The sequence below is a fragment of the Protomyctophum bolini genome (genome assembly GCF_963924005.1).
Source record: "Protomyctophum bolini genome assembly, chromosome: 15".
Classification (NCBI taxonomy): Eukaryota; Metazoa; Chordata; class Actinopteri; order Myctophiformes; family Myctophidae; genus Protomyctophum; species Protomyctophum bolini.
The window spans coordinates 32,397,296-32,469,384 of NC_137876.1; the positions used below are offsets into that span (position 1 = coordinate 32,397,296).

At 40.7% G+C, this 72,089-nt stretch overlaps 5 protein-coding genes and 1 long non-coding RNA gene across 6 annotated transcripts in view; 1 reads left to right on the top strand and 5 right to left on the bottom strand.

The window, feature by feature from the left end:
- The window catches only part of mbip (MAP3K12 binding inhibitory protein 1), a 7,740-nt gene extending 722 nt beyond the window's left edge, over nucleotides 1-7,018 (bottom strand). The window contains exons 1-9 of the mRNA XM_080783125.1: nucleotides 6,897-7,018; nucleotides 6,418-6,534; nucleotides 6,059-6,283; nucleotides 5,364-5,460; nucleotides 4,908-4,973; nucleotides 4,277-4,435; nucleotides 3,508-3,605; nucleotides 1,588-1,626; nucleotides 1-1,491 (exon numbers count right to left, since the gene is read on the bottom strand). The exon at nucleotides 1-1,491 is cut by the window's left edge and continues 722 nt beyond it. Coding sequence (XP_080639251.1) covers nucleotides 1,384-1,491; nucleotides 1,588-1,626; nucleotides 3,508-3,605; nucleotides 4,277-4,435; nucleotides 4,908-4,973; nucleotides 5,364-5,460; nucleotides 6,059-6,283; nucleotides 6,418-6,534; nucleotides 6,897-7,001 — 1,014 coding nt within the window. The 5' untranslated portion in view covers nucleotides 7,002-7,018 and the 3' untranslated portion in view covers nucleotides 1-1,383. The remainder of the gene's footprint in view (nucleotides 1,492-1,587; nucleotides 1,627-3,507; nucleotides 3,606-4,276; nucleotides 4,436-4,907; nucleotides 4,974-5,363; nucleotides 5,461-6,058; nucleotides 6,284-6,417; nucleotides 6,535-6,896) is intronic.
- A 15,243-nt stretch (nucleotides 7,019-22,261) lies between these two features.
- nkx2.1 (NK2 homeobox 1) lies at nucleotides 22,262-23,898 on the bottom strand (the record flags this gene model as incomplete). Its single annotated transcript, XM_080784903.1, has 2 exons — nucleotides 23,428-23,898; nucleotides 22,262-22,935 (listed from the first exon to the last, which is right to left on the bottom strand). The coding sequence occupies exons 1-2, from the start codon at nucleotides 23,792-23,794 to the stop codon at nucleotides 22,262-22,264; spliced, it is 1,041 nt and encodes a 346-aa protein (XP_080641029.1). The 5' UTR covers nucleotides 23,795-23,898.
- Nucleotides 23,899-32,166: 8,268 nt separating this feature from the next.
- On the bottom strand, nucleotides 32,167-33,511 carry nkx2.9 (NK2 transcription factor related, locus 9). Its single transcript, XM_080784114.1, has 2 exons — nucleotides 33,264-33,511; nucleotides 32,167-33,138 (listed from the first exon to the last, which is right to left on the bottom strand). The coding sequence occupies exons 1-2, from the start codon at nucleotides 33,415-33,417 to the stop codon at nucleotides 32,534-32,536; spliced, it is 759 nt and encodes a 252-aa protein (XP_080640240.1). The 5' UTR covers nucleotides 33,418-33,511; the 3' UTR covers nucleotides 32,167-32,533.
- Nucleotides 33,512-35,913: 2,402 nt separating this feature from the next.
- On the bottom strand, nucleotides 35,914-49,323 carry LOC308328994. Its single transcript, XR_013965348.1, has 3 exons — nucleotides 49,265-49,323; nucleotides 40,980-41,040; nucleotides 35,914-38,072 (listed from the first exon to the last, which is right to left on the bottom strand). It is a non-coding gene; the product is annotated as an uncharacterized lncRNA (long non-coding RNA).
- Nucleotides 49,324-49,495: 172 nt separating this feature from the next.
- pax9 (paired box 9) lies at nucleotides 49,496-59,223 on the top strand. Its single transcript, XM_080784455.1, is given in 4 exon segments — nucleotides 49,496-49,676; nucleotides 50,327-50,913; nucleotides 57,801-58,013; nucleotides 58,015-59,223. Coding segments are annotated over 4 exon segments (846 nt in total). The 5' UTR covers nucleotides 49,496-49,672; the 3' UTR covers nucleotides 58,057-59,223.
- A 6,669-nt stretch (nucleotides 59,224-65,892) lies between these two features.
- The window catches only part of slc25a21 (solute carrier family 25 member 21), a 125,272-nt gene continuing 119,075 nt past the window's right edge, over nucleotides 65,893-72,089 (bottom strand). The window contains exons 9-11 of the mRNA XM_080783314.1: nucleotides 68,997-69,178; nucleotides 67,190-67,242; nucleotides 65,893-66,675 (exon numbers count right to left, since the gene is read on the bottom strand). Of these exons, the coding sequence (XP_080639440.1) occupies nucleotides 66,614-66,675; nucleotides 67,190-67,242; nucleotides 68,997-69,178 (297 nt within the window). The 3' untranslated portion in view covers nucleotides 65,893-66,613. The remainder of the gene's footprint in view (nucleotides 66,676-67,189; nucleotides 67,243-68,996; nucleotides 69,179-72,089) is intronic.

Sequence of the window (72,089 nt, forward strand, 5' to 3'; positions counted from 1 at the left end):
GTGACAGTCATTCACTAATATATATGATAGTCTGTTTCTAGCGAAAATGTAACGAATTCAGTAGCAGTAACAATAGCGTTTTCTCTCAGTCAGTTGATTCATCATATCCATATGAGTGAAACGGCAAACACAGTTGTTATATGAGGCGATCTCTCTATGGGGATTACAATGCAAATAAAAAGTACATGAACCCGTGAATTTGCGCCCTCTACCGATATTGACGTCAGACTTCGGTGCTCTATTGGTGTAGGCCTACTTGCGAAATGTCTTGGTATAACTGGCAGAATTGAGTTAATCACAAAAGTATACAGTTTTTGTAGCATTGCTTGAGACAGTACTCAACAGAATAAACTGCAATCCATTTACTGCTACAAAAACTAGTTTTGCCTCCTGAGCTCCAAGACATACACATTAACCCTAATTCGTAAACTTGGCAATTACAAGCTCCAACTAAGTCGCTCAATTTGTATATGGTACCTTAAACAAAACACTCACCCAATTTATTCTGAATTTCATTACCCCAAACAAACAATTTCATAGCTACTCCACGAAAAGCATCCCAGCTTCAGCCCCCTTAATTAATCACAAACTACTTCATCTCAATTTTGGATCACTTACAGGGGTGCCAAGATATGGAATTCACTTTAACATTTCTCCTTTGTCATGAACAAAATCAGTGAAAAATATCTTGCTATATTAATAGCCCAATATGAACAGAGTTCAAACTTTCAATATTCAATTATATTTTCTTTTAATTGCTTTGATATCCACCTGTTAATGTCAGTGTGCAGGAATGTGTACACGAGTTGTTTGTTGGGTCTCTGATGCATTTACCCAACCAGTCTCAGTAATGAGGTCATTTGTTATGACAATCATCAGGGGAGATGATTTACACTCAGCAGTCAGGCAGACATATCTGGTGCTCCATCTGACTCAACTCAATTACCCACACAACTTAATCTGACAGCGAAGGATAATGTAAAGATCTAAAGCCGTCAAAATTTCACCCGTTATTGCTGTGTAATTATTTCATGTGGAACACACATTCACAGAAGACCACCCTACCAAAGGATTCAGGATTTCTTTGTGCTATAAAGCGAACAAAAATAAATGGACGGCCAATTAAATGCACAGCATGATTAACATTGAACAATTCCAGTGAGTGATTAGAACACAGGTTTAAAAGAAATCTGGTTTAATTTACAATCAATGTCACTTAACACAAATTCAGAGCGTATTGTTCAACTGTGTACTTTATCATTCGTGTTTTTCTCTATGTGTGCGGTGTGTGTGTGTGTGTGTGTGTGTGTGTGTGTGTGTGTGTGTGTGTGTGTGTGTGTGTGTGTGTGTGCGCGCGTGCCTGCGTGTAGATGGGGTCAGGTGTTAGAGAGGACATTCAGTTCCATATCCTGGTCCAAATTCGTTCACCCTCTTCAGTAGCGCTGCTTTCACTGCACTGATTTTCCCATCCAACTCTGTCAAACTGCAGGCCTGTTGGGACATGGGCACACCCAAACAAACGTCAATTCTACCATAATATCACTCTTTGCTGACAACAAAACACAAACTGCAGCAGAATGTACGAACCTGAGCAGAAGATGTCTTTGGTCGCTTGTGAAGATAACTCTGCAAAAGCAATGAGACATACTGGTTAATTTGGAAAGTACAAAATCCATTATATTTCATAATAATTTATATAAAACATTTGCAAAATATTTTAATAAATTATGTGTCATTCGCAAATCGCCTGACTATTTTCTGGAGAATGGCAGCAGATTCTTTTTTTGTTTTATTTAATTATAACTTTTATTTATACAGGTAAATCTCATTGAGACCCAAGGTCTTATTCTGAAGAGAGACCTAGTTTAGACAGCAGCAACAATATACCAATGATTATTGGTGAAACAAAGAATAGCAGAGGTTTCTCCACTGAGACCCAACATTCCCAATCATCTGATTCAGTACAACCTTATGAATTATATTTTCATTTTCAAGTCGTGCCATGATTAGCTAAGGAGCCACTTTAGTTTTTGGTGCTGGGAACATGGGACAACTGTGTTAAGCACTCTAGCAAGCACTGAAACTATTTTCTGGGGGGGGGGGTTATTATAGTAGTAGCCTATAATAGGCAATGATCAAATGCAAATTTCCCAAGTGAGCACTGAGCAGTGAGCTCTGAGGCAAATAACAGTGCGTCAATCATTAACAAATTTCAGGGGTCCCTGTGGTTTCAAGAAAATGTGCAGACCAGTGTCCACAGCGTCCTTGGTTTGTTTCCCATAATTTGAGCTTTTCGTTTCTCTTCTATATTTACCTCCAGTTAGTTGCCCTACTCCTGTTGAACAACCCCTACTGACAGCCGCTGCTCAATACGTAGGAGTTGCTAGTGTGTCGATAAATCATCCTCCCCGCTCAGCTTCCATCCCCCAAACACAGCCAACTGTGTTCATTTAGACAGGCACTGTGGTGGATTCAAACCCCTAGGGTGTCTCACAGCCGGCAGTCCCTATCCTGTCTTCACTTTTTTATCCTCACTCAAACCAGAAGCAGAGGTTGCCCCGCCAGACATAGACCATGTCTCTTATTAATTAACTGCTCCAAGGAGAAAAGAGTTTTGGATTAAGAGGCATCACTGAGTTACTATGAGTGAGGAAACAAAAGTGCATCCAACCAGGAAGACGTTCTAGTCTGAACAGTATGATGTTAATGAATGGCAATGTTACGTTATGTGTGTGCGAATCAGTGTCATGGGGGATGCCACTGTGAAACTAAATTAAAGAATTCTTCTAAGGACGTTCTTTCATTGCCAACAATGAGGTTTTTTTAATGTGTCTAAACAGAAACATTAAGTTGGGTGTGGGGCTCAGCAATGTTATTTCCTCCATCTTCACCTCCTTTTCTCCATGCATTTTCTGTGGGAGGGACTAAGGCACAATGAAAGGACGCGAGGAGGGAATCGTCTTCGGTTCTTGGAAAGGCCCCCAGCCACTGCGTTAGTTTTACTGAGGTTAGGTTTAGGTATAGTTTTACTGAGGTTAAGGTTAGGTTTAGGTATAGTTTTACTGAGGTTAGGGTTAGGTGTAGGCTGTCAATCACAGCGACTGGCCAGTCACAGCGCACCCTCTATGTCACTCTGTACTCAACCCGAAGACGAAAACATGCTTGCTGAAAGGACGCAAGTGGGGGAAACAAGGATTTAATTAAGAGCCTTAGACACACCCCTACACTCTGTGGTGGTGGTGGGCAGGTGGCTTTAATCTTGCACCACCCATGACCAAAAGACTTACTTTCAAACACATCAAACCTGTCAACAGCATGTGCAAAACAGACCTTGCATGCAAGATCTAAAAATAAATTATAGTTTTAGACAGATCTCGAAACTTTTAAACACAAATCTGTTTAACCGACTTGATGTTGTATATTCATTGTTGATATAGTTTTCATATTTCTCCACTCTAGGGATTACGACTAAAGCTCAAGTGCCTTATCAATAACAAGAGGACTCACAGAGGATTGAAAATACTCTGGTGACAGTCCCTCCAGTTCCAGAATACGATCCTCCAGCTTCTTCAACCTCTGGTAGACACTCAATGGGACTGGACCCGCTAGGAAACATTAACAACAGTAGGTGAGGAGACTCAATCATAATTAAATAACACATAAACATCCTTTTCTTAGTAATAGCAAATAAAGAACATTTGTACAAATGAAACAGGTCATCGACAAAATGGAAGGTGAGCCATTTTATTTTAACTCAAGAGCCATTCAAGATCCAACAACATTACAAGAATGCTAGCACAATAAAAAGTTAAAAACTTCAAAACAAAAAAATTATAGCATGACCACTTAACTGAATGGCATGTCAACACCAACATCATGTGCAGTCTAATTAATTCACCTTTAGCTAAGCCCCGCCCTCTCCCACTTGGACACTTTCCAGCCGGGCTCATTCATTCCAATGTAAATATCACAGATTTTACACATTAAATACTGGTTCATTTTTGGAACCAGACCTTCGAAATCTCTTCCAAATCCGTCAACAAGGTCTGCCGTATGCACTGGAAAAATATGTGCGTGACATTTATTTTGGAAAACAATGTTTTATCATATAAGAAAACTATTGGTGGAGAGGTTTGTCTAACCCATGTTATGCTTAGCTGTGATTGGAATGAGCCGGAAAACAAACACGGCAAAACCTGTAAAAACAGGTCCGATCCATTGATAGTTTATTTAATCTCCAAAACTTCTGAACATCCAGGCTGATTTACTACTGTACCTGTTGGGAGCTTTAGATGAGTCTCGATGTTTTGAAGGCGCTCCTCTATGGCAGCGTTTCCACAGTCTCTGGTCACCTGTCCCCTCTGCAGCTCCCCGGCCTCCCCCTGGACAACCCCACCGCGTGTCTGAGGCCCGTATGTGTTCACTACCCGCGTCACTGTCCAGCCAAGGCACACCAAACAGGCAAACCAGGGTCGTAAACGAAATGTTATTTATAATGTCACACCGGATAACAATAAGTCATGACATACGGGTATGTCCGACATCTGTAAATCCCACACCACACACTAGCGATAGTTTGTGGTTGTAAACATTGTTTTTAAGGTTTGTAGTTAAGCGAACTATATGATTCTGTCATTTGGGTACAATTTTGTATATACGGGTGCAGGTCTTTTTTCCGACAGCATATTGATCCGAAACCTCAATCCTAACCTAACCCTAACCGCAAGCACGGGAGCAGCGCATGTCGGACCATCGCTTTTTCGCATCGCAGCGACGGTCCCCCCGCTGCGGAGCGGACCGTTGCCCCGTCGGCTAGAATGCTGTCGGAAAATAGTCCGCCTCCCGTATATACATGGTCTAGGGAAAAAAAAGAATGCATGATAATGTTTTCCACTTAATGTGCTTACCTTTCACATGGCTTCTAAACCCTGGGTAAGGTGTGAATACTGCATCTGTTCTGGCACAGCTGTCTTCTACATGAGATTTGTGAGGGGGAAAAAACAGTTTGACCTCACTTTAACATGCCGTCTGTATTGGTTGAATTATAAAGACTGCTCTAATAATAGTGAACATTTAGCAGCTCTAGTGCTTAGAAGGCCCTATCAGTCTTTAAAGCGAGCCAAATCTACAGTTAGGGCTCCTGATTTTCATCATTGCTTTAAATGTGTCCATTTTATGTTTTCTTTTTTTCCTCTCTCTTTTCTGGAGGTATCATTTTTAGGTGCAATTTTAGCCTCACTGTTAGAGAACAGTTCAGCGTGACCTCTCGCTTGTGGAAATCAGCACTCTCCCAAACATTGGCAATCTGTGTGCAGGCTCTTCCCCCCCCCCCCCCCCCCTCCGGACCTGATTCCCATTCTCACCCTGATTGCAGTCGATCACGTTGCAAAACTCCCGCACATTGTTTTCATTGATCTCCATTTGCTTTCGCTCCATAAATGCAGATATCCTTCGGTCAATCTGGATGTTGGAATGGACAGGAAAATAATGACATACAGTGAGTTCACAAGCTGTTGATAGATTGATTAAAAAAAAAAAAAACATTTAGTGGTCAAGACAAATCAATGGCGATGCATAGAAATTCACATTTTGTAGGACAGAAAAGATGTTCAAAATTATTTCCAGTACCATGGCAAAAAGAATAATGCTAACCATCCGGCATCATCAAATGACAAAGCACAGTGTTTGCTTGGCTACCAAAATAAATGCACAACAGAATAGGACTCTCGTCCTTCATCCACATGCAATCTCAAAGTAATGAGCATCCACTTCATAGTCCATCAAGGGCCTGGCCATCTCTCAAAGCCCTCCAGCAATATGGTCTGCTTTACCCAACCAACAGCACTGAAGGACCCCATCATTCTCTGCTAAACTCGCTTATCAGGTCTCCATCAAGCATTTGATTCACTGCAACACTTCATCTGCGCATACTTGGTGGGCAATTACTTATGATTATTCATTTGTTTGACAGAGAGTTAAGAAGAGCGCTCGAAAGAAATGTCACTGCCCGAGCCGAGCGGCCTGACGGTACGATGACGATCATATTGCAGACCCTCACCTCTGACTTGCCGGCTCGGATTTGCACTGTTAGGTCATCAGCCTGCGGCTCGCTCTCATTCGCTTCCGAGGCGCATCGACGAGCAGCGGGAAGATGGTACCGAGTCTCAGCAGTCACTTTCTCACTGTGTGAAGCTTGGACAACAGCGTTGTTTGGCGTGTTGTGGTCTACTGACGATGGCTTGTTTTCTGCATCCACTAGTGCCATGAGGTTTTCTTTAACAGCCTGAATAAGCAAAAATATGTTTTAAAAAAAGTAACACCTCATGCAATCACATTTTGAGTCATGACAATATTAAGGGGAAGCTTTCAATTACCAATCATAGTCTGTCACTGTCTGTCATATTGTCATGTGGTTACCTGTAGTTTTGAGATGTGTTGCTGCACAGAGTTGTAAAGAGAAGCAGTTGAAGCAGATGACACATCCACTGCATCAATATTCACGTATATCTTCAAAGCAGCGTCATCAAGTTTAAGCTTTAAAAAAAAAAGATCAATCAATGTAAGGCATCGTTAACGATTTTGGTTGCTGACCAGATTACAATATCATTTAACATTGCATTTTACAAAAGACAGGGGTAGATCAGTAACACTGCAGAGAATAATATCGAAATAATATCGACCGCTACAACTAAATAAAAACGGAAATTGGTAAGAAGCCAAATTGCATTTTTTATGAAAACTCATTACTGTTGGGCAACACTGTAACCCTTTCTATTTAGAATCGCGACACTGAGGATAAAAAGCTATGCTGCTATCATCAGCTGCAGCTAAAACAATAGCATCAGCAGCTCTACTGTCGTATCGTGCTACGCCGTAGAAACATGCTACAAACCAACCTCTTCACTTAAGTCTCTCAACAGGTTGACAATTGTGCACACACAGTCCTTAAAATTATCATTTTTGATCGCGGTAGTTGGAGCAGCATTTCCAGTGAGCTTCATTTTCTCCGCCGTTAGTATTTCCGCATTTCCAGAATGCTGGTATTTGATTGGTTGGCTTGCGCCTCACGTAAGAGACACTACACTGTCGTGAACCTGTGCATAATAATGAGCCCACCACAACAGCCGTGTGGTAGGCCTACCTACTGTACAAAGAAGGCTATAAAGTAAGTTCATAATAATTATTAACTTTTCATATAGACGCAATTGATAATACAGGATGTATTTTCTCCGCTTAAATAGGAGTCAATTGTGAATACTGAACTAATGAAAGTAGTAGCTTATTTGTTTTTCAGGTGCAATAATATTTAATTCCCAGTCATTAATAAGGCTCAGTAGCCTACCATACATCTGGAAATATAATAACTCACTCACAGTTCGTATTAGAACAGCTTTCAAGCAGTTGAGAGAACACAAGGTGAAATATATGTAATTGTATGGATAAAATGTATATTGGCTGCAGACTAAAATAGCTGCATATTCTATTGAAGCATATCTACACATCATGCAATTATTAAGCAACCTGCAAGTTTGTGAATTTGTGATACATGCTTTTAAAAAGAAAATGCACTTGTGAGAGGGATAATCAGAAATGCCTACTAGGTTAGATTGACTCAAGCTAAGGTCTTTACTCACATTTAACATGCTCCTTCATCATTTACTTTTTTAGTAGCAAACAAGAGAAAGAATGGTCACTCAATTATAAGAACACTGTCCATCAAACTAGAGGTGGCAGTGTGAGGCAGTGTATTAGGATGGGAACCTGGCTACAATGGCGTATTTTCAGTGTTAAGTGACTGTGGGAAAATCTCCCTCCTCTATTCAGACATTTTTCCCTTCTTTTCATATAATGAGGAGAGAGAGGGAGAGAGACAGATAAAGGCAATAACAGAAAAAGAACAATTGCAAGGCAAAGAGAAAGCACAACCACTTGGGTTGAGCTCAATAATGCACTCTCGAAGGGTTAATCATTTTAGGAAGGGGTTTGAAGACAAGCCTTTTTAGTTTAATTCATTTCTGGGGTGATATTTTTCCCTCCTGCGACAGGAAGGGAACTGTAGCACTTGACATGGTTTAACATGCTGAGCCGTAGCTGTTATGTTCCCACACAGCAAGGAGCAATGAAATGAATTTCTCCTTTAATTCGCCTGACCACATGCACAGAAGCCACAATTAATTTGTTCTTTAAATTGTTAAGTTTCGTAATTTCAAGGTATACTCAACTTTGACAAAGAAAACATATTTTTTCTCGTGTTCCTCTTATTAGACAATCAGAAATCAACCAATTAAAAAAGCAAAAAAAGCAAAAAAAGTACATTATTAACAGCCACGTTTTCTGGGTGATGCATTTGGCATTGGCTTACTAATGAACAGACAGACAGATTGCATGGGAAAGGGAGTTTGTGCTGGAAACCAGGTTTTTGTGTTCTTGGGGGTGGGATTGGGGATGATGGGAAAGGAGGTGATGGGAGGTGATGGGGGATTGTTGCTCCCACTTGCTACAGCCACATCGGCCACCTGCAGAAAAGTAAGCTTGCTTTTGAGCCCGTCTGCCTCCATGGTGGCAGATGATGTTGACATCATCACTCTGTCTGGTGGGTGGGGGGGTGGGGGGGTGGGGGGGGTAAGAGAGAAAGAAAGAAAGATGGAGGGGATATATAGAGGAGAGAGAGAGAGAGAGAGAGAGGGAGAGAGAGAGATCATTCAAATTATTGAATATAGTGGGTTTGTAAAGAAACCCTCTTGCCAGAATATCACAGTGCATCATTGCAATAATGCCTTCTTAGCTGTTTTTGTATTTCCAATTTTTACATCTAATCATATGCTGGCCACGGTCATGAAGGAACCACCAACATCGCATTTGCTGCTCATGCAATGCATACAGACGCAGTGAGAGCATCTGTTTCAACGATAATGTATGTGATAGGGATAAATTACAAGTTGAAAGTTAGTCACAAAGGTTAAAGGCAGGCCAGTTATTGCTTAAAACCACTCCTAACCGTGGAGAGCATTAATTATATGGACAGAGCGTAGAGGATATCATTAACTGGCTTTTACTGTAGTCATTGTTGCCTACTGTACATGACCATGTTTCCAATCAGTAGGATGTACGAACAGCACTCCTGGTCCGTGTTCAGTACGCCTCTTGAGAAAGATTCTGTTACACAGATGGAGCGATTCAAGGGGTCTCTCATTGGGTCTAAGAGCTCCAATGCGTTACCTAAGACGTTTAAAACTTACGTTTAAAACTTCAGTTAGTTACCTTGTTTGTTTGTTTGTGTTTGTTCTTTATTAGAACTGAAAGACAGCTGAAAGACCGTCTGGGGCGAGAAGGTCACCGGTTCTACCCTCGGCTCGCTCAATGTATTGAAGTGTCCCTGAGAAAGTTACTACCCCTAACACTTCTCCTCATTAGAGCCATCTGAGCATGCATCCAGGGTGAAGCTGTAAAAGCAATTTCCCTTCCCACGGCGACCAGAAAACAAGTTATTATCACATTCAACAAACAAGTTCTTCAATGAATGAATTATATTCTAATTCTACTCAAAGTAAGTAATCAGAATCAACTTTATTGTCACATCAAAGGTTTACAGGTGTAAAACAGTGGGTGAAATTTGTTTTCGTGCAAGCTCCATTTTTTTAATTTCCATAAAAAGAAATAGAAGAAGGGATCGAGACAAAGGGGAAGAGAACGAAAACAAATTATGTAAATATTTACATATGGTAGCAGTCAGATATCTATCCGGTGCGATAAGTACCTAACCTGAGGTAAGACAAAAAGGTGGACAAAAAAACAGTACAGGTACAGTAATCGGATCCCATTATGTGCTCAGCCGATCACACCACCCGCTGTAGGTTTTTCTTTTCACGGGCAGTATACAGTTTTCATAAGAGGCCGTAACACATCCTGATAGAACGCCTTCAACAGTACAGTCTGAGGATGAGGTGTCCTACTCCAAACTTCTTCAGGCGGCGAAGCCAGTACAGTACATGCGCTGCTGAGCCTTTTTCTTCATGTGTGTGGTGTGTCTCCCTTTTGAGCTCCCCCTCAACCTCCTCGGTGTGAGGAACTTGAACTCACTGACCCTTTCTATACTACAGCTCCATCGATGAGGATGGGTGCACAATCTCTCCGTGACCTCCTGAAGTTCACGATCAGCTCCTTGGTCTTGTTGACGTTGAGGGCGAGGTTGTTCTCCCAGCACCAGAGTGCCAGTGAGTTTATCTAATCTCTATAGGCGGACTCGTCATTGTTGACCATCAGACCTATCACTGTTGTGTCGTCCACTTATTTGATTATGATGGTGTAGGACTGTGCATGTGTGGCTGTGCAGTCATGTGTGTACAGGGAGTACACAGGTCCCTGTTCCTAACAATCCTAGTGCATTATTGGATAGTCATTGTGATAGTTCACATGCTAGGACTGACTAGCATTGACTATACATGGGATACATTTGGTCTTTGAGCTTGCTGACCAAGTCATTATTTAAACATCACCACCAAAACCATTTCACCATAGATGTCCTTATTGTTTTCTGACTGACACTCCAGTCCACCTTCCCTGCAACCTGTCCTCTCTGATTGGCGTACCAATAAACAACAGCCATTCCACCTTATGTGTAGTTTATCTAATACTTAAGTTGGTGGCGTTGCAACTGAACCCCCCTTCTCCCGACTTCCCCCCACCTTCAGATGCTGCACCTGTCACCTGGGGGCCTCTGTCTGCATTCGGGATCAATTTACATAACCTCATTTAGCAGTTCACAAATCAGTGCCATTAAGAGCCGCTAACAGGAACCAAGGGTTCTAATTTAGCCTGCCTTTCACAGTTGGAAAATCGTTCGTCTCAGGCCTACAAATAAAGACTCAGGTCTTGGCTTTGATTGTTGATTGTGATGGTAAATGTAAGGATGATTAGACCAACCCCCCACCACCCATATTGATTTCCTTCCAAAACACAGCAGGCACTGGTCCTGCACCGCAAAACCACTGGAGTGGAATGTGCACAAGCAGCCCCAGATAGACGTGTAAAAGATCCAGTAGAATAGTATTGTGAAGAAACATGGGTTGTTTGATAGCCTACTGTTCTAGAATATTATAATGCACAGAATTCAATCTATAAAGCTTCTTGTCTGTTCATATGCATTAAACATTATGTAATAATGACAATTTGTCAATCAGAAGAAACAATCAACACTGAATTCAATATATTTACAGTAGCTACCACAGTATTTCATTTTATGCCTATTACTTAGGCAATACAGCGGATAACCAAATATTAAAATGCAGCCATCATGTGAAGGATTTACGGAATACTTAAATGCTTTTTTTTATTTTACATTGAAATGAATTGAATTGAAAACACTTCATTGTCTACTTGCGGTAGGCTACATAAAAAAACCTATTACATAACATAACTATTACAATATTACACAAAAAAAGAAAAAAATGCATTTTTTTCTTTTTTTGACGGGGGCAGTTAGTTGTAGTCAAGAACACAGAGTTGCTGCAGTTTTGCAAAGATGGGGGCTCAGACTAGCATACCACATTTTTGGCCACTAAACTTTGAGGTAGGGCACAGTGAACGCTTAGGGTGTAGCACGTTTAATTAAGCAACAAATCAGAGCTCCTCTGGTTTTGAATTGACTTTCCTAGACGCATGTGTTTGCACTTCAGACTGCTGGATAGGGAGGAGGCTCTGCGTGAATTCCTATCTAGCCGCCTACGGATGCAGACTAGAGACTACTGCTGCTGCCAAAATGTGATTACATAACACCAGCCATCAACAGTCAGAAACTAGGTGTTTGTCAGGGTTTTAAAATACATTTATGTTTTGACAGAATAAAAACTCTGTCAAGTCATAACAAGTTGAAAATGTGTGTGGAGTAGGCTAGTATTCTATGATTCAGTAAAGTGCCCTGTCCAACCCGAGCTGTGGTAGCTCGTTTTTAGCTGTTTCACTTCAAGATAATTTATGACAAGTGCACGGTGCAGGTTTATGTGGGGGCAGGGACTTAGTAGAATGGTGCTTGAAAATGCTATAGCAACCATAAGAGGTAGCTAGTGGGCCTTTGGTAAAAGCTACTCTGTGTAAAAAGAAAGGCAATAGCTTACAGCCTGCTGATCATGAGGGTAAAATGTGACATTTATAGCAAGGAGTTGTGAAATAAATATAACTATAGTTCTGCAAATATTGCAAGTCTTAAATTAGCGTCTTAATAATGAAGTGTGTATACTATGCTACTACAATTGATTCACACTTACAATGCCTTCTTTGTCTTGGCTTACACCGAGTGATGATGTCCAAGGGGGACCTTAGAAAATTGGGAAATTTAAAATATGGACTTCTTGCAATTATTAACCAACCCTTTTTAGTATAAGGAGAGTGAGACCTAATGAACTCAAAGCCAGCTTGCCTTCAATCAAACTTTATAAAGTAGCCATAGCCTATAAATCAGATTGGGATTTGGAAGGATGCCAGTGAACAGACATTGCTTTAAAAGGACGGGGTGTGAGACTGTTGTCGCTGCATAGCCTTGGCGAATTACGTTTAATGAACAAGTAATTAATGGAAATAGACTGAACGGTTTCAAAGCAAACAACCATTCTAATTGATTTGCATGTCCCTTTTTGCACTCCGATTCGCTTTGTCCAGGCTCTCTATTGATTACTTGCTATGTGTATCGCTCCGCATGTGTTTGCCTTCATTAAGAGATAACGGGTTCCTGATTACTCCCATCCCTGGGTTTAATGTTGCTTAATGTCTACTTTGTTCCCGTGTCATGTCGGAGGGCAGGGAGAATAATGAGAGGGTGGGTGGGCCATGATTTGCCTGTAGTAAAGGAATAGTATTTAGGATGCCGGCTGCAAGGGGATCAGTAGAGAGGTTAGAATAGCAGAACCTTTGGGCGGATTCAAACACAGCATGTGGCCATGGACCCCACACTTCCATTCTGTATCCCTGCGTCTGTTTTTGCACTTTTGGTGAAATTGTCCGTTAAATTGTCAGTTTTACAGCTGACTCCCCTTTATTGAACAAATCCCTGCATAGTCTACCTGGTGGGTTTGTATAGAGTTGATTTGAACATGATGCCTTTTCTGCAGAGAAGCCTACTCGAGAGTTACTGGGACTAGAGCCCATAGCCTACCCCATGCCAATTTCCGTTCATTTACTGGCCATGATGAAACACATAATATAGGCTAGCCTGGGCAATTTATCAACCGGAATATAATAGCCTACATTGACAATAGGCCAAAAAGAAAACTACGAGGTTGTACACAGAATTGCATGTTAGTTAATTGTTAATTTAAGCGGCTCGCTGTGGCTAATTATGTCAGCACAGCCAAACCATTTGAATGATGGACTAGCCACCTGCCCCAATGCGAGGCGGTCCGCTGCCAGGGCAAACTATATAATTATTGAATAGCAGTGGGACAATTTTGACGGTCGCCCCTTTTGTGTCTCATGAATTCCTCCTAATGACATAATTCATTAGGGGGCAAATGGCATCCCCCCTCGCTTCCCAAACAAAACCTGACTGAGGCCTCATTCACATGTATCAAACACCGATCAATCAAATGTTTGGTCATTTTTCTGTTTTTTTAGGCCACCACAATGCTTTTCCAATGGGAGTCACATGGTTTGACCAAAATTTTTGTTTGATGGGGAGGGGGGAAGGGGAAGGGCAGAACACCACCAGCAATCAGCAATCAAACACAAATGTTTGGTCAAACCATGTGACTCCCATTGGAAAAGCATTGTGGTGGCCTAAAAAAACAAAAAACATGACCAAACATTTGTTTCATTGTGTTTGATACGTGTGATTGAGGCCTGAGACGACAGGCTGTAGTCTCAACAGGTCGTCATCAAGACTTAATCCACCTCCACAGAATTTGAATTGCAGTGTGTCTTTGCTATGGGTTTCTGCACCAGTCACACAAGATGACATCTGGCTATTCTTACTTATTTTAGGCTGATCTCATTAATCCATCAAATAGTCTCTTTGGCTCTTGATTGCTTATTGTGTAGCAATAACATTCATGGAATACTTTGTTTTCATTTTTTCTACCCCCCATAGAAGAATCGCTGATCCGAGGCATATAGCAGGCCTGTCTAGGCTGTTCTGAAATATGGACAAGGAGAAAATGAATGTGCATCATTAGTTTAGCCATGTAGCCTACATTATATTATTGTTATTGTTATTATATTATTATTAAATTATTATATTAAGTTTGTTACTTTAATCGTATAGGCCTGATATAAATGAATAGTTTAATGAATCAACTGGACGTTCTTGTTTCGTGCAGTGGGTTGCTGATAGGCTATCTCTTACAATTAGTCAGGCTCCGCTCAACAGGTTGAATTTCCATTGAAGTAACAATGTTATGTGAATAGATAGAGCCTATCCTTGAGCCATTCACCCTGTTCGCGTTTGCGGATCATCAACCATTAATGAGAATTGTTGTACCCTCGCTTCATTTGGTTTTAACGGGGTTAGTGATGACTCATTGGCTCTGAAAGGTCTCCCACTGGTATACTGTACAAGAACATGACAACTCAGTTTAGTCGTGCTCTCATTTAATTGCCCTGCAAGAGAAGCGAGTCCCAAATAGATTAGAATATTGTGCGTTTTAGGATGACAACGTCACAGCAATATATATATACCGGTGTGTTTATATATACACACACACACACACACACACACACACACACTTTATCCAGTTAAAGACCACTTTGGTAGAGGTTTTGGGTTGTGTAGTTTACCTTGCCATGATGTAACTCTAAATGTGGACAAGAAATTAAAAATAATTGCTCCAGTGATTAGAAATTGATCATTTAAAATATGCTCCTCATTGACTTATACATTTTACACTGAAACAGCTCTCAACGTCACTCTTTTAGTAGGCTACGTAAACAAACAAACAAAGTTGATTCAGACAATATAGAACTTCACCAAATCTCGTACCGTTTTTATTTAATTTTTTTGAGAGGCGATAGCCCCTCCTATATGTCCAGCTTTTAGTGTGGGGACGCAAATTCTGATTGGCCGGATTAAGATGATGTATGATGAAAAATGTTAACTTCCTATTGATTTTGCCATTTTTATTAGGAAGAAAACCCGGACTGGATCCGTGGATCGGGATCCAGATCTTCAAATAGTAAAATCAACAGGAAGTTCTATATATATATATATATATATATATATATATATATATATATATATATATATATATATATATATATCGAAGGATATATCATCCTTCGAGTGTCCTCGAGATCTGCGACACAAGCTGCTTCCACTGCTCATTGCCACACCAAGTTCATTCACAGTCATTCCTGTGTCCCTACTCAGAACATCTAGAAATGTGAGAGGTCTTGTTCCTCTTGATGGGCAGGGTAGTCTCCACAGAAGAATATCTGAAATGACCTGGTCTTTTGCTCTGTGGCAGTGTCCAGCAAAGCAGAGTCTTCTTTCTGCCACAACAACTGAGATGGGGGGGATGCCTCCATAAATCTGAGCTTTAGTGGGATGGTCCTTCCATGAGAGGTTCTGGACATGCATGAGGAGTCTTGTGTATGTTCCATCAAGACGATCCCGGCACCTTAAAGAAGGGTATACTTTCCACACAGGCTTTGAACAGGTTGATCTTGGTAGCTCTTGAGATGTCTCACTGCCATATAAGATTTAGCTTATTGCAAGCGCTCCAGGCCTGTCCTTTCCTTGTCAGGACGTCCTTTCTGCTACATGATCCAAGATATTTGAATTCCTCAGTTTCTTTGATGTCACTGCCGTCCATGGAGCGGATGGTTGGGTGATCAGAGTCTTCATTCAGAAGCAGGCATTCTGTCTTTTTGGCACTGAGCAATAGACCAACTTTGGCTGCTGACACTTCTAGTGATGTTAAAAGCTCTTGAGCAGAGGATATGTGTTCAGCAATCAGTGCGATGTCATCTGCATCAAGGTCGGTCAGCCACTTCTGACTTTGACGACCAGATCTTCTGCCTATTGTGAGACCTCTGGAGGAGATGGTATCCATCGCTTGCCTACGGACATAGTCAACGACAATGACAAGGAGAAAAGGAGCGAGTGTGTCACCCTTGCATGTTTCGTTGCAGAACATGAGGAGCTCTTCATGAAATAATTCATGTTTCCATATGATGGCACTGAAGCACTGATGGCAGGAATACCGTCAGGTCCAGGGGTCTTTGACTTGCCGATTCCTTTGATGATGGTCTGCAGTTCATCCATGGAAAAGGGGTCTGTTCTGATAGTTTGTTGAAAACACTACTGTCCCATTGTGCAAGTGAATTAAATTGAACAACTTCCGATTGTGTGTTAATAAATATAGGCCTACAAAGAGGTTAAATGGGAGGCTATTGTGCAGTTAAAGTTACCAATACAAGGTAGTTAATTCATTCTTGTATTGATCGGTCAGGCCGGTATGTACCAGGCCTCAGGCCTACCATTGCGTGGCACATCTATGCACGGAATATCTATGTTCACAGTGAAAGGGGGTGTTGAGAAGAACCACACGCATACTCACTATGCATATTTCATTTGGGAAACCCAGCCATTGACAATGAATGGAGAATTTACGTCATATGTGGACGAGCAAATCAGGTATTTTGTCACTTTTTATTTTACATCATGAAGATGTATGATGATAAGAGCGCCCCTCACTTCACACAGGTGTGATTTTTTTACACAAATACTCAAAACTATAGTCATATGTGGTGGTAGCAAAACAATGTTTGTGTTTACACAAACCCTCAAAGCTCATCCTCAAAAACTGTACGCAGATTGGTGATGCTCTATATTGTCTGAATCAACTTTGTTTGTGTTTGTTTACGTAATAAATTTGACTTACAATGTAAGTCAATGAGGAGCATATTTAGAATTATCAATTTCTAATCACTGGAGCAACTATTATTTTTTGTCCACATTTGGAGTTACATCATGGCAAGGTAACCCAAACCTCTACTAAAGTGTTCTTGCACTTTAAAAGTGTAGATTTTCTTATAGGCCAGCCTATTTCTTGAGATAGACCTATATACTGTATAAATACCACTGTATAAAAAACAGGCTACTACTGCTCCACACAACTGGCCGTGAAAAAAAAAAATATATATATATATATATATATATATATATATAGGCCTATATATATATATATATATATATATATATATATATATAGAGAGAGAGAGAGAGAGAGAGAGAGAGAGAGAGAGAGAGAGAGAGAGAGAGAGAGAGAAAGAGAGAGAGAGAGAGAGAAAGTTCTACAGAGTCTATCTATGTTAACAAGAGAACAACAAAGAGACTAAAACTCAACTGGACACCAGGATTTTATGAACATTTGACATTTAATCTGAAAATGATTGTAACCTGGGTTGCCTGAGTATTATTCTGTGTAGGCCTAGTGCCTCCGGCTTGCATGGAGGACTGGGTTTGGTTAAAACAACCCAGTAGGCTATATTACCTTTTTGCTCGTGACACTTAAATGTTTGACTAATTGTGCACTATATAGCTTATTAAATTAGATCCAGAATTCACTGTAAATTGTGTGAAGAAATCAATGTATTATCCCTATTGGAAACTATACCTATTACCTATAGGTCATCAAAAGCCCAAACTGAGACAACAACTCAATTGTTACCACATGGTCATTTTTTTAATTTCACATTATGGAAGTGATGGGCTGCATTTATTGAAATTGATATACTGATTTTTTTATCCAATGTTTGATGTATTTGTAAAATGACAAGTTGTTTATACAAACTAACAAAATGTGACCAATATGACTGATATAAACTGTGCCCATTTATGTATATGATTATTCTCTGTTAATGACCAATATTATTATTATAATATTAAACCAAATAAATCAAGCACATGCATGCAGGGAAGTGAATGAAACCGTGATTCCAAAATAGAAAGTCCAATGAATACAAATATATGTGGTCTTTGTTTTATACCATTGATCTTGAGTCCCTATAACTTTTTATATAAAGCGAACAACGCATGTAAACTTCAAAGCGCTGGTATATCTGTTTAGTCTTAATCGTTACTTGAAAAATGAACTAATGGTCAAGCTGAACTTTTCAATGTGTACAGTATTATTTAATGGAAATTCATAAAAATGTCGGTAAAACAAACAAAAATTACCCGTAGGATATACAACTACATTTGCTTATATCTTCCCCTGCAATGCATGCTTATTAAAATGCATTGGTTGCTAGTAGGCCTACCATTACATTTTCCTTTGAAAGGAGCACAACCTAATTTGTTTCTCGGAGGGGAAAAATACTCCACTCAGTGAGCCCTGAATGTATTTCATTGCTGCAACGATTATGAGGAAAGGTCAAGTATTAACAGCATCTTGTGTTCCGCTTTGCATGCTAAGTATATTTCAGATTCCAAATGACCCTCGGGGGCGCTCTTCGCACAATGGATTGAAGAACCGGATAAATACAGGACAATTAAATATTTTTGGTGCGTGATTGCATGTTACTGTGTAATTGTCCTATTTGTAATGCACGTTAAGACATGCTGAAGTTCTGCTGGATTAAAATATCTGAACTTTGTATAGGTGGACAAAAAAGTGGATATGTGCAAATCTCTCTTGCTTCTGTTGCACAGTTATATACTTTGCCTGCAATCTAATGCATTAGAGAAACAGTATTCGTGAAAAACATATAGCCAACATAATTGGCCTACAAGCTACAACATTAGACATGGAGTATCCAATAAATAAATTCATACTTGCAGATACTCGTGCATGCCACCTCCTATACTGTATTTATATAATAAACAACATCGGCAAGCCGCCTCATCCTATTTCAATTCAATTCAAAGGAGCTATGTTATTTCAGCACCATGGACAGCGCACATGCCTGATCTATTCTGCCCCTTTAAAACAAACAATTTCTAAATGATGAAGACACATTGCTCATGTCATTTGTGGTTATTTGCTCAAGAAATTTCCACTACAAAATAGCCTATATATGTTTCAGAAGACTGCAACCTGCTGTGAGCTATACGGGTCCAGACTCCAGACGGGAGAAAACTTAACGGATGAGGTGGAACTATTATTACATCAAAATATGACGCCTCGGTCCATCGGTTCAGGCTATATGCTATTTTGAAATTCCATCGAATTTAACCCAAACCCATTGGAAAGAAATGTCCTGCAACTCCTGGGGTCTGGATACACAAGTTTAGACCTACATCCAAAATAGAATTTAAAAGGGAAATAAACCTCAGTATAGCCCTAACTCAAATATGATTACTTTAAGATTACGGACTAATTGCTTGGGGTTCAGGGAGACCTTATACTGGGGACGCCTACAAAAGAGAACGACGAGAGCACACACGCTTCCAACAAGTCATTCTCAACAGTTACAAGCTGCACACAAAGACCACACACCGCGCCAAAGACATGTTAATGTAATCCCGAAGTTCTCAGTTCTCCCCCGAACAAAACAACCCCAGCAAATACCTAATTGAACATAGTTTGTGATGCCGGTAAGATTTCATTTAAAAGAAAAGTCCAATAGGCTAGGTAACCTAAATGGTGGCCTGCAGGGGATATTCTCTTATATAGCTCAAATGAAATCACTCACTCTCGCGCACGTATAGTGCGTATAGTGCTGAAAATATTGCTGAGGGAAATGAAAATGCCTGTATTTTCGAGGCAGCAACTCTGAATACAATGTCACGACTGCTGTGAAATGAGATCGAATCCAAACAGCCCATGTTGAGAAGCCTAATGGCTTCTACAGGTATATATCACTCGGCAGCCCTTCTGGGATTTAGACACGGTTTGACGCGCATGCATGTCTGCATGAAGTCATTCAATTTGCAACATTTTGTGTCGAAATGAGGGGCGAGCGTGATAAACATGCATAGGTCAAAGTAAATCAGCAGATTTAGTCTATATCATAGAGGGAAGGAAAAAAAGTGTATACGAGACTCAAACTGTCAATTTGATAGGGTGCCATACCGCAGCAGGTGGCGACATAAATGCCAGGAGGGTAACGAAGAAGAAAGCATGCCTTGTCAAAACCAACCAAGTGGGCCCGTGCCGTGATGGTATATGACGTGATGTAAGACATAATAGACAGTGATTGATGGGTTGGGTCTTAAACCAACCTCTGGCCGCAATGTTCACCATAGTCTTTTTTTCTCTTCTTTTACTAACGTTTTTATTAAACAAATAGCGTCAGTGTTAATGGTTGGGGAAATTGACAAGAAATTCACGATAATTATAGACTTTAAGATAATCAGCCTATATCAGCAATTTAACAACAATATTTTCGTCAAAGATTTAAAAAAATATGTTACACCCACGATAAAGTATTCAATTATTATTATTATTATCCTTCCCCCCCAGTGAAATGGGTCTAGATCCGAATTATTGCCATCACTTGTCAGGTATAGCTGGACGCAAACGTCTTGAATTATTATGAATTATTATTATTTTAACAAAAGGAATTTTAAATCTCACTGCAGGCTTGTTTACAATTTGACATGCATGGCGAATGGAAATTATAGTATTACACAATGTGTGTGTGTGTGTGTGTGTGTGTGTGTGTGTGTGTGTGTGTGTGTGTGTGTGTGTGTAAAGAGCAACTAATTTCAGTCGTAACCTTCTCCAATCAATTAAAATTGTGCAACGGTAATGCTTTCAAAACATTTGGCAATAGCACACAATATACATTAACATTAACAGCCGTAGGTAGGCCTATTCAAGGCCACTGCAACACGCCATTGTGCTTTGGGGACAAGACGCACTTTCGAAAGAGTGCTTGCACTTTTGAAAATAAATAATAATAATAATCCTTGAAATAAACTAAAACTATATGTCATGAGTGGAAAAATAAAGGAGTGGGTTTGTATTTTAAGACATTCGGTGGTTTGGTTTCCTATCAATGCGCATGCAAAACAAAGAACCTCAGTCCTTTTCTTTTCAATTCACTGATTGATTATTGATAAACCAACTGCTGATAGCGCCAATAGCGCAGAGAACTTGTCTTGCAAGCTATTTGAAAAGAATACCGTGATGTTTGGCCAGGGATTTCATCGATAAGCTTTCCTTTGAGGAGCGTTTGTTTGATGTTGGGAGCCGAGACCTCACCTTTCTGACTCACATTCAGCATATACGAGCGCACACCCGCGCAAAAGAGAAAGTAAAGCCGCGGCACTGGCATGCAATTGATATTATATAGCTTAAATGATAAATCTGTCATAGGCTATAATATGATCAAATTCTTAAATCGGAATCGGTGATACCTTTATGGTAGGCTATTTGCCCCTCGTTTATTATGTATGGTTCATGCAGGGACGAGCAGATTTAAAATTAAGAATTTGGAGCACAATTTCCTATATAGAAATAAGTCATAGACCAATCCATGCTCTGAAAAGCATAATGAAAACATGTCGTTTCCTCAACCGTTTCCTTGTTTCGTAGGCGACAGGCTGCATAATATAAAAACCTATTACAAAGTAGGCCTAATGATAACTAATACTGATAATAATAATAATAATAATAATAATAATAATAATAATAATAATAATAATAATAGGCTTTGTTTGGGTGGGTACATTTGAGCCGATTGAAACCCAATATAATCTATCTAAACAAAAAAAATCAGAATTGTGTTTCCATAATTTATTAATAGGACTGCTTTGTATTAAGTCAAATATCTATATAAGTTACAAAGAAATTAAAACGTACAAATACCAGTGGAACGACAACAAACCGCCAATAGCGTCAAAACTGTATACAACAGATACAGTACCTATCCAGTTGAAACCTTTTACAGAAATATACAATCTAGGTCTACGTTTTACAGTAAATTCAATTATAAACCAGAGCCATCTGTGGGTGGAAAAAAGTTTAAAGGCCCCCCATACAGTATAGGCAATGTCTATACAGGCTATTGTCGAAGTGTTTGGTTCTTTCTTTCTGGACCAAAAGCAGATGGCCTACAACTGCTCATGCTTCCTTTTTTTCCTCAGTATAATTTACATAAATAATCCCCAAGAAACTGCACTTGCACGTTGGCAGCGTTATAGTTCAAAAGTTTCTCTTCTTTTTACCCCCTCAAAAGTCTTTCCAGCCACTTTAAAAATGTAAGAACGAGAAGATCAGCGGTCTTAATGCGCACAGTAACTTATGCAGTCTGTAGCGAAAATGTCAATTGTCGGTTTTATAGGCTAGGTAACAAGTTTCTTTTTTTATACGAGTTGGCGCTCTTGTCACCACGTTCTTCCGTATAACAAGGCGGAACATTGGAGGGCAGTGCCGTAGTCGGCACTGGAGGAGTTCAGGTGAGAAAGGCCGGTCACTTGGGTTTGGAGTGATGGCGGACTGGTTGAGTGTTGCGCTAAATCTGGCGAGTGCCCCGTGCTGCCCACCTGCTGGGTTTGATGTGGACCGAGGCCCGAAGTGTTGTTGGACATGATCATAACGTTACCACCCTGCTGGTGGTGGGTCTGACCGGCGGAGGTCGGCGCATGGCCGCTGCCTTGGCAGGGCTTTCCGTCTTTTACCAGCACTGGCACGGCCACCCGCCGTGGCGACTGCTGCTGCTGCTGACACGAACCGCTCTCCTGTTGCATCTGTTGCTGGGATACCTTGTCCTTAGCCTGCCTCTTCATTTTGTACCGGTGATTTTGAAACCAGATTTTGACCTGCGTCGGGGTGAGGTGGATCATACTCGCCAGGTGCTCTCGTTCCGGCGCCGAGAGGTATTTCTGCTGTTTGAAGCGTCGCTCCAGCTCATAGACCTGAGCCTGGGAGAACAACACACGTCTCTTTCTCCTCGGGGTGCTTGATAATGGACCCATGCCTTTGCCCACATCTGCCAAGGAGCTGAGACTACCCATGCTGCCCATATTCATGCCCGAAGAAGAGCCCATAAAGCGAGAGACTGAGGGAGGGAAAAAAGAAGAGAATTAATTAATTCGTAATTTTATAAAACAAACAAACAGATACATTACAAATAAATAGTCTAAAGCGGTGACATAACTGCTAGGTAACTGATGGGGAAAACAGGGCGATTATAGGCCCTCTGAATCACTAACCCTGCAATTGTTATTCTGTTTACACAGGCTATAACTTATAGGAGGGTCAAAAGCACCGCTGTCAATTAAAATGCATTCAGTCAAACAGAATGCAATTCAATAGGCTAGACTGCATTATGACATGCGAGCGTCGCGGCTGAACAATAGGTCTATTAAGATAACCTAAACAGGTGTCAGACCCGCAAACACAAAGGTATACATGTAGCCTATAGGTATATAGGCTACATGTATATCTTTGAAAGTCTTATTTGAAAGTCATTACAAAGACCAGGATAAAAATCCCTCATCTTTCCCTGATTCAAAGTATAAGTTATAGGAACTGCATGGGTATTACTCACTGGTTGAAAAGCGCGGATCTGGATTGGCTCCGTACCAGCCGGTCGCTGCGGCGCTGCTCCTCATGCCGTCCTGGTACGGCGGAAGATCTCCCATGTTTCCCAGGTTGCCGTTACAGTAGCCCCCCATGGCACTGTGTGACAACTGAGATACACCTGCCGCGGTCATGTGGTAAGCCGCAGAAACAGTCCCATTATGGCCCATGTGGTGCTGCTGCATCGCCGCCTGAGAGACCTGCGGCTGTCGGTAACAAGTGAGGTGTGCCCCCAAGTTGTTATTCTCCATACTTACTTTTTTATAGCTCTCCTCGAGGGGACTCAAAATATCGGAAACAGAAAACGGAGTCGTATGCTTGGGGCTCATCGACATTGTTCTGGGGCTGGAAATGGGGCTGGAAATTAGAAGGCAAGGCAATCTCTCCTCTGTGTTTTTTCTTCGCCCAAAGCCCCTCTGCTGGTTCCTGTTGTCTCAACGTCGATCCCACTGAACACGTATGAGAGCGCCCGAAGTCCGCCTTAATTGGATTGAGTGGGAGCTCGGTGCTGGCTTTCGTTTGTTTTAGCTGGCTGCCAGGTTTAAGGCTACCATCAGAGGCGGGGCATCGGCAACAAAACAAAGCAGCCCTATAGCCTTCTTTCGCCCAGCACTGCCCAGCGTAATTTCACGTTGGCTCCCTACCCCTCCTACTAACAATAACCAGAATTGTACATGATCGATCATACTGTTCAACCTGTCATTGTGTAGCACGTATAGTGATGTGCTTCTACAGATGCATTTGGAGTTACTGACATGTTGCTGGCTGTATGCTCTGATAAGGCAGTATTTTAGGGCTGCGGGAGTGACCACAACAATACACTTTATTAACTGTAGTGATGTTTACGACGAGGGCCTCTTCATGAAAGGCCTATATGGACTTGAGAGTTGGAGAACCACTCCGCCTCTGAACAAGCCTCAGTTGAACTACTGACTTTTAATGGCCATGAGAGGGCCTCCAGTGATTGCAGGATTGTTTGTGTTATGCCTTATCAGACATGCAAAAGTGCACTTGCGGGGAGGGAAATTGACTGATAAGTAAATAAATACACATCCGCGTGTTAAGTGGCTGCGTAAATGATTAACCCCCTTTTTATACCATTGGGTGCAAGCAGCGTGCTACCCAAATTCAGATGCACTGTGCACACTTATGAGATCGAGTCAAAAGAAAATCTAGCCTGGAGTAGGAGAGCCACTCAGGTGAAGTTAACGGCGTTCAAGCACTCTCCTCCTGTAGCACCAGGTAGCCGTCAGTTGCATCTCGTATAAGGAGCCATAGTTGAACTCAATAATATCTATATTGCAATATGTCTGCATAGCCAGGGTTTTGCGCCATTATTTACTTTTGACATTATTGACTTTTCACCTATAGCAAAATCTAAATATATATAATGTAATAATAATAATAATAATAATAATAATAATAATAATAATAATAATAATAATAATAATACTAATACATATTATTATTACATTTATAATAATTATAATAATAATTATTATTATAACAACGATGACAATAATAATGAATGTGATCGTTTAAATTAAATATAGGCCTACAGGCTATACAAAATATTGTATAATTGCGAATAAATCAAACTGGCTAAAGCAATATAGCCTGATGGCAAAAGCCGTTCTGAGCTGTGGCCTGTGATGACAATGTTGCAGTGTTGTGTTTAAATATATAAACAACACGTTCCATTGCATTTGCAGTTTGCATTGCACCGATGATGATTTAAAGACAGTTATATAGCCTGTATCTTTATTTAAAGGAGAGGCACCGTCGTCTGCGTTAAGCTAATTACAGATAGGCCTATAACAGGCTAATGATCATTTTACCACTTAAGTCTTCGTCATATTCCGCATATAGCGAAAATAGCTTTTTAACCACTTGAACCCCAGCATGCGGCATGCCTATTCTGTGGGGATGGCGGATCCAGCTATTTTTGGCAACGAGATTATAAGCGGGTTATAGCGGTCCAAGACTCTCAAGTATAGGCATACAGTTTATAACTGAGGTCCGCTGCACTTATAATAAATCATAGGTTCAGGTGGTTTAGTCTACTGCCGCATGTTAGACCCAGAAATGTTGGGTATAAATCTTTGTTGCTAAAATTTGAGTATAGCAGTAGTAAATGGTATGTGATCATACCATTAACAACCTATACAAGGCTAAATAAAACAAAATGCTCAACGTGCAACTTTTAGCAAACAATAAACTGAATTTCATCCAATAGGCCTATAGATGTAACATTTCAATCATAAACGTTTATACTAATCACCATTTTTGGGTTCATGAAATTTCCAGTATATTAAGGAAACACAACACGGGGTCTTGCTGGCTGTCACAATTTGTGTTTTAGCCTCATTGGATTAAGGCTGAATTCCTGTATCAGTAGCCACGATAAGGTGGGACAACTCGAGTGCGCTAATATGATAATTTTGCCTCGACTTCTGCTTGACTCTGCTTAAGTCGAATTTCACAGACAATTGCGTGGATGATGTGCACATAAAATAAAGACCAATAACCAATTTCAACCGCAAATGCAAATTGTAACCAGTGCAACGATGCCACTTGGGGTATAGTGCTCGCCACTATGGGGTGTTAGATCCTACATGCAGATCCTTAAATGGGGATTACAATTAGTGCGTCTCTGCCGAAAGTATAATGACTTTAAACCAGCTGGCAGCACCACCAAGCAGCCTATTTCATCGACATCGAGCAGTGGAATAAAATATAGGCCTATTCTAAAAATCCTGGACAGAATAAGATATAGGCCTAAGTAAAAATACAAAAGTATTAGCCTATCACAAATAGGCTACCCTATATAGCCTATACAGAACGTCCCATTACAGAAAAATACACATTCCTTTATTGGATTATAATTATTGATGCATTCATCTGTATACCTGCAGCTGGTTTATTTCAGAGCCTTATTTGACCCCTAGATCTCTTAATGCAATATCCCTCCAGTCCTACAGCGTTTGTGTCTCATATTTGCCATTGACAATGAAAGGAGGAATTAGGTCATATGTCCGTGTAAATTCATGGCAACAAAAAACATTAAATGCCATTGACAATGAAAGGAAAATGTATGTCATATATATAGACGAGCAAATCGGCTAACCAATCACATATACAGCTTTTGTCCCCACACGTCTCATATTTGCCATTAAGAATGAAAGGAGAAATTAGGTAAAATGTCCGCCAAATATTGTGGCAACAGGCATTCTGATGGGCCAGTATGAGATGATGCATGATGATGTAAGAGCCTCACTTCACACGGGTGTGATTTTTAACTAAAGGAATCCGTGGATTAAAAGTAGCAGAGAATCTGCTTGGGGTATATCTGCAAGAGGCACGTATAAGGTAAATACCATATATAGGCGCAACCATCGTCATTTTTTACGGCAGATTAGACAAGTTTATATTATGTGACTGCATGCATGCGGTGAGTCATAATTGCGGCCAATTAGAATTACAGCCTGTGTCTGCATGCATGCAAAGTAAACCTAGCCTATATGGCTTCCTTAATTGCGGCATTTCAGGAGGCAATCTTAATCATCTGAATCAGTAGGCCTACATTTTTTGTACTTGAACATGGCTATTACGGTCAATTAGCGTTAATTAGTCCAAATGCTTGCACTAATTCATCCGAATAATGACGATACTTTGAAGTGGCGCGTGCAGAGCCTTTGTTCTATGAACGCTCAAGTTGTTTATGAGCTGAATTATCATGGTGATGATGCTTGTTATAACAACTTTCACCTGGCAAAGGAGAGAACCTTATTATACAGAGTAGCTGGTAGAAATTGTATTTAAATTCAATCTCACATTTGTATTCTACATTCTACAAATCATAGCCTATATCAATCCATAATATTGGGACACATTAAAAATTAGAGAGCTATGAGAGATATGGTAGGATGCTAACGCCACAATGTTCGGTCTGTCCGTCTGTCTGTCTGTCTGTCTCCTTTTGGAATTAATGTCCTAATCTCTCTCTCTCTCTCTCTCTCTCTCTTTCTCACACACACACAATTTTCTTCTGACAAAGATAATAACAGCTTCCATGGTTGAGTGATGGTGACCTTGAGTCAAATGATATATCCTATGAAAGGACATTTACCATTGTGTGCTAAACTGTGTTGATACACATTACTGTTGATTATCTGTACATAATATGGTTACAGATGCGGTAAATTACATATTGGTTTATTCAAATTACAGTTATCCATATGCAGTTATGCACATACAACTGCGGTAGCCTATATTATTACCTGTACATATCTATTCATATGTATTTACAGTATATCTAATTAACTACGGTATTCTACGTGCAATCGTGCATGTGTTGTACATTTGACTGTTGATGCCTATATGCCCATTTGACTGTGATATGTTGTACATTATATTTAGGCTATTTATGTCCAGTCAAAAGTGCAGGGGGTCAGGTCAGTCTGTTTCTATTGGTGATAGAATTTATTCATGATACCTATACCTCTATTCCCACCTACTGGTGGATCATATATGCACACCCCAGTGCAGAGGGCCAGGTTGGATTTTGTCATTTTACATTTGTTGATACTATACTTATTCTGTACTTGTTATTACCTTACTTTGTTTCATACTGCAGTGATGTGACAATAAAAGTCGATGTACCCTGTTTGACTGCATGCTAACTAAATAAACTAAATTTCACTTACTGTTGTCGTCATTTATACATTCATAACATTTACATAGATATTGGTGATCTGTCAATTTGAATTGAACTAGAGAACTTCCATCAAGGGTCGTAAGAATCTGTTTAGTTTTCATTTGTGCTAAAAGTGCATAGACACTATATGCAGAATGGAAATCTTACTTCAGCTTTCTATCCCACACAGAAGCTATAGTTAAATAAGATTGGCAATATGTGGCCATATATATATATATATATATATATATATATATATATATATATATATATATACATACATACCGGTATGAACCTGGCCATACAGTATGGCTGTTAAGGCTCATAGGCCAGTTATCTTTCAGGGCCCCCTAGTGTTATACCCCGAATGAGCAGTCAGTGGGCACCGCCACCTATACCTATAAGCCCTGCATGCATGGGAAGCCGGTTTCCCATGACTACTATATGATCAGGAGGGGTAAAAAATTATTTTAAGCATATTCTTGAATCTATTGCTTAAATTGTATTCAGAGCAAAAAACATTTGGACACAAAGTGTGGATGCTTTGAGCATATATACACACCACTCTCATCTCAGACCCTTAACTTCCATGTTTTGTCACAATTAAGAGCTTAGCTTCCTCCAAAATATATAAAGCAGGTACTGATGTCACATTAAGTCACCAATTTTATACCCCTAATAATTATATTGCTAAGCTGCTGCTGAGGTCAACTTAAAATGCAAACAATGCAATGAATTGTTAGAGCATGAGTTCAGTCCTATAGGGATCCATCAGGGGCAAAACCCAATAGCATGTACTATTCTGCCCTCTAGTGTAGGCATATATATGAAACACCAACAAAATCTCCCATGCATAAAGAGACCTGTATTTAGAGATTCTCCCAAACAGATCTGAAGAAGGTGGCACTCCAATAATCAGCAAAACTGCGAATAAAACTCACCACGTCTTTCTTTGTCCTGTTTAAAAACACAATGAGAAGCATTTTGCATGCCTTAATGGTCGCCATGGGAAATTTGATTTGCTGATTCATGAATCCCATTTTTCTGGGAGGATTTCTATAGGGGGAAATAGAGATGACCCACCGTCAGGTGCTATACCTGACGAAGCACCTGACTAATAAATAAGTTAATGCAGTAAGTTGTCCGTCTCTGTTCACTGGAGTGTGCAGTCCCTATTATACACATTTATACACATATTATTACATTATAGTGTTCCTTTGGTACAACTCCCCACCCCCCTCCTATTTAACTTTCACTGTTGGCCCTATAGGGGACAGTTTGAGCCATGCACTCAAACACATAGATGCACAGCTCTATAATGGTTTGAAGATACCTGAAGAAAAATATTCAGCGTGTTGATTCGGTTAGGGTTAGGGTTATTTTATTGTCATGTAAAACGCTAAAACACATTCAACACTGTTGAATGTGTTTTAGCGTTTTACATGACAATAAAATAAAATCAATTATTGAGCACATTTGGCTGAAAGTTTTTCTAATATAGAAAAGTGTATTAAGAGCTGCTGTCTGTAGACAATTTAATCCATTTGTCTTTCAGTTCCTCACTAGCTGAAGCCTAAACTTTGGCATACTACAAGTCAGACAAATATAAATAGCATAGGGTATTTGTAGTTTTGTATCAAGTGCCAAGTGGTTTAATGCCAGGAGATAACTTGCAGCTCATCTTTACTATAATATTCACCATGAAATGTTTTTCCTTCAGAAACAAAAGAAACAGAACAATATTACTGTCCCTACATTTCTCTTGATTCAATCAAACACCAATTCAGAGCATGGGTGAAAGTTTCACAATTGGTTTAAGGGGAATAGCTAAGTAGGCCAATCTGTCGTGTTCTCTCTCCAGCCATGCATGCCAAGCATTCTCAAGTTAACTGTGGCATGGCAGCTCTTCATTCACTGGGTTCAGGAGAGGCACCAAAGCCAACTCGTGTTTACACAGGCCTGGTTATATGGTGGGATTCTTATTTCTGATTCATGGAGCATTCGGAAAACAGCCTGGCAAACTTGATAGAGAAATGCTTGACACAATAACAAGTTGCAAAGAAAATGTGTCAAACGGCTGCATGTCATTGAGAAACATTTAACATATATAGAAAAAGGAGTGAATCTATTTTATTCTTTTCACAATATTGATAATTTATATAATAAGCCTAAATAGGACTGTGTCAATGACACACAATAACATAGCCAAAGTAAGGTAAGATACGACTTGAGCTGCAGTCCGACCCCTAAGGCACTAACTATCATCACTACAGTACGTGACCGTGATAATGCTATAGGTCTAATAATATTCCACCAATTTGGTATTTTGCTACATTTTGTGTTCTAATCGTATAGGCTACAGAGTCTTTAAGTCAACGCATAACTTTCCGAAAGGGGCCCAATAGGCCGAATAAAACTATCAGATGGGTAGCCTATACTACCAAAACCCTTTTCAGAGTTCTTCTGACCAACTTTAAAAACCAATGGCAACCTCTAAAAGCCTGTCTTTGTCACCCTTAAAACCCACGATGCTCTAAAACACCATTGTGCTGTTAAACCTCATAAATTTGTCGCGGGGACTGATTAAACATTTCGGGAATTGAAACACTAAAGATTTTGTCTAGGTCCCTTTTGGATGACGGACAATGGTCCATTCACAGGGAGACACGCAGACAAAAAGAGTGTTTAAGGGGAGATGCAGCGAGTTGAGGGGCTCGGGCAGTCCCCTCCATATGTGATACAAGGTGGCCCTAGCGAGCAGCACAAAGGACCAGGTGACAGGGACGATGCGCTGCAGGGTCACAGGACGAGCAAACAACATCACAGGGGTCGTGAAAGCACGAAGCTCCATGTTTTCAACATATCAAGCCCCCCCTGTCTCGCTACACATTTAAATAGCCTATACAGCCTGTTGCCTATTTAATAGCTTATCTTGTCCAACTGAAATATTGTAGGTCTATTATTACAAGACTAAAGACAGAAAGAAATGCGCCATCATGCAACAGGCAACAGATATAGCCCCAATTAATTCCAAATAACAAATCTATCTTCTTCTATAGTTTACAATGGGCTCACGATTTCCCCCCCCACATAACAGACGTCAGTTCAGATATGTTCGGAAAATATCTGAGGATGCAGTTAGGCCATAGGCCTAGTTAGGCCATAGGCCTAACTGCTATCAGGCTAACTATATATATAACTAACTATATCAGGCTAATATTCATATTACGAACTGATGTGGCAACTAACCATTTTCAAAGTCTTTGAAATATAGGCTGAAATTCCTCCTCGAACCTTAATAGATTTCTTGTCAAATCCTCGGAAGCTATAGGCCTACTCTTTTTCTTTACTGTCACTATTACGCCTAATTGTGTTAAAGTGAAAAGCAGTGCATGCCCAAACGACAAAAGGCTTTATAGTGTGTATGGCTGTAATGTTTACCATGTATTCTTATGCTGAGCCAAATCAGTCTTTTTACAGTCATGTTTGCTCAGCTTTTGGCTCTCGGTAGTTTTTATCATTATAAAAGCCTCCTGGGCCCATGTCTTGACCTGCTGCATATTTTAACGTCAAGCGTCTAGACTGCCATGGTAGCATGCAAATTAAACAAATTTAGTCTATATAGGCCTATGCAGTATGCAAGACATTCTTATATTTTACTCGTTTATCTTTTCCTAATAAAGTTGTCCTTTTCTCTGTTCTTCCCCACACATAATGCCTCTTTGAGTATAAGCTACTATAGAAAAGCGCTATATGCCTATATAAATCCCAGATATCATTATCAAGCACACACTGACTAAAATATCTTAAAACTTAAAACTTAAAAGGCAATGAAGAAAAATAGGTATATACGTTAAACTGATGGAGCAATTAAAAGGAATATGTGAAATTATTTATTCATAATGTTGTTCAGGGAAAAAGCAACAATTAAAACATGTGGCCGTGGTATATTTCAAGTTACAAATTATTTTACATTGTTATGTCTATACATTTAAGCTAATAGCTACTGCTAACTGCTGCTACGGACTAGTGCAGCCTATAATTATGGCAAACATTATTTAAATACACAAGTTGTGCATGTGTGTGTAGACATAAAACGGCCACAACCCAATACAAATACATTATATTACAGAATAAACAATTGACCCGTCCTATTCACATGTATATAGGCTCACGCTTCAGAAAATATTACGAACAATATTCATATGAAAATAGTCACAAAATACTCAAAATATCAAAATAAAATGTGCAAAATATATCCTAGTAGAAAATCTATTTTTTTAAGATGCTCGAAAATTCGCAAGAGTATAACATTCAGAATACATTTGATGCCATTCTAAATGAACTTGCACATATAGCGCAGTATAGAAGAAACCGTTCATTTGAACGCGTTATATTGAGCAGAATCGTTCATAAAGTCTCTCCAGGCGAAGGTGTGTTTGGAGGCGGGCGGGCCGTGGTGAAAGTGCTGGTGGTATCTGGGAGCCAAGGCAAACGGATGCTGCTGAAAAGACTGGTGGTAGGCCAAACTGAAGGGCGTCTGACAGGTAGCCGGCGCGATGCAACCTCCCTTTTCCGTGTCAATTAAGCAGGTCTGATGATATGGCTTCCCGTCCCGGACCAAGATCGGCACCACGACTCTGCGCAGGAACGGAGGCTGCGGTATCTCGTGGTGCATCGCTCCCAATTCTGTCCGCCCTCGCTTCATCTTGTAGCGGTGGTTCTGGAACCAGATCTTCACCTGCGTCGGCGTCAGGCCCAGGAGGTGAGCGAGCTGCTCGCGCTCCGGGGCGGACAGGTAGCGCTGCTGTCGGAAGCGCCTCTCCAGCTCGAAGGTCTGGGCCTTGGAGAACAGAACCCGACGCTTCTTCTTCTTGCTGCTGCTGCTGCTGCTGTTGTTCCTCTCGGAATCCGAGTCAGTGGCGGCCAGATCGTCTGGTTTGGTCGAATCTGAGGAGGCCTCGAGGCTGCCTTCGTCTGAAGCTGTAAAGTACATAATGTTAATAACAAGTCGGGTTGCATGAAATGCCATATAATACCCAAATTAGATAATGTCGTTATTAACCTATACGAAATAAATCCCACGCGTTAATCAATATGGTACTTACATAGACAAGGGCTCCGGTCGCACTCAATCCATGAGGAATAGGGGGAGCTGGTGCAGGAGCGGACCGGCGACAGTTGCGAGGCCGTCTCTGTGTCATGCTCGGGCAAATCCAGAATGCTCCTGACGGAAAAACTGAACTTTGTTGGCACAGCCATTGCGTCCGCGCACTGCACTGTCGAATCCGTTTGCGTAAAAGCTGTCCAAATAAGGAAACACTAACTATCCAGTAGAAAGCACCGTGGGAATAAAGGCAATGTGTATCCTCTCCACTTAGCGCAGGCTTCCAAAACAATAGCTAGTGTAACCGTGTGTGCATGAGGCTTACTGTTTATATAAACAGCACTTTGCGTCGTTTATAAGGCTCCTCTTCTCTTCGGGGGACGCTAAGTACCTGAATGGCTAGAGTGCTGTCATCCAATGACGGTAGGTGTGGACGGTCAGAAGAATAAGACAGAGGCTCAACAATGACCGAAGGAAACACTCGTCATCATTGCACATTCGTCCCGTATCGTCCAACTGGGAAACAGATAATGGTAATTGTTGGAGGCTTGGAGCTGAATCACGTCTTGGGTGGCAAGTGACAACGGAGCCCATCCCACCCCCCCCCCCCCCCCCCCTCACCAAAATAACATGTCTAATATTTGCATACAAAGTGAGCAATTAGCGTAATGCCCCAAGTTGATTTAACTACATTTAGCGTGCGTATTGGGCGTGCGTATATTTGCTTGCTCGAATATCTTGATATAAGACTATATACGTCACATTTTCGTGCATGTGATGTAGCCTATAATATTTGTCTTCCAACAGTTAGCAATTAGCATTTATTTAAAAAGCACATTTTGAGATAGGCTCTATACTCTAGTCTAGACCTAAATAAATAAACAAATGAATAAATACTATAAACAAATCGTACTATAATCGAGCCTATATGAGACGTCTCTGTGATGGTCTCTAAACACTTCACTGTGGCGCACGAGGCATGCAGGTCATTGTCACAGTTCCCACAACCTGCTGGAGGCGGAGGGATGTGCAGCGCGGTGACAGCGCCGGTCCTGTCCGAGAGGAGAGGAGGAGAGGAGAGGAGAGGAGAGCGGTGCATGGACGTGCCTCCCAGTCGTCCTGGGTGGTCGGACGAGAGGGAACACAAATACATGCCAACCAGAGGAGGGGAACAAAGGGCAAAATGTAGCCCCGCGTCCGAGACCCGTTGGAAGCATTTGTTCCAGTCAAGATTTTGCATTTGTTCAGTCTCGCAATAATGGCTGATTGACGCCCCGGCACAATGTGCTTTAACTTTCTAGGATAAATCCGAGCTTGTTCCGTGTTGTCATGGTTTTGAATGGGACTGAATAGGATCCGGGGTACTATATCTACTGCTTTAAGTCTACTGCTAACGCATCTATAGTGCAAACCAATATTACGATAGCTATTAGGCCTACATTCCTTTTCGTTTTTCCACAGTTCTAGACAAACTATAACGACAACTTCTTATACGCAAATCAAATGGTGAATAAATTGCTTCTAATTCAGCCGATATTTGTGTAGCCTTTTCTATAGGTTAATCACAGAGGGGAAATTATATTTTTTGCAGAATGAATTATGTAATTAATTATATTTAAAAAAGGTGAACATCTATAGGGCTATCATTAACCACTTTAAATAATCCCTAACAGCAGCAACAACAACAACAAACAGTATAGCATCAACAACTAATCTCTCTGGTATGGCTATAGTCTTGAATCTCAAGTGATAGCTTTTCTGCATGTGTACACATGGGCTACCAGTGGTTGACAAACAATTTAGGATTACAGTATAGGGCTATAGGCTATGCTGGAGTGGCTGGTTTGCAGAGGGCTCTCTATTTGAGAGCACAACACTGAAAAGCAAATAAAAGTCATGTCCAGAGAGCGGGAATTTTCTGTTCACAATGACCCTGCCAGCCCTTAATCTATTTAACACCCGCAGGCTTCAGTGAGAGTGGGTCCTCTGCAGCTCCCAAGAGCTCTTCACAGCCAAATATTTACTCTGTTGTTAAACTCCCCATTTCCATCCTCTTTCTCAACCAAATGGATGTTTTCTCACTGGGCTGGGCATTTAGCAGATATAATCTACTAAGCAAGAGCTTGGCTAGCTGCCGGACTTAATGGAAATACGCTAAATTTAAATATAACATGAAAGATTGTACACGCCACATGCGGGAACATGCATGTTGACCTGTTCTTAATTATTTCTATATGATTTGCCACAACGTCTGCTCATGAATGTCACTCATCAAAATATCTCCCCTGATTTCTTGTCTGCCATTCATATGCTGTCAGGTTTTCAAACAATGTGTTGGTCACTCACTGTTGCATGATGGAGGCTGCACCTGCCTCTGGAATCCTCCTCTCCCCAGGCCTGCCCCGTAAATTCAATTAGCATTTTGGTGGGGGGCATCTAATGACTTGGCAGTCAGTCACATCCCTCTCTGCTGCAAGGGGCCTTGTGTGGGTGAAGCTGTGGACCAGCTGTGGGTTCACTTGTTGCTCTGAACAACATTTTAATATGTCACCAAGATTTGGGTTAGTTTAGAAACAAGTGGGTTGCGCACATCCAGTCCCTCGCTGGTGCTGGACAAAAGGTCAGAGAAGAAAGAGAAGTGCGCACACAGCTTCAGCTCCAGTGTTTTATTGTTTTAAAACACCGACATACAATGACACTCAATGAACAAGGAATCCTGACGAATTATACACTGGGGAAATGCCCAGGTTAATAAAAAAACTGAAATGTAAAAATGTTGGGGTAATGCAATTCAGATGACATACTGTATACAGCAGCTGTGTCCAAAGTGCAGCTATACCTGAATTGTATTATGAACGGCCCGCCCAACAGTATGGGACATTTTTACATGAAAGTGTTTTAACCTGGGAATTTCCCAGAGTATAATTTGTCAGTGTTCCTTGTTCCTTTACCTTGATTGCTTGGTTACATTTGGTGATGTGACATAAGGCTGGAAAAAGGCTGAGATACACTTTTTGTTCACAGCACACACCTGACAAAAGACCATTGATATTAAATATTGATGATAGTTAAATAGAATAGTTTAAATCTGAAGGTACATTATGTAGCCCTTGCGTTTTAATATTTTCTAATATGGCCCCTTTGAAAAAAGTTTGGACACCCCTGGTATACAGTATGTCTCCCCTTTGTTTAAAGCAGATTAAAATGAAAACATTGAAATGTACTGACTTATATTTTATTTGCTCAAGAAAAAACAAGAGAAACTAACTTTAAGATAAGTTACACATTACAGTATTCACAATTACAATTAGGAATATATAATTAGAATATAGGTCCCAGGTTCGCCTCCCGGCTGAGGATACAATACTACAGGGTCACACAAAAATAGGACATTTTTAAACTATCTAAAAGCTCATAACATGAAGCAAACCACTGTGAGCTTGTACAGATATGTGTATAGATATGCACATTTTTGGAAAAAAATATTTAACTGAATGTTAAAATGAAAATGGCTAGGTCTGTCTGTGGGTTTTATAAATATTGAAACAGAGGGCTTGTGACTAAATAACTACATTGGATCCATTACTGCAATGCACTTTTTTCTGGCCTGCCAAAGAAAACGACTGACAGATTACAACTTGTTCAAAATCCGGCAGCCAGAGCCAAACTAAGATGAGATAACATATTACTCAAGTTTTAGATTCACTACATTGGCTCCCGGTTGTTTTAAGGATTGATTTAAAATGTATTTTAATTGTTTAAAAAGCTCTCAATGGTCTGGCACCTTGCTACCTCATGACTGCCTGCCTAGATATGTTCCAAACCGCACCTCAGGTCTTCTAGTGCTGACCTGCCCGACGTGTCCACAATGGCATAAAATAAATCACGTGAAGCAGAATTCTGCTTCTACGGCCAGACGGCTTGCAATAAACTCATTATACCCAAGACAGGCAGCCTCTGTAGACGTCTTTAAGCACAGCCCAAGACCTATTTCTTCACTCTTGCTTTTACTGTAGTTGTGAGAGTGTACAAATGGAACCAAATGGGTCTGTTAACTCAGAGAGTTACGTTTTGTTCCATTTGTACTTTGAGTTAAATGAACACAGAGGATTGTACTGTGTACGTTTTCGCACATAGAACAAGCACTGGTACAATGAAAAGGTGGCTGGCATGTTGAGCAGTAACAAAGGAATGCCACCACTTTTCCCAATTCGTTATAAGGTGGCAATGTCAGCAAAAGGTGGCATCATGAGTTGCGAAATAGCATTTTCTTGTAATCCTCATTAGTCACCACCCTAACTCACTTACTTCACTTATTCCTGTAGGCTCCTAGGTGGAGCATAGGGCTGCAATCACACCCTGCCATCGTGTTTTGAGCGGTTTTATTCAGCTGGGCCCACGATAATCCGGTCGTCTTTGCCTCACTCTCCACTGATCTTCTCCAGGTCTGTTTTGGCCTCCCCACTTTTCTTTTCCCCTGTGGGTTCCAGTCCAGTGCTTGCCTAGTGATGTTGTCAGTAGGTTTTCGGAGGGTATGTCCAATCCACCCCCACTTTCTCTTCTTCACATCCTGGCTGATGGAGTTTTGGTTGGTTTTCTCCAACAGGCTGGCATTTGAGATTTTATCGGGCCACCTGATGTTCAGAATGCGCCTTAGGCATCTGTTGACAAATGTCTGGAGTTTGTTGGTGGTAGTATTTGTCACTCTCCATGTCTCTGATCCATAGAGGAGAACTGACTTGACGTTGGTGTTCTGATCTTATTACAGAGGGTCGTAGCGTGGTGAAAACGTGGTCACCACCCTAAAGCCCTGAAGAATTGCAGCAGGGACAAACTAGCATTTAAATACAATATGATAATAGATATTTACATCTTCACTGGAAAGGATTAAACTAAATTATCTGCCGTCTTTACCACAGTTATTTAGTGGTTTATACATTCCTAAACCAAGGTATGTTTAATCTTTGCACTGTACCCTTACAGTACATGGTCAGGAGAAGATTATTATTGAACTGTTATTTCTGCCTATTATATGTCCATCTGAACAGTCAAATCCTAGGTATAAATTTAAAAAGATATAGTGTACATTTATTATTTTGTCAAATTGCACTATTAAACATATTATATCCATATATCTCTTTATAATTTTGATTTGATCCTGCCACCATGCTTTATGTTCTGTCAAGCATCAAGAATACCTGCAAATGAAAAGGATTTTCTTCAGTAGGACGAGATGATATACAGTATTGACTGTACACTGGCCATTTAGGGTTTTCTTCCATTTGGACTATAGCCTAAGACTGGACAAAGGAGTATTACGGCATGGATATAGGCACAACATTCTTGCTTGGAACTACTCACTGAAAACTGAAGCCACCTAAGCTCACTTTAGACCTCTATGTGTTGAACTGTGCACCTTAAAGAGAACAACAAAACACTACTGTATACTGCAAGTGCAAAGTAGTCTGTGAGGCTCTACTGCCCCCTTGAGGCTACTGATTTTTACTTGGTTGCATGCTGGCGGTGTTGCACCTCAGCACTTCAAAACTACTGTATGTTGTGTTGTGTGTAGACTGGCTATTTTCCAGCCCAATATGATGTAAAAATCAACCCATAGGCCTGATTTTGTAGTTTGTTTTCCAATTCAAGTTAAAAAGCTGATAAACTGTTGGCTAACTTTCATGTTCTACCCCAGATTTTAACACAGGTCTCCTGCGCAAAATAAAATGCTGGATTATTTACCACTGAGCAAATAGAACCTGCCTGCTTACTCTTGGGATAAATTAATTATGTCAAAGTCACGTCCAACATAAACACAGGATCTAAATGTCTCAATAGAAGAGCAGGGAGAGGGAGACCATGGGACCAATGGGACTATGATCTGTAGTCGTGGTAGAGGACCATTCTCTAGAAAGACACGCAAATTGGCTTCATCCCTCTTATTGTGCCAATGGTCCATGCCCAAGTTCGATTGGTCAACCCTAAAGATAAAAATCACACCTGTGTGAAGCGAGGGGCGCTCTTATCATTGTACATCATCCATTCATTGTCAATGGGAATTGAATCTTTGTGTAGGACAAAAATAGCGGATTTGATCATCTACATATGACGTATATTCTCCATTCATTGTCAAATGGGAATTTAATGTTTGTGTAAGACGAAAATCTACACTGTAGCTGCTAGCGCCCCTCAAAAATGGATGAGGACAGAATGACAGTCATCAGACAGGTTTCAGCTTCTTTAAAAAAAAAATAGTAAGTAGGCTAAGGATACTAGTCAATTACATCTATCTTAAATTCAGCCAGCCAGACAGGAAATGGACCTGGATATATGCATTTTATTTGTAATGTAAACTGGGGTTAAGGGTGATGAAGACCTTGACTTGGAAAGAAGCTTCGGGGAAAGAAGCTTTTGCATACTGGAAACAGATTGCAAAAAAACGTCTTTCCCCGATCAATCAGATACATGAACGAACTGTTTAGAACCAGAGTGAAAAAAAACACACACACACACACACACACACACAATTATGCTCGAACTTTCTAATTCTAAACTAAATGTGTTGAATGGAAGATAGCCTCGAATTGCACCTTTCTAACGTTTTGCTGTATACACTGTATACTATACTATACTATATTATGGAACATAAGCTTTACCTAACTTTGCTACTACAGGGAAAACAACATCGATAAACCACCAAGATACCCATGTACCTGTCTAAATACGTCCTTAATGTCAACGAAGTCCACACCCACAACACCAGAGGGAGCTCCATGTGCAACCCAGATTTGGCACAAACAAGGGACTAAATTAATTTAGCTCCTATGCCACCAAAATGAGGAAGCGCACATATACACAATTCGAAACTGGCCCCCGGTAAAATCTGATTCCCCCCACCCACCCTTTTTCCCCTCACTGTATGTTTTCTTTTCCCTTTTTACCTCCTTTATGATGATGATTTCCAGTTTTTTGGCTATATAGAAGTGTATATTTGTATGTCTCTAAATGTTATGATGAATTGAACAAGGTGGACCCTCTTGTAAACAAGTGTAGTGCTTTATTGGGTCGTCCACTCACAGTTAACAGTTTTTGTATTGAGTTGGGCTTGAAATGTACTGTAATTCTGCAAACTGTTAATAAATACTTTCTTGCACTCTTTATGCTATCCCTTTGTTTGCTGTGATCGTTGTTTGATGTTATGTCATCTATGCTGCTGCATTGTCTGAAGGAAGCCAAACAAAAACCTCTTATGTACCTGTACACAAGATGTAACAATAAAGTACAACCTTGAACCTTGCAAAGATCATGGGATTTGTATCGAAATGACCAGGAGATGGCGCCACAACATTATGGGATATATTAGAAAAGTCTGATCAAGGATTGTCAGCACTGAATCAGGGACACAGCACTGTATAGTTCCAAATCTTTTACAGTCTATGTTCCAAATAAGGGACTGGTTCTTTAAGACAATGACAAAACATTTTGTGGATAATTTGATACAAACAATGATGTATAACTGTGCTTCAACTGTTTACTTATTCACATAGGAACATTTTGTTTCCTAAAAACATTTGAATGGAGTTTTGGAAACTTTGCCTCAGTTGCTTGCTGCCTGTTGGGAGTATTAATGTATAAAATGTTGAGTGTATCACCATGATTACACTACCACTGGAAAATGTGTTGTTGGGTTGTCATAAAAATGGACTCAACCTCATACCTGTTTATCATTCTTCTGAAGCGGCTGCTTGACACAAGGACCAGTTTACCCTCAAAATCACCTGTAAAGAAATCAAACATGATTCAATTGGGAATTGCCAGTTACCCAGTTTCTATACATAGTATTGGCTACATACTGTGTACACCCTGCAAATGCAAACAATTAGCCTCAATTTCTGTTGACAGTATAGGGTATTTTAGCATTCCAAGCATAGTGTTCATTACCCATTGTTGTTTATATTCACACACATTAAAACATTTAAAATACTGTACTTTATTAAGTGTATGTGAGATACTGAATCCCATCTATCCCAGGTATGTTGAAAATAACAAAATATAGAGTATAAGCCATACAATAAATGTACCCAATCAAAAAAAGTCAAAAGAAAACAAAGTTAAAGGCTTGAGGCTGCACTTTCCCCCATTTGGGCGATTATCAATGTCTCTTTTATTTTAGGGTTACAGGTGAGGGCGGGGTGGCAGGTGTACACCTCTATATTTTATTGAATACCGCCCCCTGTGGGTGTGTTAGAAAGGGAGGTGAATGGTGATTTAAATTGTTTCTTGGATATAAAGAAAGTAAGTAACATTATTATTTGGAAATAAAATTGGAAACACAGATTCAAATATATAATCGTTTGTTTGTTTTATAAAATAGAGATAAAGATGGTTTATTTTGAAAATGTAGTTAGCAACAAAACTTTTCTGAATTACGGAGATATGTGGTTATACTACAGGCCCATGAACATTATATAATGTTATAAGCTGTATAAGGTTAGAAGGCAAGCATTTGGACAAACCTTCCTAATAAGTCATATACATAGATTTCATCATGTTTTCATTCATTATCACCGAAAAAATCTAATGGATTATGTCCCCAATGTCTTTTCCCTGCATAAAAGCCAAAGGCATAACTTAATAATGAAATAAGATACTCTTGAGTTATAATGAATACTGAGGATTTCACTGGTGTCTTCTGTGAGTGCAAAAACAAAGTGTGTGCCCAACACTGACCCAAAATTAGTCACATGCAGAAATGTGTTTGTGTTTGAGCATGCATCATATAATATAATGAATGAAAAATATGAATATTGACATTCCTAAATTGTGAGTAAATGCTTCCTGAACTTTCCACTACAGCTATTTACATTGTATATGCTTTGCATTTTCATTAAAATATCATGACATCATGCACACTATATAGATTCCTCAGTTTTTCCAGTGTCCTTGGTCAGACAGGACAAAGAAGGTTCCAAATTAGAGTGGAATGTAATATTTAATACTAATGAAGTCCAGGTGCCAGACGAACAGATGTCAAGAGTGATGGATGCTTAAAAGTGTCGTAAATATTGTTTCTTTTGTCCCTCTCACGTGAAACCCGGCCCTGGCCTCTGAAACACGACTACATACGTCGTTAACCTGCGTTCGTCCTCATTAAGGGTGCACTAAAGTTACAGGGCCACTCAACCTTTGAGAAGTGTTAACCTGTAAAGGCCTTTTAATGGCGTCACCACCATTTGAACGATAAAGGTTAGAGTCATCAATGGTTATTATTTCAACAAGGGTTGGTTGAAGCGATGGCATTTTCCAAAGCAACGCAAATACAATAGTTCAATATGTTCTATGTACTGTAATTCGTTCTTATAGGCATGATGATGGGAGCCCAAGCCGTTGTATGAGATATTAGCCTTCCCTAACCTTTGCTGTAATAAGAATTACTGCACCTCCTTAACCCATTCTGACCTGAGATCAGATTCATACGAGGTTTCCACGGGACACACACTGGTCTGATTAACCCATTCTGACCTGAGATCAGATTCTAAAAATGTCAGTCGTTCTTCGAATTTTTCAAAAATAGCAGACCTACAAGCTCGTATCGCGCCACTCGGTGGCGCGATATGAGCTTGTAGATCTGCTATTTTTCAATAGCTAAAGCATAACATGATGCCAACACCAAAATGGGTGCCCGGTCAGAATGGGTTAAAGCCCATTAGTGGTTATTTGAACTTCCCACAGGCTAATGCAGCAAACATGCATGGTATACTACAACATTTATTCATCACTGCTTTAACCATGTGTCATTGGAGATCTGTGAGAATCCAAAGGACAAGGGAACATTGGTCCATGTAACAGTCGCGCCACAGCGCCTGCACGAGACCAAATTATGTTTTTGGGAAATCACAGAAAAGGGGATCACAGAGAGCATTAGAGCCAGTAGCCTACTGTATATTTATCAAGCCAATTCCATTAGCTTTTTATGCATTGTTGATGTTTAGCCCCACAAATCCATGTATACTATCATGTTACAATGAATTTCAAGCAGATTTGATTATGGTCAAGTCAAGTCTTGGATAAAACATGTGAAATGCAAGCTCAATGGAAACTACTGAAGGAGACATAATATTAAATAAATAAATAATAATAAATACATTTAAGGGGGAATATATAGCACCTATAGGCTGGTAATCCGACACCTGCGACAGCGTGTCACGGGTTCGAGCCCCAATCCCGACGAACCTTTGCTGCGTGTCTTCCACCCCATCTCTCTCCCCGTTTCCTGTCAATATATCAATAAAGGCAAAAAGCCCTCAAAAAAAATCTTTAAAAAATCTAATAAAGGGGGAATTTATAATCCATAACCAACCATCACTCCATAAAGCCTTGCAAATTATCCTAACAGTTCAAATGATGAAATATTCAGTCAGTTATATTGAAATATATGTAATTGTCTACCAAATTTTAGGCTATAGCCAATACAGATTTCAGCAACAACTGACAGAAATATGACGCCTTATTAGACCTATATTGAAATGTTAAATTGTGTAAAATTCATGAGACTGCATGCAGACATTTGAGCCGTGACCTGCTACTTAGCGTCATCAATGTCTTACCATGACAAATCGTGTTTTCTCTGGAGTCTGGACCGATAGCATAATGTCCTCGTAAGATGCATCACGCATATAACTGTATATGTAATATATGTCTTTAAATGTTCTGATTAATTGAAAACGGAGGACCCTGATGTAAACAAGTCTTAGTGCTTTTTCTGGTTTCTGATTTTGTATTGAATTAATACAAATTTCAATCAATCAATCAATCAATCAATCAATCAATCATCCTTATTCTGCTCTGCGGCCATGCACAGCTGCTGTGCATGGCCTATATTTTATTTCCGATATTCAAATATATGCACATTGATGGCGACCATAGATGTTAATTGAGCTAGTTTTATCTCCAGTATTTATTTAAGGCCTGATATAAATAATCCATTCACTCTATAAGTCACGTGCTGTTTCCCCGCCATCAAGGACATTAATTTTGTTCAGTAGACTATTCGGTTTTTTGACTATGCCTCATTTTCAGGGAGGTATGCCTAATAATACTATATGATAACAAGCAATAACTAATAAGGCTACCATCACCAAGATCAACGTCGACATGTATAAACCAACCAATTCAAATTATTTCAACATAAACGTTGGCCATTAAAACGTTTAGCCATATCCCAATATATCACCATCGTTTAAATGAGCTTGACCATTTCCAATCAAGGGACAATAATGACGAATATAATGCCGATTCTTAATTTAAATGTGAATTAGGCCTATGACTTCTTCATTCAAGCATCCATATGAGCGCGTCAGCATAATATGCTTTGACAGGTGGAATATTAACAATAACCTAAATGCATATTGATATAAAAGAATGTACCATATGGTGATCAAATATTTAAAGCACAACATTTAGATCTCGACATATAGAATCTTTTTTAAGTTCTAAGTTTGGCGATGCAACGAAATTATATGAACTGGCGTCATTTAGCAATTGATTGGACTCTGATTAGATTGATTGTTCACGCTAACCCCTAAAGCAATTGTCGATATCTGGTTGTTAATTTACTGTGTAGCCTAATTTGTAAACTTCCTATACTTTTTTTAAACAGACTTAAACGAATTCCTGAGGCAAGCGAATTCCCCGACTCCGGATTTGTTTTACTTGCTGTAAAGCAGGCCTATGGGCACACAGGCCCACTGCTACAATTAAAGAGATTCTCACGGCTTGGTGCGCTGTATAGGCTGTCACTCACGGCTATATGTTCTTAACTGCAGTAAAACAACCAATTTCACCTGCTGAAAAGGATGAACATTTGGTCACAATAAAACCAGAAACAAGTCTGACACTTATCTATAGACAGAAAGAGAAGATAATGGAGGTAAGAGTATCGCAGCCTATAGGCCTATATCTCAGAATAGCAGATCTGGGCTTTGTGCAATTTGCTGCCATCATTCATCGTCGTCTTTGGGCTGTCCCAAACGAGACTTCGTGGCGTCTTGAATCCAACAGCAAAACAAAGGAAAGGGGAAGCCCGTGCAGTCATTTATCATTATATTATTAAAACGATGCATTAACACACAGATCCCTGCACTCTCGCATCGTCAGTGGAATGGAATTTAAATTAACTAATTAATTCTAAACTTGGGGAGTCGTAGTTACAGTCAGACTTACTAACATAACATTATGTTGCGTTCACTGTCACATGCACGGACAGATGAAACGATGCAGTCTATACCATTCATTATCAATGGAAGCCAGCGACATGACGTTGCAAAGACGGAATGATGCGCGTCTTTGCATCGTTTCATCTGCCCGTCTGAACGCACCATCGGTTATCATATAATCACGTCACCATCCTCACTATCATCATCGCCATCATTAACCAATTTGGAGCCGCATCTGGCCTTATAGGCTAATATAGAGATCCAACGATCTAACGACATTCAACACACCAACTGAGAACAAAGAACTGCAACTTAATTCATCCCAAATCAGCATAAGGATCTCAGCCATGGCATGCAAACAATCTCAGGCTATAGCCAAGCAGTGAGGCACGTTTACGTTGTTTTACTGAAAAGGTAAACATCGAGGCTATAAAGCACATGCAGACAAGCATGCAAGCACGATCCTGTTGGGATAGCTTAGATATGTAATGTTTATTAAATAGATTTGTTTTCCTTTGAAAAGAGAGAGAGAAAGATGAGATAAAACTGGAAACAGAAAATGAAGGATAATGCATGCTTATCCTGCATCACAACATCACGTGAAAAGGCTGAGGCAATGTACAGAGGCCTATATATGCCGTTATATTATTGAGTGTCGATTGACTGACATTGAACTTGATTGGTTAATCAACGATTGCTGATTTTATATAAATTGCATTTCCCAATAGTTTAATTATAGATAGATACTGAACGGTCACTAAGTTCATGTTAGTCATTTTAGTTCAGCTTGACATTTATGCAATAGAAGCGACTTCATGCAATAAATGCATGGTGCGCTCCTGGATAAACTTGACATAATAGGCTACCAAATCGACACTGGTGGAAGGGGGTGGGTGCTGGATGCTGCTGTAACAGTTCTGAATTGACTGCTGAGAGAAAAATATCACAGTAATATTTCTTAAACATTTTGAAGTTGGACAAACATATGACGTGGATTAGTAATGTGCACTGGGGCTGTGATGGCATCTCATTTCAAATGTCATGCGCATGCCGTTTCCAAAAATCATACAGATCTTGGCGTCTCATGGGAACACATTTGTGTGTTTACAGAGGTGGGTCTGGCCCCCTTGGCTGCCTGCTCGACAGGACATATATCTTATAAAATCAGTTAAAATATAAATATTGCAGGGTTTTGAACACAATAAAGCAGTGTGCCCAAACCGTTCTGTTCGATTACATATTTTGAATATCCTGCATGCAATGAATTGATATATAGGTCTATATCTCGGAGTATGATTTTGCAAATTCAATATTATCACACTTAAAGGCGCTTTTATTTCAAAATAGCCTTAAACATCCAAATGGCATTATAAATCTTCTACGGGGCAATAAGGAGGCTACCAGACTGCAGAAAGACATGCTATAGGCCTATATAGGCTATACTGCAGTATAGGCTACTTTAAAATATTCTTTTTTTGTTTATGTCTCTCCCATATATCTTTTTGTAAATAAAATAAAAGAAACCCAACTAAATTTAAGAAACCAAATAAGCCAATTCACTATAACACAATAATCCCGTCTAAGGAAATAACGCGCGGTGAGGATTTAAGCCTGCTCACCGCTCCTTGTTACACAATCAATAGATCACAAGTGATGCGTTGCCTTCACGGGCATGTATGAACAATTCAATTCGACATGGACAGTTTTGGCTGAGTGGACTCAGTGTGAGGCATAACAACCATACGATCCATCCATAGCTTTTAACTGATGGCCTTTCTGCTGAGGAACTGAACCATTAGACAACACATAATTCAACTGAATTATTCAATCCCATAAATTGTCATTTACCAAAAGGATATGATTCCATTGTAAATATTAAGCATCTAATGTAAATCTATAAGCACACATCATGCATGCACAGAATCTGTTGGACATAATGTGTCGTGTGGCATTTCCATGCTTGGTTAAACTCGCGTGCCTGACTTGCTCGATCGATGCCCCATGATCAGCAATAGTTATCCAATATCCTAATTAATTTATACAATTATGGAATTGGCTTTTTTAAGTATAAAAAAATAATGTATAACAATAATAATTTAGACCCAAGTCTGAATTATTATGTTGAGGCATAAAAAAGTTAATTTGTAAAAAATATTCTAAAAGTAATAATTTGTGATTCCAAGCAGTTTTGTACAATGCACAAGGCTTTTAATTGTGCCAAAAAGTTTTCCAATTTCTTTATTATGACATGTTTCATTGGCAGAGAAACGTGTATGGACAAAATGTGTAGCCTACATAAGTTATAACCGAGTTGTAATGGCATGTAGCCTACGTCCTATATTGCTGCCCCGTATTGTCTCAGGTGTGCAATAACAGATCAATGCGCACAAGTTCACTTAGACCTGTTGCCCCTGCAATTGTCGTACTTTCTTATTATCCCGCATAGGTTATTTTGAACCTGGAAGATCGGGACCTCTGATCCCTAGAGTTGACCTTTTGTTATTTCAGCCACCGGAAGCACCTCAATGGAAACAAGTTGAGCACGTTTCCCAATGGTAAACATTATGCTTGACGCATTAGTGGCATGGGAGCGTGGGGCCAGGGGATCGACCCCTCAAACGCCCATAGCGTCAGGGAACGGCAACAAAGTCTAGGCCTATAGCCTACTTGTTCTCCATTGCTCTCTTGCCACTTAAAGCCTATATCGATTATCCAAATATGCCATTAATATTTACAACATGCTGCAGTAGGCTATATGGCTGCGAGTGATTTGGTGTTTATGTAGTGTTGAGCCCCTGAAATCTATGGCATGGGCGAAGCTTACTGCTGTTACGTGGCCCCTTTCTTGTAGTGGCAAGGGAAAACAGCGCATGGATGAAATGGAGAGAAAGAAGCAGCTCACATATGGCTATACCTAGTGAATGTTTATTTCTCTTGTAGACAAAGACACGTGCCTTAATTATTGGGCACGGAATGTCTATAGAACGACTAAATGAATGCAAAGGTATAGGCCAAGAGTTTAATCAATTAACAAAATATATTCCCCGTCACAATGACCACAATGACCACAAAACATTAGCCATGTTACTGTGCTCTCAACACACACAACAATGGAACTGTTTCATAATTGCATTCGATCATTGTGATTTTAGCGCGACGATGACACGGTGATAATATGCGCTTAATTATTAAAATGAAGAGAGAATGCAGGCCGACATTTTGACATACCGGTAAGCAACAGCACGTGATTTTAGGCCTATATATGTGTAACAAAATTCGAGAATAAATGTTAGCCGTTAGGCCTACACGCACAAATTAATATAAAATGAAATAGTCTATGTATTTTCTGGGTATAGAAACTTTGCGCGTAATATACAACTTCGTCCTATATGTCTAATCTAATTTATATACACATTTTCCAGTCATTCCCAGCTTCATAGTCCAGACGGATTTTCTTAAAAGGGTTCATGATATTTACCGTTTGATGGCTTTGTTTAGAACAAGAAATAGCATCATGGGAATGACTGGATATGTAATAAAGTCTGTCATTCGCTCGTTGATGATTAACGGATACGTCTCAATCCACCTGGGGAATATACTTGGTCATGTCTTGAAATACAATGGCCCTCAAACGCATGGACATATGGTTTGTAAACCTTCTAAAAGTATGTTGTACTCAAAACTAACCATTTACCCTTTTGCCCGCTCTTCTCTGCAAAGGCTCGACTGTGTTATAATGAAGATCTGATTCATATTCAGAATCACAGTCTGGAAGTATGAAACTTACCATATCTGTGTGAATAACAGATGCAATGCATCGTGCATGGTATCCCCGCTCAGGTTCTGATGGAAGAGGGGGGAAGCCCGTGCACGGCACATGTCATGTCAAAGTTTTGCGCCAATAGAATAGCAGCTGTGCGCGATCTAGACATCCTATTGGCGGACTGACGCTACCAGACGGGGAAAGTGTTGGAAGTCCAGCCCATGATTTGTGCAGATTGAAATGTAAGCCTGTCTCCCAGACCATCAGGAAACAGATCGCGAATTTGTTCCTCTCGCTCTTTATCGTATACCCGTGGCGCACGAGGGGATTTCCTTGACAGCATTCTGGACACTCGCAAAACTGGACACAGGACCGTACCCACACGGGAGGCGTGATTGCGACACCGCGTTCATCATTTGTGGATATAACGCAATGGGTAAGTTGATGTTTGAACGTTTTGGTGTCAGGGGATGGAGCGATCGGTCGAACTCGCAACGGTATGTGGAAACGCGCGGCATATTGTTTTTGCACCGCGTTGCGATTTCCTCACGATGTAATCTAACTGAGGAGAAAGGCTGTTACGCATTGTTGAACGAATCAATTATGCTTGAACGTTGGCAATGGCCGCTGTCTATTCAAGCACGCAGTAAAATATAGGTTATCCAAACATCAAACTCAAAATTAAACATTGTGAGAAATATAACTAGTTAGATCACCAATACGTTGATGAAGACCGTGGTATGTAGAGGGTGTTTTATTATTATTATTATTGTTATTAACCCAAGACACTGGGCTTTGCTCCTGGTCGACTTGATGCATGCATGATGCTCAGAAATATATTGGTTCTCGAAAAACCGTGCCAAAATAATAGACCTAACATGCAGTCAATATAGTAACTCACTTTATTAACTTCAGTTTAGCCTAACATAGCCCACACTGAAATGCATAAACTGGTCACCGCATCAAATGATCAGCAGACGTACAAGTGTAATCACTTTAGCCTACAGTACTAGCAAATTGGGGCCTTGCTGCTGGCGTGATGGGTTACATTTTCTTCTCTTTTGTGTGTTTTTGATTATACTATAGAACCAGCCTTCGGGGAGGTGAACCAGCTGGGTGGTGTTTTCGTCAACGGTAGACCACTACCCAATGCCATCCGGCTCAGGATTGTAGAGCTGGCCCAGCTGGGAATAAGGCCGTGTGACATAAGCAGGCAGCTCCGGGTCTCCCATGGCTGCGTCAGCAAGATCTTAGCTCGGTACAACGAGACTGGCTCTATTCTCCCGGGGGCTATCGGAGGCAGCAAGCCGCGGGTCACCACGCCCACGGTGGTCAAACACATACGGACATACAAACAGAGAGACCCGGGGATTTTTGCCTGGGAGATTCGGGACAGACTACTCGCTGACGGGGTTTGCGACAAGTTCAACCTGCCGTCTGTCAGCTCGATCAGTCGGATCCTTCGCAACAAGATTGGGAATCTGTCCCAGCAGAATCAGTACGAGTCGAGCAAGCAGGGTCACCCACCACCACAGGCCGCTATACCGTACAATCACATATACTCGTATCCAACTCCCATCGGTGCCACGGGGACCAAAGTACCCACTCCCCCCGGAATGCACACCCTTCCCGGACACATGGCTATGCACAGGATATGGCCTTCCTCGCACTCGGTAACAGATATTCTTGGGATACGGTCGATAACAGAGCAACAAAGTAAGCATGTTGTAGCCTATACTTTGGAAACTAATTGTGTTTTTGAGGTTCTATACGAAAAGGGCACAATGTAATTTCTAAGGTTTTTGTGCGCTGCTGCATGCATGCATGCATGCATGTTTGCTTGCTCGATGTTGCTATAGTGTGTATGCGTGTGTGTGTGTGTGTGTGTGTGTGTGTGTGTGTGTGTGTGTGTGTGTGTGTGTGTGTGTGTGTGTGTGTGTGTGTGTGTGTTAACAGTTCTTCAGTACTCTCAGTACTTCAGTACTCTCGTTTTGTAGAAGTTACAACAACTTTGGTTAAAGTGACGCTCGAAAGCTGATCTGATTTGTAGGCCTCTCTGCAGGGAGTGAGAGCAAATCATATCCTACTCCTCGGCTCCGATTTGTTATTGATGTGAAAGTATAGGCTATAGCACTGTAGTTCAAACGTCTTACATAGAAACAGATGGTTCAGCTTGCAGTAATAATTAAGAAGCGGATGTGGAATAGCCTATTGGGTGGACAAACCAAAGCAAGGCGCAGTGGCGAGGTGAACGGAATCAGAATTAGGTGTGCACAACGTTTGCCAGGAACCAGACATTTTGTATTAGCGCTGTTATTACCAAACACCACACACACACACACACACACACACACATTCAAAAGTATGGCTATAGAGTAGGCTATATACGCTCTTCGATTTTAAGGGATTTCATTTTAGTCGAGTCTGGACTGCGATAAGCTACTGTTTACTATAGTGCTAAAGATTAACGTTTTACGATGGTAATTTTGATTGCATATAGATAGACTATATAAGCATATTTGTAGGGCCAACATGCAGGTAGCCATAAAACTTCTTCTTGCACTCAATAGCACCGCAACTGTTTTGGAAACAGTGAAACAGGATCCTCCATAAATCACTGTTAATGGTAGACAAGTTGTTGTGAAACTTTTTTTTCTTTTTTCCCTGAGACAATGTTTCTTGTGGCAGCAAGGGAAGTGTTGTCAGCCGAGGGCCCGAGCTAGTACTACTGTCAGGACAGAGTATACCTATATAGCACGACAGTGCCTTGCAGAAACATGCCCAGCCCAGCAGACAGACAGTGCTTTGATTTGGGAGGCCTCGGCAATTCTATGCAAACTTAACTCGGTCAGTCTAAACAACACATTGTCTCTCAAATGCGAGGCAGATATTTCATGCCGAACAAGAAATTACTAGGGGAGGAATGTGTTCTCAAAGGCTGCCTTTCTAAACAATTTATGCATTTCCAAATTATTAACAGATGTTTGCGGCAGGTTTGGAAAGCCGAAATAAGTAGCCTATACCATACACGTGACGTGAGGCCTCCTTTAGTGTCACAATCATTTCACCAGCCATATGATTTCATTAAAAAAATGAATCTTATTACAAAGGACAGGTATAAGCGCGTGCCTATTACCCTGTAATTGTAAAATCAAAATAGGGACTTAAATATCAGGCTGCTATATAGGTCTAACACACAACACACACACACACACACACACACACACACTTATGATGAATTCATTATAGGCCACTATTAGGCCTATCGAAAAATATATTTTCGAGAAGTATAGGAACAATTATAGGCTGAATATAAGCTATCTTAAATAAGACACTCTTTGTCTTGAGTCGCATCAAGTTACAACACCGGTGGGCTTGCTTTCCCCATCTCTATTCTTTAAACGTTGGGAGCCGTGTATAATATATCCATCACGCACAAAGGGGAAGCGGTTAAAGTAAATCTAATTTGTCCCCCCACAGGAAGGCGTTTGGTGGGCTAAATGCTCCTGGCTATTACACGAAAGGGTCGTCTTACTGCATTGCGTTCATGAATTGGCCTTCAGTTTGATCAGCGGCTATATGGGGGCGCGCACGTTCGCGCACGCTGATTTCAGCAGGGATGGAATGAAGCTGTTTTGTACGGCGACGATGCTTGTCACAAACGTGAACTATTCAGTCTATTGTTCGTGCGGGAAAATACTGAATGAGTCAAGCAAAATGTTAGCTTATATAGGGCCGGTAGTATGTATATGGTCTATAGTCTGGCAATGGGGTGCAGATCTGCAAAGATAAATGCATGCATGAGAACTAGAAAGTGTTCAGGTATTTTCTTTATCTTCTCTGATGTCCCTTATCTCCTGTCTGTCTCTCTTTTGCCCCCAGTTAGTGACAGTCCGTCCATTCCCATGCAGTGCCAAACTAGAAGAATTAAACGCTATAAAACAGGATTTTTTTCCTCCAGCGAGCTCTACCATATAATAATAATAATTATAGTCAATGGCGTGGATAAACCGCATTTAGAACCTGAAGCAAAATACACATGCAGGTAAAAGAAAAATAAGGATCTCTCTCTCATTTACTTAGAGTTCCACTTTCGAGGACTAAATGCTAGCATATAGAGACCTGCCTGGTGTTAAACACGGTCAGTATAAGAGTCTGGTAATTAAGGCTACGATCCTAATGCCAAGCTTAATGATCTAATAATAAGTATATGGCCTGGAAAATTGTCTCACGATATTAATACATTCCTTCTGTAGTGGGCGCACTCAAACGTTGTCATTTGTTCCAGTGTCGTGTTGGATTGGTCTCTGCACGACTGCATTTAAGTGAACATTATAAATACTTTTTCCATTCTTTATTTTCATATATTTTTTGCAGAACCATGCACGTCTAAGCTATATAAAATGAATTGCAGCCCATATAGGCTATACAGAAGGAATGACAAATAATTCCTAAAGACATAAGACAACTTGTTTATTTTCGGATTTCAGCTGCATTTTAGTTGAGGATGTGTTTCAGTGGCATTAACAATTCATTTGGCGCAAAAATGCGTGATTTGTCCACAAGATTTGTCAAAAAAACAAATAAATAAATAGAAATAGTATATAGCCTATGAGTATGACCTATGTCCTATAAGACGAGTCATGTGGAATGGGCTAAATATTTCGAGCGTTGTAAATAGGCCTATATTTGCTTGACTAATTCAAATAGCCTATATGGGAAATTAAGCATTCAACAATTCTATTGTATAGCCCATTACCAGTCATTGTATAAAAACTGGAAACTGCATAGCCTATTAATAGCTTGCGCATTGTTATTATGTAGGCTCTAATGTTATTAAATACAACTGACACAATTGTTTCAGTTTCTAAATAAAATAACGAAAACTGAAAAATAAATGCATCTCAGCCTGTCAGGGGAGGACTATTTGTTTAATCCAGAGGCTTTTTGATTAGATTTTCAAATGATTCATGGTGGCTACAATTATGTCAGCGGCACATGCCAGTATTTAATTATAAAATAATAATAATCTCATCATAAGGCTATTTTGATTTTCTGAAAACGACAATGGCGGGATATGATGACGCTGTACCTGTGTGCACGCGTGCGTGTTGGCGTGACAGTATATGCGTAGGCCTATACGGTAGCTTCAACTAATGCGCGCGTGGTCGAGCATGTGTTGGCACATTATTTTTCGTGTAGGCCTACATGGCACGCGATTCCTGGTGGAGACAAAACCATTTAAACAATTTCAAGCCGCATAGTTTGGTTTCTACGCTCATTTTTATATAAAACAGCATAAAGCAACAGATACAGTCAGACATTGAGGGCGTGTGAAGCCTTCTTCAAAGTAATGGCATGCACAACTCTGTGGTTAGCCTACAAACTATACAGAACGAGTTATAGTGCAAAGCAGAAAATGCAGAAAAGAACAACTATAAATTACAGACTGCATTTCACGGCAAAACAAGAATGTTACAACAACTATTTCTCAAAAGGGCATATAGCCTATAAAAGCTTGCTCTTTTGCATCAGCCATTTTATCTGCTGCACTGTTGCCTACCTAGGCGTGCAACATTTGAGACCGTGCGTGAAAAGGCGTGAGTGAGACTGAAAGAAAATGACAGACATAAATCCCAACCGATGTTGTACGATATTCACGCTGTGCTTGTTGCGGCTGTATGGCAACCATGCATGATAGCAATTCTTTGGCGCAAATTCCACAAGACATCTCGATATCCACACTGCACCCAAATAAGCATATAAGCTAAGCTTATTTTCCTCTATTGCCCTAAACGAGAACGTATATAGGGTGACGAAAGATGTTCTGGGTCATTTGTGTCTTTTGGCGTTATTTCGGTCCAATGAGAAGTCGCAAATAGCCCCTGCAGTCTAAACGCCGATTGGCTGTTTGGCCATTGGCCGTAAGCTATTTCTAGAGGCACTGCAATCAGATGCGCCCATGGGACTATCAGACGATCCTCATTTGAAAGAAGAATTGGATCATTAAATTTCGATTCAGGGTTAATGTATGCGCACAAGTCTAAACAGAGCCTGCGGCTCGGAAGTCATTCATAATGCCCACTTTCCGTCCCCGTGTCTCCAAAGGACTGAAACGATATATCAATCAGACACCGTTTATAAATTGCGTTTCCAAATAAACGAAAATTTTAGCAAACAAATTTAGGTTGCCATATTTCAGATTAACATGCGTTAACGCCACAATAGCTGATCAAAATAATAATAATAATAATTATTATTATTATTAGTAGTAATATGGCCGTGCACATTTGACATGGTTATACAAACATTTATCAGGTTTGGTTTGAGTTTTTCTAGGGCTATTTATTGTCAATCATGCAAGCGTTTTTGTCTTGACATTCAGTCGAGCTTTTAAAGTAGGCTTGGATGGATACTATACAAATTGACAATTAACGGAGATGGAAATAACTCAATTAACAAATAATTTCGAAACTGAAGAAATGTAGACCTAGTCTAGTGGCAATAGGCTATAAGATGGTGATCTTGATGGGGGGGGGGGAGGGGAGAGAAAATAATACAAAGATCTAACATATGGAACTATGAATCAATCTACATTCTATACATTCATACATTTTAATTTCTATCATGACAGTTTATCATGGGGTTATTTATTTGAAAATCTATGACTTTGATAATGATGTAACACTTTTAAAGTCAATTTGGCATTTTGTGGAATAAACTAGCATAATCAGATCAATTTGCACAAACTTCCAAACACACTGACACGCATAAACACCCCCAGACATGAATGCACACACACACACACACACACACACACACACACACACACACACACACACACACACACACACACACACACACACACACACACACACACACACACACACACACACACAGAGCTATCTTAACAGCAAATCCTAGTCAAACAGGACAGAGGAACAGAAAAAAGCATGCAGCTCCACCAGTGATTGTCAGTAGTCATAGACCACCCAGGAATATAAATTCTGCCCCAATGTTGAAAAGCTTTGTTGAATTCCTCCAGTTAAGTTTTGTCGCTCCGCCAGCAACGCTAGACCATTCATGGTGAAAGCCTTATGCTTGCCTCATTCTCTATCATATTTCAACTCTTCCTGTCTTTTCACTCCCAATCTCTTGTGACATTTGTATTGCGGTGAGCCGGTGCCCCCCACCCCAACCCAGACCTCATGTCTCCCATCATCTGGCATGGCACTTTGCCACTTATGTAGAAAGAACCCTGCCTGCATCTCGAGTCAACTTTTGAGACATTACGATCATAACAATAATATAGGAAATTGAGGAGTTAGCTATATATGTTCCAAAACGGCATGCATCAATTTCAGAAGAAGCAGTCATTTGAAAAAGTGACTCTCTCACTTTCAACTGCCTTAATATATTTATGATTATTATTACTTATTTATTTTTGATAGGGGCCTTAAGAGAGACCGTAATTTAAGTATTACTCCAATAAGCTTTACTTTCATTTAGCAAGTGCAGATTTGACTGTTTTCAAATTGTGGCATTTTGTAACCAACTCTTACTGCACAGCAAAACCCTCAGTGTTACGATTTAAGTCAGTCAACTGAATCAGATTTTGCTGCATGGTCCTGAATTGGGTCCATGTTAGAGCTGCTCAGTAAATGAATGGGTTTCACGAAAATGTTAAATGAATCAAATTGACCAAGATTTGAGTAATCTAGGAGACAGCATGAGCTATTCAAGTTCTGTTCTTTTTCACGGGCTCTTATCTCTCCTGCATTCCACTCAGCCTTGCAGGTAGCCTCAATGTTAAATTTACACTGAGGATTTTACAGTGCACAAAATGCAGCTACAAAGAAATTGTGTGTGTGTGTGTGTGTGTGTGTGTGTGTGTGTGTGTGTGTGTGTGTGTACACTCATAGTTTAATTGTATTCTACTGTTAGGTTCTTATAGCTTAGTTATGATTCAATTTGTTATGTATGTATTACCATGATGCATGTGTTGTTAACTTGTTCTTGCTTACTGTAGTCGCTCTGGATTAAGAGCATCTCCTAAATGCCTAAATTGTAAACATACGTCTACCAAAGTTGGGATTACTCATTTTCAATTCACTCTGTCCAAAGTGTAAACCGCAACTGACACATGAATAATGGGACCTTCAGTCTGAATTCATTAACAGAGTGGAAGTGAGGACTTTTCTGTGTGTAATTAATTTCCTAATTTCTGAACTAGGAAGACAATTCACATTGCGATACCTTATATTCATATATTAGTCCTTATAAGATGGCACCATTTTCATCTGCACGCTCTGCATCTCAGAGGGCTATCATGGACAGTTCGGAAACCTATCTACCAGTGACGTCATCATGGGGAATTCAAGCATGCTTACTGATGATGTCACTGGTTGGCAGGTCTGTCCACACCCTGGTCCCCAAACTATAAGTATATCTTCTCAAAGCAGAAGCGTCTGACACAAAGTAGTTAAGCCCTTAACACAATTTCTTTAGAGATTCATAGTAGAGATATACCCTTAATAACAACTCTCTTTTCCTTCGGTAGATGCCGAGTGGATTGCCCACAGTGAACAGCTATGTCACAGCTCCCAGCATCCCTCCTTACCACCGTCCCACCCAAGTGTCGCCCTACATGGGGTACAGCGGCACCACGTCGGCCTATGTGACCGGGGCCACATGGCAGCCAGCCAGTGGCAGTGCTCTATCTCCCCACAGCTGTGACCTCACCACCCCACTGGCCTTCAAGAGCAGGACAGCCAAACCGTGACGCTGTCCACCCCGTCACAGCTTCAACACTGTAAAGTCTCCACTAGACAGAGACAGGACACAGGGGAGAAAGGAATAGGCTCTATGCACACAGTATAAATCTTCCTATACTTCCGAGCCCCTTCCCTACTTCCTTCAATCACAGGTGTTACCGATACAAATGTAGGCCGTTACATTTTGGTAAAACAGAAACACTAGGCAGTGGGACTCAAAGTGTCCTTGAGTGTGTTACAAATGGCCCCGTATAGGTGTGTGTAACTCAGTGTTCAAATGGAACCAAAACGGTTCCATTTGTACACTCTTGAGTTATGGGGGTCCTTGAAATTAAAGGGTTTGAGAACCACTGTAGAACAGAGCCTTAATTAGTATCATCGGTAACACACAGGGAGTAAGAAAGGGGCACAGAAGTAGGACGTTATTCTGTGTGCATAGAGAAAGGGGTGGAGAAAGGCCAGGGGGCAGATGGCTCAGGTCTGTCCGCTTCTGGCCTGCGTCACCTCATCATCACCACAATCATCTCCTCGGTACGCCCATGAAGGACCTACAGTACCAAGTTACCCATGCATGTTTGTGCTGGTCTCAAACACTCCATAGGCCCTATGTGAGAAAATGACACCAGATAAACATGGCCCAAAATGGGGGCGGACTGGTCCTTTCGTATAAAGAATGACTCTGTTGTGTTGAAAGAGCTGATGAGGGACAGGTGTATTGAAGGACTGGCATGACAGCTACTACACGAGGACATTTTGCCATCCATCTTCTTAATTTTCTCTCAATTTCATGACTGCATGCATATGCAAATGTCTTTGGGGAAAACAGTGGTAATGACTTCATGAATAAGCCATTTGCATTTAAGTGTTTCAGGGTGCTTATCAATTGTTAGGTTTTATGTTTATGCTTTTTGGTTTATGTTTTTGATAAAAAATATCTGTCTTATGGACCATTGTTTTTCCCCCACTTCTCAAAAAATGTAGCCAGTTCAAGAGCTCCCAAGAGAAGTTCATGTTTATTTATTAGACTAAGGTACGTTGAATGAAGTGCAATTAGCCTCACAGACAGCACGGGATTCTCCACGCACATTTAGACAAAATTGGCATTTGGTCTTATGTTTGAGTCGATAGCGTTAACAGATGAGCTGCACAGTTCCAAATGTTGCACAATGAAATTGAATGTATCTTATTAAATTGTTTTGATGTTACTGAGCTTTCTGAACCACTGACAGTTTTCTGCTGGAAAATCATTAGCATCTTTAACAATTTTAAAGCGTGACGGTGGCAAGATGAAAGACGTATATATTTGCTTCCTCTACGCAACTGAAGCGAGGGTCAAATTCAACGCAGACTACACGCCAGCTGCCCTATTTTAGACAGGCAGGAAATAGCATAGCATCGCGTGTAATATCTGCAAACAAACCACACAGAGTTGACTTACCAGCGAAAGCGTGGCCGCCTAATTCCTTTCTTCAAACAATATGATGTGCATGTGCTTAGGCTACTGCTTGCTCGTAGAATACACGACGACCAGCCGAATTCATTGCTAACACTTCTGGGAAGAAGGACATAGCCATTAGCCTGTTTGACATGGTGGCTGCAGCCGCTGCACCTTGTGGTGGTATAGGCCCAATATGAGAAACCATTGTCAAAAAATAAAGGAAAAACAGTGCACTCTTCTTTTCCTTTCAATTTGACGGAGTCAACAGTCTGTATCAAGAGACTACAGGCCTAATTGACACCAGATAGAAGAATTCCTGCTGGGGAAGAAAGTAAAAAAAAAAAAAGAAAGAATCATAGACAAATAGTTTCGTTTTATTAAAACGTCAAGGCATTCGTGCCCGCCCTTAATTCTGATTCGGGACAAAATTGGTGAGAATTCTCACCCATTTATAAAACGAATGAATAGCCTATTAGCATGCAAGGGAAATAATAGAGGCTAATAAGATAATCTTCATTGTTAATGAAATCCTGAATTTAACAATGGCATGATTTGTAATGTGGGCAGCCCACTTTACAAAATCATGGCAATAATAAAACAGGCATATACAATAAATTCATATTTTAAATCGGGCTTTTTTGTGTCTTCTTAAAACGCACAAATGCACCCACATGGGACCCATGCATTTGCATTTATAATTTAACAAAACTAACCTGCAGTTGATGATTTACATAGTAGACCTATTATTACCCACCGGGGTACGGGTGAGGGGATGGATATTTTGGTTATGCCTTCCCCACCACCACCACCACCACCAGCCGCACCACCCCCTCAATTCCTGCTGTGTTACAGCATAAACAGTCCCTCCGTGTGACAGTGTAAACAGTCCACCCTCTGCAGGGGCTGATTTGACTTGGAAAGCACTCTCCCCCGCATCCAGTGGTCACGGACCGTTGCTCAGGGATCGTAGTGTTTCTTTGACCGTACATGAACCACATCACAGGGACGTGCTGATCATATGCTCGCTGTACCAGCCAACCCTCCCTGCTAACAGCCGTCACGTTCAAGTAAATGATAGTTGCCAACAACTCTCAATCGTCGCAGTTCTTATGGCCAAATGGCCAAGGTGTCTATTATAAATTACTAGTAGCTGCTACTATCTCTGGATATAGGCCTGTCGTCAGTGATGGACAAAGTAGCCTACTCAACCATGAGTAAAAGTAGATAGTCCTGGTCAAATATTAGCCTACTCAACTACAAGTGAATGTTGCTCTGTTTGTACTTGAGTTAAATACTTTTTTAAGTATTCAAAAGTAGCCTACACATTAAAGTGCATTTTCATTTTAATATCAATGCATTGCTGTAATTTAGACAAAAAAAGTAAGGTTTTCATGCAGACTTTAGAAAAAATATATCGATAATAATGAAAATACCAGATCTACAAGCACATAATAATGCCTTGTAGATCTTCTATTTTCAGATACATTAATGGTCAATTAATTAATAATAAGTTTTTCCCTTGTAGAAATGTAGTGTTGTCAAAAGCACAATATTTGTCTTTGAGATGCAGTGGAGGGAAAGCCATATAGGCTACGTATCCAAAAATACAAATCAGGCCTATACTCAAGTAAAGTAAGATACTAAAAATGTTTTACTTAAGCGCAGTAGGCCTACTATAAAGTAAATGTATAGGATTAGGCTACCTCATTACTGTTCAGTCCACCACTGTCTGCAAGTGGCCAAGGTATCGCCTATCTGTCGTGTTGTTTGCAAGCAACTTACAAGGGCTACAAAAGTATATACTTGAGTAGGCTGAGGCTTAATTTAAGTCACACAATGAAATTAAAGTGTATGATTTTCTGGAGCCCAGCACTTTAAAGGAACTTGGACCATGTGTTGCAGTGGGAGAAAGTTTCTCTAAAGCATATAGTGTATTTCGTTGCTGTCCAGAAGAACCACCTAACTCCATTTTTGAGGTTTTAGATTTTTAGACATAAATCAATGCTATTGAACACCCTTTACGTCTGTATTTTTTAGACAAATATTGAAAAAATGAAAAGTATTAAGCGCTTCGACAAAAAACCTTTCATTTCCTGAAAAATGAACATTTTGGAGTGGTTGTTTCTTCCAGACAGTAAGATATACTGTACCTAATCTGTGTTCTTGTACTGTAGTCTAATGTAAGTGAACCTTAAGGAAGCGAGGTCTACTGGCATCCTTTAAAAAAATAGGGGAAAACACGTGTTTATAATTAATGATGTTGAGTCTGACTTCAATGTCATATGGTTATCTTTACTTCTCGACATGCAATCAGAAGCGAGACAGTGCTTTTTCAGAGTAACACTGAACAGGGTACATAACACTACTGCAATACACTATGCTTTATGTATGTTCTTGCTCACTGGAGGAGTTTAAGGAGAAGCTGACAACAGCCAGATTGTTTTCCCAATGCCTTAAAACAGCAAGTTTAAACACAGGTGAGAAAACCTTTTTCTTGTTTTAAGAAAAAAGAAATCAAATGTGCTCACAGCTTGTCTGGCTCGTGGCTCCTTCTGTGCTACTGTGGTGTGTGTGTGTGTGTGTGTGTGTGTGTGTGTGTGTGTGTGTGTGTGTGTGTGTGTGTGTGTGTGTGTGCCTTCAATATCTAATCATGCCAATATGAACCTATACAGACAGTACTGCAAGTCTCAGGGCTTATTAATGAATATTAATCATTAAGTTTCAGTTCACCCTGGCTCCATAGGAAGACAGGTCCAGCCACGTCCTGATTGCATGCCTGTCAGAGTAGAGCCAACTCAGCCAAGGAATGGAAATGTTGAAGTAGACCTATAAGGGTGAGGATGAGGAATATATGGGATAGGGGTGCAAAAAATAATAAGAAAGGGGGTGACAGAGAACAAGGTTGTCGAAGATTTATGGTCATCATGGTGTGCAAAGAATTCAGGTGAAGGGTGGTCACTGTTACTACGCAATACATGTTACACACACTACAAGTTGTCAAGACCCAAACAAACATATGCATTCAGCACTCCCGTACAGAGTGCAGGTTAAAACGTTTACAATTCCTTCAATCAGCAAGTCACAGTTGTTCGTCTATCAGCACCGGGCCTCCGGGCAAAAAATAAAACAGGAGTCTTTTCCATTTTGGCAGAGGGCAACTCCGCTCACGTTAATGACAAGTGTTAAATGAAAACCTGACTCAGTATGAACCATGACTGCCAGAGAAGCTTAAGATGGGTTCGCAAACAGTTTAGATCAGGGATACTCAAATAGATTTACCTGTGGGCCACATTACAAAAATGGCAAGGGGCCAGGGGCCAGTAGATAAAATTACGACATTAATGATACTTGATAACTTCTCTCTTTCAATTGCTTTATTTTCGCAAAATGTATCAAAGTACAATGTGCATGCACACAATATGTAAATAAATAAATGTGTTACATTTTCTTGCATAAACACAGAGAGCTGTTTCCATAACTGCACAAATTATTGCACATAACATGAGTAGCTGTTATAATAACATAACATGAGTAGCTCTTTGCCTGCCTGCCTGCCTGCCTGCCTGCCTGTCTGTCTGTCTGTCTGTCTGTCTGTCTGTCTGTCCATGAGTAGTTATTTGTCTGTCTGTCAATGAGTAGCTGTCTTACTGTCTGCCTGTCTATGAGTAGCTGTCTGCCTGCCTGTCTATGAGTAGCTGTCTGTCTGCCTGCCTGTCCAATTGTCCATGAGTAGCTGTCTGCCTGCCTGCCTAATTGTCCATGAGTAGCTGTCTGTCTGCCTGTCTATGAGTAGCTGTCTGCCTGCCTGCTTAATTGTCCATGAGTAGCTGTCTGTCTGCCTGTCTATGAGTAGCTGTCTGCCTTCCTGCCTGTCCAATTGTCCATGAGTAGCTGTCTGTCTGTCTATGAGTAGCTGTCTGCCTGCCTGCCCAATTGTCTATGAGTAGCTGTCTGTCTGTCTATGAGTAGCTGTCTGCCTTCCTGCCTGTCCAATTGTCCATGAGTAGCTGCCTGTCTGTCTATGAGTAGCTGTCTGCCTTCCTGCCTGTCCAATTGTCCATGAGTAGCTGTCTGCCTGCCTGTCCAATTCTCCATGAGTAGCTGTCTGTCTGCCTGTCTATGAGTAGCTGTCTGTCACGGCCCCTTGGCCTGGCCTGCAGGGCCTATGCTGACTATATAGTGTACTGCCCTGTCTGTGTATTCTCCCACAGATCATGTGGGCGTCGGCCCACTTGAGACAACTCGTTAGGTGCATTAGGAGCACCTGATCAGTGCTCCTGGAAATCCTATAAAGAGGGCTTGCCAGCCATTCTCTTGGTCCCACTCAGATGACAGCAACCTTCTGTTTGCTGCTCCTCACCATTTGATTTGCACACTACAACACACCGTCACCATATTAACCACACATCCACACTGACACCACTGATCTTACTGACTAACACATCTCATACATTCTGTAAGCTTTATTTACATATTAAGTTATTATTAGTTATCTTACAAATAAATTATTGTTATTTTGAACACTGCTCTGTGTCCTCCTCAATTTGTCATGGCCCAACGGGCCGGGTTATGACACTGTCTGACTGCCTGCCTGTCCAATTCTCCATGAGTAGCTGTCTGTCTGCCTGTCTATGAGTAGCTGTCTGACTGCCTGCCTGTCCAATTCTCCATGAGTAGCTGTCTGTCTGTCTGTCTGTCTGTCTGTCTGCCTGTCTATGAGTAGCTGTCTGCCTGCCTGCCAGCCAGCAAGTTGGTTAACAGAAAATAAATTGTTATGGCTGAGTAAAATAAAATACAATAAACACAATTTGCCTGAAAATAGATTACCCAGCTATGACCTTTTTCATGAAAAAAAATGAGTAGTGATATGGCTGACTGAGTAAAATAAAACAATCTACCTGAAAATAGATAGCTATAAGTGAAGAGCAATTGCCGCAATTACCATTTCCGCAATTTCCATTTCCGCAATTTCCTCAATTTCCATTTCCACCATTTCTGCAATTTCCGCAATTTCCGCAATTTCCATTTCCGCATTTCCGCAATTTCCGCATTTCCGCAATTTCCGCAATTTCCATTTCCACCATTTCCGCAATTTCCGCAATTACAATTTCCGCAATTTCCGCAATTTCCATTTCCAACTATTAATGGCAGCTGGGTTTCATCATTCAAATAAAATAGAATTCTGTCCGTTTAGCTATAAAATGATGTCAGGGAATAGGGATACACAGTATATGTCTTTCATTTGCATTGCATCTCCCCCCCCCCCAAGCTTTTATTTTCGTTCGAGTAATAGTACAACTCTAATAGTATTACTTATAATAATGTAATTAAAGATAACTTCATTCAGATTTATTTATTTTTATTTCATTTTCCAGATTTCTTTTTCTTCTTATTTTTAGATTTTCATTGGTGGGCCAGTCATAATGGTCCCGCGGGCCTGATGTGGCCCGCGGGCCTGAGGTTGAGTATCACTGGTTTAGATTGTAATGGCCATATTCCATTGACCTGTTCACCCATGACAAACATATTGGAAGTACACTATATAAATCTCTAATGCAGAATATATTTATTATCAGCATGGGACAACCCAATATAAGCACAACTTCAGATTGTACAATTGCATAATTATTGGGTAGTTCCAAAACTATATCATAGAATTAACACACACATTAATTAATCAAAATAAGTCAGTGAAATCAGGTGTTTATTTGGAGCATCACACACACACACACACACACACACACACACACACACACACACACCTGAGGTTGAGCAACTGGTGTACGTGTGTGTGTGTGTGTGTGTGTGTGTGTGTGTGCGTGCATGGCTGCGTGTGTGTCTAGGGGGTGTATGTGTTGGTGTAAGAGACAGATCAGTTCAGGGAGTGTATGCGTGTGCAGTAACCTCCATTCCTCAAACCTATTTGAATTTCTCGGGGCTTGTTGTTTTAGCTTGCAGTCAGCTATGCTGAAGCACTGACTCATCTCTACAGGGAGAGCAAGAAGACTGACACACCGTTTGGCTAACGCAGCCACAATGGCTGACAGGTTCTCAAACAACAGTGGGCTCTAATGGCGTGGGGTAAGGTGGAGTGGGGTGGGTTGAAGAAGAGGTAAACTAGAGGGAAGTGGCGTGCCTCTATTGTAGCACTGCTGCAATCTAGAAATACTTCTCCCATTCAGTTCATGGTACGTGTAACACAAATGCACGGGAACAGGACACCCATGTGGCGTATTTAGGCCTATACTCATGCATGCACATTAACGCATGTGTGACACGCACGCACGCACGCACACACACACACACACACACACACACACACACACACACACACACACACACACACACACACACACACACACACACACACACACACACACACACACACACACACAGCTGACACAAAACAGACTCCACAAAACTGGGGCAAACAGACTGCACAAATTAAAACTGCTTTTAATTTGGTTACCAATACAGTGAAAAATACAGTATTGATTTTCTTTTCTTCTAAATAAAGCAATTTTTGCTTTGTTAACATAAAGTTACACAATTTGAACATGGTGACGTAACACGTAAGAATAACACACTTTGTACTGACAAATATAAAAATTTAAAGCGTGTATTAAATTACAAATTACTTATATATATCAGGATATACAAGGAAATAGATGATGATCCATTGTGTTCAACTGGACAAAATACAGAATTCAGTAAGCTAAATGTGCATGTTTATTTTATTCTAAATCATTTATTTCGTTTGTCAAGTGAATCCTAACCAAACCTCCACAGAATGCAATCAAAAACACATTGCACATTTAAAAAAGTACTGTAAATGAAATCTAAAAATAATAAAATATACATGTTTTCTTTCTCTGAAGTCCTGAGAAATTGAGTTTATTATGCTTTTTTAGATTAAGACTAGTTTCCCCAACAGCAATTTTGGTTAAACTTTGGAATGCCTTTAACCTTATACAGGTCCATTTTCTACACACTCGAAGTTAAATGAACACTCCAGAGTTTGTAGGCCTATGATTGGCACAATCAAATTGTGTGCGTGCGTGCGTGCGTGCATTGTCCATAATGGCATTGTGCACACTAGATGAAAATGCTTTGGATGGCACAGGTCCAAAGTCCGTATAACACTTCATAGAGTGGGTGGAGCTACCAATTCCGCTGCAGCCATCCAGACATATATTCATAAACCAGCAGCATCACAGCTCCACCTGTGACCAAAGAAACAGGAGAGATAGATTAAATAGGAGGGTCACTGCACTACGACTGGTTTCCCATCACACTCTTCTTTGCAGAGAGTCTACAATCAAGCAAAGTTCTGGGAGGGTCAAATAGTATTTACAGTGAAGAACGCTCAGAGTTTTGTTTCAAACCACCGGATGTTTTTTGTGATATCAACTGTCTTATTATATATCATATCCTATTATTATACGAGACTAAGCTCCACCTATTTGGCTCCAGTGTGGCTTAAAACAAACCACAAAAATGATCTGCAAATATTATTTGGCCCAGGACTTCTTTAGTAGTGAAGCGATTTTTGGAAACCCAGCCCAGACTAATTAATGGAGATTTTCCGTTTGCCAAAATAATGATTTAAAATTGCCCTCCAATTACAAAACAATTATTCAGACAATATTAAGACCAATCTCAGCCACCTGTGTCATGCCACTCAATATGACTCTTTTAATATCAGCAGCCATGAGGGCCAAAATAAATGTTGTTTACCTGGTCCAAGCCTCATTATCTTTGGAACTAATCCCTTGTACAACGCCAAGTATCTGCAGAAGGGAGAAACATGATGTTAAATTATGTAACTGGAATTCAGTATGGCAGTGTACCGGTTATGGGAGACAGAGGAATATGGTTACGTGTGTGTGTGTGTGTGTGTGTGTGTGTGTGTGTGTGTGTGTTTGTTTGTGTGTGCGCGTGCGTGCGTGCGTGCATGTACAATACTGTCTATATAAATGTGCGTGTATGTGTATGGTGGCACAACTGGGTATGTGTGGAGGCGACTGCCTGCCTGCCTGTCTCTCACCCCAGCCAGGTACAGAGCGAGGCCTAATGGCCAGTGGCGGAGGGTACCTGCCCCTTAATGTGTTCAAGGTGATCAGTGGCTGGCCGCCTCCGCCTCGCGCTCCCCGTCCCACTGCCTGCCCCCGCCACTGGTGGCGTTAATAAGGCTCGACCCACTTCCTCCCTGGCTCTCTGTCTGATTAGATTGACCCGCGGAGCGCCGCGCGGCTCGTTAGGGCCTGCTTAACGACGTCTCCCATAGGGACCACTAATTAGCTGCGACTGTGTTGTGTTAGAGCAGAGGGACTGGATGTGGCGGAGGGGGCACCCCCTCTCTGCACCCCTGGAAAGACGGGGCTTCGGTGCCATTTCTGTGGAGCAAGGCCCCTAGGCTCTTGTGTCCTGCACTAACGACAAACATCTCATTGGCCCACATCTAGTGTGTGCACTCCAAGCTCTTATTTCTTTTGTTTCATATCTGATGCTCACTCACACCATTTACTACTGGAGGTATGGATATAAGTTTAAATACATACATACATACCGGTACATACAAACCGATGCCACAAATGGCAGATTCCCATATTGCATGAAGTCATAGAAGAGAATAATATTCCAATAATGCCATTTTGTGATGATAAATATATTAACTAATCTACTCCTTTTCAATGGAGGCTTGGCGGCCAGCTTCTGTCCACAAGCACTTCTGCTGTAGGCAGGGGAAGTAAACACTTTCCATGCAAGTGATGGTAAACACTGGTTGTGGCTGGTATTTGTGTACTTATGGAAAAGCACAATATTAGAATATCTGATTGTCTGCTGAAGTGGTGGTCTTCATTCTTCCAAAAAAGAAAAAAGAAAAACAACAGCAACACAAACAGGCTAATTGTATATAACTTCTGAAGAAGATGGTGAAGCTTATTTAAATTGCAGTACCACTTATGGCGCACAAAGTACCAGTAGCAATAATTTTGGAAGTAGTGGTGAAAATTGTATAGACCTCTCCTATACCAACTTGCCATACCCAAAATTCTACTGAGGGTGCACAAAGTTTCTCCATCAATCAGCACAGTAAGTGGCACCAGGCATGACAAACCCCACTTCCCTTTAAATAGAACACTGAGCAAACCCTGACTTTTCTGGGCATTGATCCACTTATGAATACAATTATATCTCTGAAATAATAAATGTAGCTATATTGTTGAGGAAGTTATGGCAAAAATATATAATTTGTAATTTGTGACCCACAAGATTTCAACTTTGAATTGGTAAATATTAATACTAGTAAGTTTGATTCCTATTAATGTTATGGAGAAAATCTATTTAGCCAATTGTCATGGCCTTTGACTTCGACCCAACTGCCACAAAATGTCATCTAGGGACCATTCTCCACCTTTCATGAAAGTTTCAGTTGTCATTCCAAGCATGTCCATTTCCAACCCAACAAACAAACAAACATACATTACATACATTCACTCTTGCTCCATATAATTTAAAATGAAGTAGGAGATGATCATACCCTTCCTCACGGTATATCAGGGCCATGGACTGGAAACAGGTGCGGTACTTGATCTCTCCTGGTACAGGCTGAGGACCTTGGATACGGCTCTTGGCCACATCGAAGGGAATATTCACACAAGAGGAAATAGTGCCGGATGCCAGGCCAATGACAAATTTCCTCATAAACTCCAAGGTGGGATCCTATAAGATGAGAGGAAAGACGGGTTGAAAAGTGAAACCTGAATTATACAGTACTTCGTTGCAAGCCAGTGCCACGTGCCAAAATAGATTATGTGTTGTGAGCTTGTAGAGCTGCAATGTTTGGTGCATGACACTGCGCAATGTATACATTACACTTGCATGAACACATATCTTTTCTTCAACTGTTTGTGTGGATATATAAATGTATCAAGCTGTATGTGCAAAACCGTTACCTTTCAGGAAAGGGAAAATAATAACCTGTGTTCGAATGCATCCAATGTAGTTGTATAGACAGTAGACACTCTTGTTAAAACCTTTCATTGGTTGAATACTCATAAAACAAGCTTGTGACGCTTTGAGTTTGGAGATTTGTAGATATGTTCACTACTTTTAATTTATGAAAAAACATAAAAAGTTGAAATTGAAGATACAAGGCTTCTGATTTGTATCTTGCATGTCTGTATTCCACATGCATGATTTTATTGGAATGGATGTTTCAGGCGAGGAGGTCTGGTGATAAATCTGGCTGCATAGTATCAAAACGAAAATAGCACGTCATACCTGAGGCAGTGAAATATAGGGTAAAGCGAGCACATGGGGTTGATAAAAGGAAAATCAGAGATAGTAGGAGTTTGTGGCAGGGGGAGAGAGGGAGCGAGTGAGGGTTGGGCGGAGGGAGGGGGAGAGCATGACGGGGTCTTGAGCATATGATTGCAAAGCTGGCATGAAAGCCCTGATCATTTTATGGTAGCGGGGGGCAGATTAGTGCTTCCTGACTGCATTGCGGGTTTCTGATTGGCTGAGCAGAAGCACATGTTCTCTGGTTGAGGCTGAGGGAGAGGATTTATAAACAGGGTTCATGCAGGCAGACTGGGGAAGGCATATGGGGACAATTTGGGTAATTGGGCTGTGACTCGACACAGGGGTATTACTGTACCAAAGAAGCCCAGACTTGGAGAGCTCTGACAGCTAATTGGCCAGGATATTTTTACAAATGACAGCAGCCTCTCTGGTCCAGGCCTTTCTCAAGACGGCTGGACACCCTGAGAGCTGCGCTAAATCAACAGCTAATCCCACTTCTTCTAGTTATTTTTTCTTCTCTCAAGTGAGATGTACACAGGAAAAATCCTCAGTGTTCATTTATCCATTTGTAACTCAGAGAGTGCAGATACAGTATGTAACCAAATGGACCCTTTACGTATCCATCTGTGCAATCATGGAGTTAAATGAACACTCAGGATTCCGCTGTGTATGGGGAAGAGAGGCAGTATGAGTGCATCCATCAAGTGACATGCTAGCAGCCTTGAGCAAACATCTCCTCGCACATATTCACTTCTGAATGACGCTAGTATGCCACATCTCACTCGCATATTCAAATATCTCGATATGCGAGAGGCCGAGACTTTGAATTTGACTACGGACACGTTTGAGTTGCGAGCTCATTGCTCACGTTGCTGACAAAAGTATGTGGAGGGAGCCCATCATCGGCTTGATCCTTGGAGCTGCCAAAGGCCACAGCATTCATTCTATCCAATGTACAGTGGTCATATGTCACATGTATGTCATCTCTCCTGTATACTAGTCTCGTGTAGCCTGGCCAACGGAAATCCCCGCCTACAAATACATCTGCTGACATCTAAATTCAATGTAGTTGAACTGTGTAGAACCGATTTGGATATTGAAATAAAATATTCCATTGCAGAATCAAGGAAAAGACATTGGGGCTGTCGTTCATATTGGGATGGTGATGTGATTTGTTTTCAAAGCAGTGGGCATAGGTTCGTTAGCGGCCATGTCGGCACATGTAGTTCTTGCAACTACATAACTAGATGAGTAAGATGACAGCAGACATACCGCTAGTACGTAGACTATATACCTGTCACTGTCAAAGACCAGGTTGGCCTGGGCCGTGGCTCAGCGGTCCAGGCACCTTAGATGGTAATCCAGTCTGGCAGTGTGCCACGGGTTCGACTCCCAATCCTGACGGCCTTTACTGCATGTCACCCCCCATCTCTCTCCCCATTTCGTGTCAGCCTACTGTCTATCCCTCCATAAAAAATAATAAAATAACATGGCGAAAGCCACAAAAAAACATTAAAAGAAAAGACCAGGTTTACAGCATAAATGGACCCACATTTGTATACTCCGTTATAAATGGATAAATGAACACTGAGGAATGTACTGTGTAAAAGCAATTATATCAGTGCCAGTGGGCTATACATCATTACAATTCATGTATGAGGATGACGTCTCTGTGTCAGCATCATACTTTACTGGAAAAACGTCGAGTTCTGCAGCGATCAGGATACCGCAGCAAATCCCACTGTGAAAAAACGGTACTATTGTCTGCTTCCAATTAGTTCATTGGAGTTAATCTAATGCTCCAGTTTGTACATGTGGAACTGGCGTATGGTAACGTTTCCATTAAACAAAATTAACTTTTGTTTGGGCCATCAGGCCCTCCCGGATGTGTAATCTGAGACTTTGAGGATGTTATGGAGCGCAAACAGACGAGGTATTAGTGGGATTGATCTTACAAGCTCCTCTCTGATTTCCTTCCCCTCCCTCACCACGGTAACTCGGGCCAACCAATCATGCTGTCAAAAACTCGCTATTCCCCACAGGCTAAGTGGTTAGGACACGTGGATATCATATACACAGGAGGTTAGTTCAAAGTTACTTAAGTCCTGTGTGTAGCACAAAGTGTAGAAGATTGCCAGTAACACTTGTCGCGTTATAGGGGCTCCATTGACTGAAATACTCAATGCGTAGTTGGAGTAAGGAAATGGCACCAAAAGGGATGGCTGAACCATGCAGAGTTTGAGGGGTCTCAGTGGGCAGGCCACCCATGCTAAATGTATGTGCTCATGTTACTGTAAAAGACGCAAGAAGTAAGATGCCGTGATGGTTT

Coding starts and splice junctions, on each gene's coding strand:
- nkx2.9 (XM_080784114.1), bottom strand. CDS start 33,417: ATGGCTGTGCCAACAAAGTTCAGTTTTTCCGTCAGGAGCATTCTGGAT. Junction 33,139..33,263: donor CGACCGGAGCCCTTGTCTAT/GTAAGTACCATA, acceptor TGTACTTTACAG/CTTCAGACGAAGGCAGCCTC.